This window comes from Oryza sativa, chromosome 7 (genome assembly GCF_034140825.1).
Source record: "Oryza sativa Japonica Group chromosome 7, ASM3414082v1".
NCBI lineage: Eukaryota > Viridiplantae > Streptophyta > Magnoliopsida > Poales > Poaceae > Oryza > Oryza sativa.
In genome coordinates, this window is record NC_089041.1 from 10,883,236 (window position 1) to 10,955,324 (window position 72,089).

The 72,089-nt window shown below is 42.7% G+C and overlaps 2 protein-coding genes across 3 annotated transcripts; both read right to left on the reverse strand.

Annotated features, from left to right (window-relative positions):
• Window positions 1-12,993: 12,993 nt before the first annotated feature.
• Window positions 12,994-21,224, reverse strand: LOC9270958 (L-type lectin-domain containing receptor kinase SIT2-like). The gene is made up of 2 exons (XM_015790076.3): window positions 19,149-21,224; window positions 12,994-14,987 (listed from the first exon to the last, which is right to left on the reverse strand). Exons 1-2 carry the CDS (start codon window positions 21,089-21,091, stop codon window positions 13,316-13,318), a joined length of 3,615 nt encoding a protein of 1,204 aa, XP_015645562.2. The 5' UTR covers window positions 21,092-21,224; the 3' UTR covers window positions 12,994-13,315.
• Window positions 21,225-25,258: 4,034 nt separating this feature from the next.
• LOC4342934 (uncharacterized) lies at window positions 25,259-32,970 on the reverse strand. 2 transcript variants are annotated; one of them, XR_001547147.3, is made up of 11 exons: window positions 32,667-32,970; window positions 30,959-31,151; window positions 30,776-30,861; window positions 29,987-30,071; window positions 28,908-28,986; window positions 28,649-28,776; window positions 26,997-27,083; window positions 26,680-26,886; window positions 26,304-26,434; window positions 25,967-26,094; window positions 25,259-25,693 (listed from the first exon to the last, which is right to left on the reverse strand). XR_001547147.3 is itself a non-coding variant. In XM_015789164.3 (11 exons), the coding sequence occupies exons 1-10, from the start codon at window positions 32,747-32,749 to the stop codon at window positions 25,982-25,984; spliced, it is 1,098 nt and encodes a 365-aa protein (XP_015644650.1). In that variant the 5' UTR covers window positions 32,750-32,970; the 3' UTR covers window positions 25,259-25,693; window positions 25,967-25,981. The 2 variants fall into 2 exon arrangements, 1 of the variants encoding a protein (XP_015644650.1); XM_015789164.3 differs by having other exon boundaries at window positions 26,774-26,886.
• Window positions 32,971-72,089: the final 39,119 nt, after the last annotated feature.

The following is a 72,089-nucleotide window of genomic DNA, read 5'->3' on the forward strand; positions in this document are numbered from 1 at the left end:
TTGCACGCAACAGTGTAGCCCAATGATGTTAAAATCCTTTTTGACGCTGTTAGATAATTCCTTAGAATTATCACGATGCAAATAAAAAGGTGCCCGATAGAAAGGTGTTATACTTCTTTTGTAGGCCTTTTTAGGCTGCAAAGGCTGTTTGGGTTTTGTTGAGATGATTGGTTTTTGAACAGTCATTCTCTCGGCATGTTATATGCTTATTTTGATTATGGCGTGAGTCATAGCCTAGGCTATTTTGACTCATCAATTGCCATGATATCATATTTATACCACATTTGATGGATCTTTGAGAGTTTTTACTCGGATTTTTGTCATATGTGTTGATTTATGGACCTTTAGAGTATTTTTTACACGGGCCTTTTTATATCTCCATTTTTGGTATATTAAAGCTAAAGCAGTCGGCTGGATATTTTATTGAATATCGCATATGCTCAGCTGTGTTATTCTTTGGAACATTTGGTTGTAAAACCACTCGGTTGGATGTTATTCGAACCTTGACTATATGTTTAGTTTTTAACTAATCACATAGTCGGGGGCTACACCTAACTAGGTGCATCTAGTCGATGCACCTGATTTTTTCTATTTTCAGACCTTCATAGTCTTTGATTTTGATACTCGGAGATCAGGGCAGAAGAGGTCGAAGTACTCGGATTTTCGTTTTGGATTTTAAGAGAAGACTATTTCATCGACTATAAAGGTCTCAGGGGCTACTGTGGAGATTATGGATACCCCATACCTACACGGTATGTATAGTCCGACTGGGTATGGGGTGCCATGTATAGATAGAATATCTTTAAGAGGACTCGGGTTAAATTCTAAACTTGTATGTCAAGGAAATACCCAAGATACTAGTCGGTTATGATTATATTTTATCTGTAACTACCTATTCTGTTAGGGATATGGACTGTATTTTGTAATACGGACCCCTTCCCCAATATAAGGAGGGGTCCGGATGCCTCTAAGGGCACGATTTTCACTCAGATCATACGATCTATAATACACTCGGCGGATCAATCCCCGGATAGGAGTAGGGTATTACTTCTTGATTAAGAAGCCCTGAACCTGTATAAAATTCCTTGTCTCTTAATCCATCCACTTTTCCAGCTTGATAGTCACACCTTTTAGTATTGCCGAAATCTTGTTTCAACCAAACCGCCTAAGCAGTGGCCAACAGAACATTTATTAGAGCCCCCATTAAGATCCCCTAAAATTTAAATCCATATGTCTATTGCAAGTAGGCTAAAATAGACTTTGTCTGAGATGGTTAGAAGGCCTAAAAAGTTAAGGAGCCCCCACTATAATTATATCCTAGCTCCGCCACTGCGCCTAAGGGCTCAGAGTGATCCGGTTTTGTAAGTCGAAGGATGTCATGCATATATCTGTTTTTTGGTTATGGACGAATTTGTAATTTGGCGATAGGATGAGGGGCCTCATGTGTTTCTTTTCCGCTTACAAAATCATCATGGGCTGCGTGTGAACGCCGCCCATACAAGTTAGAAAAGTTTCAGTAGATGGGCTGTGACAAAAAATGACTTCTCAATTTCTCATTGCGAAGCCCTTACACGGGCACATGGTTAGTCGGCTGCACGCAACTCGAGCACGGCAAGGGGAAAACTCACGCGCGACCAAGCATACGGCGGCGACGGCGGGAGCGTTGGCGGCCGTGGCCGCCGCGGTGGCAGCGGCAGCGGCAGAGGCACCAGCAATCGCTGATTGGTGAGAACATCTGTCTCCCTCGGTCCCTCCCATACCCGGCTACCCCCTCTCCCTTCCTCTCCAGTCCAGTGCACGTGTCACTGGTGGAGAAACCATCTTTCGTCGGTCGGCCGATTTCCACAATAGTCCCGGATGCAATAAAGACCGGGGCTAAAGATGATCTTTAGTCCCGGTTCAAAAGGGTAACGGGCATATTTGATCTTTAGTCCTGGTTCGAATGCTGTCAGGGCCTGTCAGGCCCCCCCGGGATCTTTAGTCCCGGTTGGTAACACCAACCGGGACTAAAGATCGTAACTTTAGTCCCGGTTGGTATTACCAACCGGGACTAAAGATCCCGGTGATCTTTAGCCCCGGTTGGTGCTACCAACCGGGTCTAAAGTCCCACCCCTATATATATGTCTTCTTCCTCCTCCAGCTGCCCGAGCAAGCTTCAAAATTTCATATGTATGTTAATTAGAGTTTTTAACATTTAATTTACTAGCATTCATATGCTAATTATAATTGACTAGAGGATTTTTAAAAGTTTTAAATCACGCAAGTGGCAATTTCATATGTTAATTAGAGTTTTTAACATTTAATTTACTATCATTCATATGCTAATTATAATTGACTGGAGAATTTTTAAAAGTATTAAATTTAATATATTTTTAAAACTATCATTCATATATTAGAGTTTTTCACAATTTAATTTACTATCTTTCATATGCTACTTATATATGACTATTCGAATTTTTAAAAGGTTTAAATCATGCATGTGGCATTTACATATGTTAATTAGAGTTTTTAGCATTTAATTTAATATAATTCCTACGCTAAGTACATATGATGATTACAATTTTTATTAATTTTAAATCATGCAGTATGTACATACATATCTTAATTAGAGTTTTTACCAATATAATAATATCATTCATATATATGCTAAGTATATATGATTATTGGAATTTTTATTAATTATATTTGCTTATTACGATTTATCCACTTAATTTATTACAGACAAAAATAATTTTTCGAAGTAATTGTCATTAATCTTTGTACTTTAAATAATGTTAGTGAATTAACTTCTATTTTATAAACACATATGTAAGCGAAAATCATATGCAGTGCTATAATCTTTAGTCCCGGTTCTTAACCCTAACCGGGTTTAAAAAGAATTTCGAAATAGCGGGAAAAGATATTTACTCCCGGTTGTTCTCAACAACCGGGAGTAAAGATCCGGGGGTTTATATATTCCCGGTGCGCCCTCGTCTTCTTCACCAACACTTAGACGTTTTCGGCCGATCGATCTCTCTCGGCCTTTCTCCTTCGCTGCCACTGCCTAGGGCAAATCCCCGCGCCGACGCCGCCGTATCTCGCCGTCGTCTCGAGCTCGTCGTCCTCGCCGCCGCCTCCGCCTCCTCCGCTGCCGCCGCATCTCTGGGGTGAGAGCCGCCGCCGCTAGATCTCCCTTCATGCATCTCGATCTCTCCGATCTCGATCTCTCTCCGTCGCGCTGCCCGCCACGACGACGACGCGCCACGCCGCCGCCTACGCCGCCGCGCAACGCCGCCGCCGCCTTCGCCGCCGCGCGCGCAATGCCGCCGCCGCCACGCCACGCCGCCGCCGCCACGGCCCCGCAACGCCACGCCGTCGCCACGCCGCCGCCGCCGCCACGCCGCCGCGCCAACCGCCGCCCCGATGCCGCCACACCGCCGTTAACGAACGAGAACGAGAACGATCGAACGAACGAGAGCGAGAACGAACACGTCAACGTACGTTGCCGCGAGAACGTGAACGAGAACGAGAACGATCGAACGAACGAGAGCGAGAACGAACACGTCAACGTACGTTGCCGCGAGAACGTGAACGAGAACGAGAACGATCGAACGAACGAGAGCGAGAACGAGAACGATCGAACGAAGATAAGCGAGAACGAGGGAACGAACGTGAATGAGAACAAGCGAACGAACGTGAATGAGAACGAGCGAACGAACGTGAACGACCTAGGCAACGTGAACGAGCGAACGAACGAGGACAAACGTTAACGTGAAATGCAATATATATATATATATATATATATATATATATATATATATATATATATATATATATATATATATATATATATATATATATATATGTTACTTCGCATTTATCCTAATACATCTTTTTGTATCTTGCAGAAAAGACGTGTTGTCGGAGTCGTCCGTCAAGCCTGAGTGGAAGAGCTAGCCTTAGAAGGAATTGGAGCAGGCAAGTGACGTAATAATATAAATGATTGTTATATTTGTAATGCAATTAATTAAGATTATTAGACCTGTAATTAGACTTATCATATAAGATTGTGTAGTGTTCTAATATTATTTGAGTTTTAATATAAGATTATTTTATTGCAAATTAGACTTAGTATGACATTATTGACTACGGAATTGGTGCGACTCCTAGCAATTGACTATTGTAGTCTTAATTAGACTTAGCATATACGCACGAAACACTTAGCATACATGACTATTTTAGTCTTAGCATGTAATATTATTTGAGTTTTAATATAAGATTACTTTATTTGTAATTAGACTTAGTATGTAATTATTGACTACGGAATTGGTGCGACAAGTAGCAATTGACTATTGTAGTCTTAATTAGACTTAGCATATACGCACGAAACACTTAGCATATACATGACTATTTTAGTCTTAGCATGTAATATTATTTGAGTTTTAATATAAGATTATTTTATTTGTAATTAGACTTAGTATATAATTATTTACTAGCTAGGGTTGTATAATATACGTCACCTAGACTTAGCTTATATCACGATTTGTAATTAGACTTAGCACGTAAGGTTGTGTAGGGTTCTAATGTACGACATTTACACTTAGCATACATGACTTAGATTGTTAAAACATAAATGTCTCGTGACTTAGCAGATGTTTCTTGTATCAACAGATGGCTGACCGCGATGAGGAACAGATATTGTACGATACAATCGCGGAGGGAAGCAGCCAGTACTGGAATGAAGAAGAGGGGAACGAGGATCCAAACCAGTACTTGAACGAGGAAGGGAACGTGGAGAGGGATGCGGAGGTGAACCAGCAGGGGCACGTGGAAAGGGATGTGGAGGGGAACCAGGAGGAGGAGGCTAGTGGTAGTCAACCCTCCGTTGGACAGAAGAGGGCACGCGGGCAACGAGGTGGAGCGAAGAAGCTTGAGGGTCGGCACATCATAACGGAAGTGGAAGAAGTTGGACGTCCTAGTGCCCCGGCCGAAGCCGCCAAGAACTATGTACGTCACAGCGGTTGGGTTGTGCGGGATAACGTGCCTGTCAGTACGGTGTACTGGCGAAGAACAAGGGCACGCGGAGATCATGAGAGCTTTGTCCCAGATTCGGAGAAAGAGATGCTGTGGACCACAATGCTCGAGACATTCACCCTTCCTGCGGGTACAGAGGACAAAGTGAAAAGGTGGACTCTGAAGAAAATGGCAGAACAGTTTCAGAGCTTCAAGGGAGATCTGTACCAGAAGTATATACTGAAGGGGCAGACACCGAACTTCGACACATTCCCAAAGCTAAGGGATCACTGGGACGAGTTCGTTGCATATAAGACAGGTGAACAAGGGCAGGCGATGATGGAAAGAAACAAAGAAAATGCCGCCAAGAAGAAGTACCATCACCACTTGGGGTCAGGAGGCTATAGCGTCGCGATGCCGAAGTGGGAGCAGATGGAGGCTAGCTTGATTGAGAGGGGTATCGAACCGGCAACAGCCAATTGGCCGGAACAATCGAAGTTCTGGTACTATGCTCACGGTGGAACGCTCAACCCAGCTGATGGCTCACTGGTCTTCGGCTATCAGATACGAGAGGCTGCGCGACGACTAACAGATGCAGTGGAAGCCTCCTCTCAGGGCACGTTCCGACCAGACAGAGATAGGGACGAGCTGACACTCGCCCTGCAGACTCCAGAGCATCCAGGACGAACTCGAGGGAAAGGGGTGATTCCTTGGAAGATTGGTTTCAAGGAGGACATCCACACGTACAGGAGTCGGATGAGGAGCAAGAGAGATACCGAGGCGAAGATTGCAGACCTAGAGTTCCGGGTATCGAGCTACGAACTCAACATGCAAGAGGAGGTGGCAAGGAAGGTTGATGAACGCATGGCCGCACATCGGTCCCATGATCCCCAGCCGACCATTCCTCCTGCAATGGTGAGCCCGTCAGGAAACCGTAGCAGCTGCGCCTCAACGGGGCAGGTAGGATCACAGAGCATGGACGCCATGCAAACACAGGACGAATCGACCTGTCCCGTTGATGACATCACTCAGCGGACACCATGTGAGCTGCATATTCCTTTCAAGAACTTATCAATAAAGGTAAGATTTAGCCATTCCGCTAGTTGCTGCTTATATATGTTGATTACTAATAAATAATCTCTCACAACATGAAGGTGGCGTCGGGCATGGCCATCCCAACGGACCCTTCAGGTACTTACCACTGCAGGCCGATTCCAGCAGGATACTCAAAGGTCGAAGTTGAGTTGGTCGAAGGCGTGTACGAGGACCTCGAGCTGGATTACCCTGGAGGAGACGGTGAGACGCATCTACGAGACACATGCCATGCCATTATTCTATGGCGCAGGCGGTACATCATCCTCCCTGGGCGACAAGCGGCGTCTCGTGCACCATCTCCTCCGGCTCCGCCATCTCCTCCTCAGGATCCTGCACCGTCTCCTCCTCATGCTCCGCCAGCACCGTCTCCACCTCAGGCTCCAGCATCGACTCCTCCTCAGGATCCTGCACCGACTCCTCCTCGTGCCCCTACACCTACTCCCCCGCAAGCTCCTCTTCTGGCACCTTCAAAGTCAAGGGCCCCCCAGCTCCACCGCCTGCCCACACAAGGGCAACGAAGAAGGCGAAAGTTGACGCCGCCAAGAACAAGGACCCGGGGTACGATTGCACGCAAGAGGAGCTTGACGCTTACGTTGCATCAGAAGTCAAGAGACAATTCAAGCCTCGAAGTCTAGAAAAGAAGATTCCTATAGACCCAGTGTCAGGAACTTCTTCAGGGGTATGTCTGCATCTGTCAAGGAGGCCATCAAGCTATCGGACTATGAGCGAACGCTGAAGAAAGCATCTTCTGGAAAGTCCAAACCAGTCCCTCAGCTTGGAGAGCAACCAAACCAGGAGATCGAGCCGTTGGTGATCGGTAAAGAAATGACGATAGAACAATTTATTACTGACACCGGTCTAACTACGGATCAATTGCTAGGAGTCGCACCAATCGAAAAGGCGGAAGTGAAATACATGTACGAACTCGGTAAACCGCTTGTCAAGCCTGAGCTGCTGCAGTCCCTACCCACACAAATGTACAAGTTCCATCAGCTGTACATGGAGATGAGCGCCACCGGTAGAGAGATGATCGGAGCGAGGATCAGGGACACGGACTTCTTGCAAGGAGATGACATTCTCTGGATCAATTTAAGGGGAATCTACGAACTATACCAGCTGGACGCCCTCGACGTCTCTATTATGAGTTGCTGGATTTTGTAAGTATATCGTTCAGTTAGATTTCTTACTATACGTCTCCTTTAATTAATTAGGTCCTTGTATATAAGTAGACTATAGAAAATAATATACTCCCTTTTATCGTTGTAGAATGGAGATTCAAAGGGCCCGACGGCGGAGGGTTTTCGATACTGGATTCATCGACCCTCGGAAAGTAAACGTCGCAATGCTCGACCAATATCCACAAGAAACAGAGGACAATCTCGTCCATCTCCTGAAGGCGCAGCATTACAAGACGTTCATACTGTTTCCATACAACACAGAGTTAGTTTAATTTTACTGTCTTCCTACATACCAAATTTCATTCCCGTACGAACTTGCTAAGTGTTTCATATGTAATGCATCCCACGCACATTGCAGATTCCACTGGGTGCTTTTACTCTTCGACCTGGAGGCCTGCACCGTCAACGTATATGACTCAATGGATAAAAAAGAGTCTACGTTTGACAAGGTTTTCGAACTTATAGACAGGTACCGTCATAAGTTCCTTTGTTAATTAAGAAAATCTTGTTATGTTAATTGTTACTACGAATCATAGCTTTAAACTCCATGTAGGGCTTGGTATCGGTTCCGTCATTTGGTCCGCGGCAAATGGAGAGAAAGACTTAGGCGGAAGTTCAAATTTCCTGTGAGTACACATGCTCTACATTTATATTTCTCCGATTCAAATACATACAAGTGTATATTAATTAGATCTCTCGTTGTTTGTCATTTATTTGTAGTGCGCAAAGCAAAAGCAGGGAACTAACTTGTGCGGCTATTACGTGTGCGAGTATTGCCACTGCCTTGCAGACCAAATCATCACCACAAGAGAGCTCGATGTACGTACAAATAAATTCAAAATTTCATTACGTAGCGATTTCTTGTTTAATTACTAATCAATTTCATACATTCATATAGTTTATTCGCATGAGGGATAACCTGACCACACACAAGGAATTTATCGCGGCGGTTCAAGAACAACTCATGGGATTCATCAACGAAGAAATCCTTGATCCCAAGGGTGAATTCTACTACGACGGAAACACAATTCACCGGTCCTTAGCTTCTGAGCTAGCAGCGAGTACTACTACGTCGAAATCGTAGCTAGCTAGGACATATAATGGATTGTAATTAATACATGACTACATATGTTTCTATATGCATGTGTACACATTTTCTATAATGTAAATATATTTTGGTCATATATATATATCTATATACATATGCATTTGCATAACATATATATGTATAAATACATATATATTATGCATGTATATACATATAATATAATATAATATATATATATACATATATATATATATGTATGCATATATATGTATTGAAACATATATATGCATGGTTTAACCGGGAGTACCAATATCCATGCAAAAAAAAAAAAGGTCAGCTCGATCTTTACTCCCGGTTATTTCACCCGGGACTAAAGATAGCGATCTTTAGTCCCGGATTGATACTCCCGGTTTGGAAACCGGGACTAAAGGGGGGTTACGAACCGGGACTACAAAGGGTTTCTCCACCAGTGTGTGCACAGGCTCTAATGGTGATGATGGTGTTGCCAAAGAAGTCTGCATATTGGATTGGAAAATGTAAGAACAGAATACAGTCCAGTAATCCACATTTTGCTGCTTTAATTTGTTACTGTCAACAGGGAACTTGGATGGGCCTAGAGTTTTTCCCAGGATTAGTCATCGTCTCATCTTTCAACTTGCATACCAGTGGAAGCATGAGATCAACGGTTTCTTATGAAGAACTAGCTAACTTTAATAATGCAATAGAAATGTGGCAAGAGATCCAGATGGAACCGTTATCCATGGGTAACAGGGGATTATATAGGCAGTTAGTAGGCATCACTCTTGTCTCTTGTCTGCAGTTCTATATACCTTCACTTTGCATTGTATATTAGGGCATTAGGCTAAACTTTATGATGTTATGAATGGTATTTTTAAGAAAATTAATTGTTACATTGTTCAACACTTTCACTCAATAAGTTATGTGAAGGAATTTAGACATACATATTAATGGAGATCTCTTTTCAAATGAGTACATCTGAGTGTGATCTTTGTCTTTGGTTGTCTTCTTATGTGACTAGCAAACAATGGCTACTTTGATTCTTTCTTTCCTATGATTTGGCTTAAATGGCTATTTATTTTGCGTGTCCAGCAAACCATTTTACCTTTTTGTGTGACTTAGTGATTCACATTTGGCACAAATATCCTTGGAGAATTGGGTATTTGAGATATCACATTTTATAACCGTGCAACATTTGTGTGGCATAACTTATTATGGATGTAGCACTCCTTAATTGGCTTAGCATGTATGGTAATGCAAAAATTATTTTTGTACACCTGTGTTTCAGATTATTTCCGGATTAGAAATGAACTTTTTTTTTCTTCCTACAGTGGAGAGAACAGTTTCAAAGTCAGAGATTTCAGTTGAATGTCTTTCAGTTGATCTTTCACATCGCACACAGAAGAAAAGGTCTAGGGTTTGGATATTATGTCGAACCAGAAATTATTGATGGAAAAAATAAAAGTCGATCTGCAAATGTTGCAAACTGAATTTTCAACTGACCTGGCCAAGGAACAAATAATCTAAATAGGCATATTGGGATGTATTGTTCCAATATATTCCAAGTGAAGAGAGGGAAAGATTATTTATACATTGGAAGTATCATTCATTCTTCAGATGGTGACAACCTACATTTGATCGCCAAGCTCTTTATTAGTGCTGAAAATTGTATTTCAGAAAACAGATGATCCAAAACTGGAATAAATTGTTAAATTGCATCCACCCATCTTTTCGGATAGTTAGACAGCAAACTATTTGATTAGATTGTCTTGCATTAATGAGGACACTAAGAAACAATTTGCATCATAATGTTGAAAAGTAGGTGGTACAATGTTAATTCTACTGTAGACCTCTGGACTAATTATTAGAATTTCAGAATTTGGGGGTACATATGTGTCACTGCAAACTACATCAACGCTAAATTTGAGTTGCTTAAGTTCATAAAATAACATTTAAGCATATTAGTTATCCTCAAACATCTTATGATGTGCAAGATGGACTTACCTCTTGTTGGGTGAGTGGGATCTAATTGATAGATTGTTTACCTTCACATTGGTTAATGCAACTGTTAATACCAAAGGGTTTATTACGAGCCTGGGTCAGATTAGGATTGAGGTGTTTAAGGAGCAGGATGGTGTTTCTTTCACGAGTCAGTTAGCACAACTAAATCTGCTGCTTCTGCTCCCATCCTCCTAGCCTGTCATGTATAATTAAGGTCTTGGATCTTTACTTCACGATTCATGAATCTTTGGATCTTTCAATGTTTATTTTCACTGAAGTTTCTATAATATCCCACTGTCACTTTATTATGCAAATGCATATATGCTTTCAACCATGAGCCTCACTCCGGTGCTTTCTACTTATAGTAGAAAATAATCCGAGCCGTTGATCGTATATAATCGTAGGGTTGAGATCTAATTCTACTACCACCACTCTTAGTGGTAGTAGAAACATGGAGGGGTATATTTGTCCATAGATAATAATTCATGTAAGGGTATTATCGTAAATTATTATTCAGTAACTCTAAACCTTCGCCATTCTCAAGCGCCTGACCCCATCCATCGTCGACTTCGTCGCTTGTCCATCTCCCTCTCCGCCTCCATCATCTCCAGCGCGATCGACATCTCCTCCCCCTCCAGCGACCAAGGGTGGCCCTTCTCCTCTTCGCCAAGCCGCTGAAGGTCCTTGCCCACGGCGGACGACTAGTCCTGCCATGTAGCTTTGACCAAGACAGGAGATCGCCGGGCAATTGGACGGCGGACGAAATTCGACAGGTTCCGGCGAACGGCGGCGAGGTAGGAGGAATGGGCAACTGGGAATGAACGAGTGTAGTATGGGGATGTGGTGGACGGCTCGGATTGGCCAAGAAATGAGCTATGGCAGCCGGCGACGTGCGGTGGCGGAGCTCGAGTGAGGCGGTGGCATTTGGTCGCCGCCGGCGACCGTACGAGCGGCTAAGGGACTTGGGAATGAGGTGTTTGGATGCTACATGAATAGGGACTGTGCATGACTTCACAAGCTGCCGCGGAGCTAATGCAAATGCTTTTGCATAAACACGACAGTAGACCAGGGAGTTTGCAGCAAAGAGTGAATCAAGATGTTCTAAGCCCCCATTAGTAGACATTGTCCTATGACTGAAAAAAAATCAATTTAGTGGCAATTGAGGGCTTAGCTACCCCCATATGAGCACAAGAAAGGAATCATGTAGCGATGATTCAGAGCGCCAGAATATGACAGAATGCAGTTAGATGTTTCGATGGTATGAAATATAAAACAAATCCTGAATTACAGCTCTGACTGAAATGCAATTTACATATGGGCAAAACTCTGATAGTGAAAAATCTCATTTAAGCAGTTTATCAGATTTTTTCAGTCTCACTCTTTCAGGAGCAAAACAACTTGTTTACTGATCCAGGAGCAGGATGACATATTTCAGTTCAAATTGCCTGGATTCATCTCACCCCATCACAGTTGCACACAAAAAAAAATGCACAACACACTGACATGGTCAACACATTGACATTACTAGTAGTCCATCACTATTCACCTTTTCTTTTTTACTTAAACCATTACTGAACAATGAATATATTGGGACAGTCACAAGATCCAATAAACATCAGTATCTCAAAGCTCGTCAATTAGTCAATGAAGTATTCGACACACCATACAACTGAATATTACAAGCAGAATGAACTGGGCAGGCCTTCTTGTTGTCACGGAGCCACTTCGCGATGTTGCAATCCTCGTGGAAGTCATGCCCGCAGGAGAGCGTGCGGACAGTCGCCGGCCACCATCCTGAGCTAGCAGATCGGGCATGCCGCATGCATCGTTCAGCGTCCGATCCAGTGTCCTGACGCCGCCGCGAGCACGGATGTGCTGAAACCTCTGAGCATTGCGGTCTATCAGGTTCGCCGGCGACGCCTTCCACGGCAGCACGCAGCGAGCGACACTGTTGCATATTCTGCATCTCATGCCGTGCTCGCGGTCGAGGAGGTGCTCGCCAATGCAAGCCACAAGACTCGGGCACGCACGGAGGGGGACCGGGGATACGGCGCCGGAATGTATCGCAGCTGCCTCCCAAGTGGCCGTAGCCCACACAATCGGAGCAACACGGAATGGAGATCACTACCCGCCAGCGGAATGGATTGAATCCTCCAAAGTGGGCGCTGCCAAGAATCTCAGGTCTTGCGCAGGGGCTCCGGCGGAATCGGACGCGCGCGGAAGGCCACTCGCAGCGGACAGAAGGCCACGATGGCGAACCAGGATGCCGACGTGGAATACAGGAGAGGAGGAACGGATAGACAGGTGAGAGGTGGGAGGAGGGGACGCCTGAGGGTTTCGCCGCACCGCGCCACGGCGTGCCGGGAGGAGTAGCGATAAGCAACGTGCGTTGGGCGAGATGCGGTGCTTTTCGTCGGACCTGATGCGATCAAGCCAAGACCGACCGAGACAGATAAAATAGATCCTGCCAAAATTGCCCCTAATATATATTAGGAGATTACTAATCTACCCTTTAAAATGAATGGTCAAGATTAATTCTACTTGTAGTATAATACTCCAAGTAGAAAGCACCGGAGCATTGCTCTTCAACCATTTGTTAACCTAAAATTTTGATTACTATAACAATTCGCTGTTTTTATCTTCTAAGAGCGACAATGCATATATGCTTCCAACCATTTATTAACCTAAAATTCTTGAATCTTTGCATATATTTCAGTCCTCCAGAGATCTATTCAGTACAATGAACTAATGAAGTGAGGCAGCTTTCTAGCCAATCTTAACAAAAACAAACAGTAAATACACTTCGTTTTTTCATAAGAAGTTCTAGAAAAAGAAACGTGAAAACATTTTACATAGCATTTGTTGCTATTTTTATGTCACTACAAACTGTTCTCCGGTTTACAGATTTCTGGTTGAGAAAAATGTACATGTATATCCTAATATGATTTTCTGATGTTCTTAGTTCTGCATAGCTTCTAGTATATCATCTTCCCCCTGACAGTTCAGAGAATGTGCCAATACTCGTAAACTGTGGGCATAACATGTCTGGTGATTCAAATCCTTTGCTCTGCATCAAAGCCTGCATAGTAAAGCTAAAATGCCTTGATGAAATCTCTGGTATTGGTGTATCACCTTCAAGGTACTCCATGACTTGCTGCATGCTAGGTCTTGCATTAGTAAATGGGTGTGAGCATAGAAGACCTAGCTTTAGGACAAGACAAACCTCATCGATATTAAAATCAGCTTGGAGTCTACTGTCCATGGCCTCGATTAGTGAGCTATTATGCAGAAACTGAAGAACCCAATCGAACAAACTATGCTGGTTTCCCTGTGAGTCTTTCTTAATAGGTCTTTGCCCACAGGTGACCTCAAGAAGAAATATGCCAAATGCAAAGACATCTGTAGAAGTGGATGCTCTCCCTGTGCGTACCAATTCTGGAGCTAAGTACCCCATGGTTCCAACCATGTGAGTGGTTTGTGGATCAGTCCCATGGTCATATAACCTTGAAAGACCAAAGTCACCTAATTTTCCATTCATTTCACTATCTAGAAGAACATTACTTGGTTTAATATCTCGGTGTATGACAACCTTTTCCCACTTCTCATGGAGATAGAGCAAGCCAAATGCGACACCCTTGATGACATGAAACCTCTCAGCCCAATTCAATGATGGTTTTCCATCTTCAGGATACAAATACTTATTAAGGCTGCCATTTGACATATAGTCATATACTAGAAGGAGTTGACCTTTTCGCCGACAATAACCAAGTAGAGGCACTAGGTTGCGGTGTCTGAGCTTACCAATACTGACAACCTCAGCAATGAACTTTTTCATCCCTTGTGTAGACTCGTGGGACACCCTCTTAATAGCTACTGGAACTTTAGACTTCTGAAGAACGCCTTTATAAACTTTGCCAAACCCACCTACTCCTAGTAAGTTATTTTTATTAAACCCTTCCGTAGCATGGTACATGTCTTTGAAGGAGAATCGATGTGGCCCAAAATCAACCTCCCAATCTTCCTGTAGCTCCATATATCTCAATCTTCTACGAACAAGTAAAACAACAACGGTACCAGCAGCAAGGACAAATATTGCTGTGGCTATAGGCAGGGTGATATCTAAGGTCTTGGAACGAGGCTTTGGGCCAAGGCGTGGTAGCTTTGGGAGTCTGGAGATGTCTATAGCTGGAGCAGGACTATTCATAGCAAAACTCCAGCCAAGTACGCAATGTCTTGTGCTAATCGCACCTGTTGTGGCTGAGAAACCGATGTATGATTGATCTCTAAGAACATCTGAGAAGTTATAGGAAGATGAAAGCAGTGGTCTTACAGATTTGGGTGCTCCAAGATGAGCCAAGGTAACGTTGATTTGTGCAGACTCTCCATCATAGTCAGCCCATACCTGCATGGCCTTGCCACTGATCAGAGTCAAGTTGTTGAAGAAACCACTCTTATCATCATAGTATCCAGTGTGGTGAGCTTGCAAAGAGATGAGGCTGTTGATGTTGATTCCAACGTGGTTGTTGTCGATGTCTTTGAACTCATCATTTTGGGTAGTATCAAGCTCGACCGCGAACATGTGATTGCTTCTGTTGCCATCGTTCCTACTATTGAGGAGACCTATATACTGTGCCCATGTATTGGAAAGGTTCTTGCTTGGAGCAACAAAGAAGGCCATGCCATCTGCACTTATATCATCATGCACTGAGAGGATTGCAAACACAAAGCTGAGTGAGAATGATTGCACTGTGCTGTTGGAAAATTTACGGAAGTTTTGTGGAGTTGGATAAAATGCGTGTCCTAGATTAATTGTGTCATTGGTGAGCTCAAGGATGCCGTCTGGTGTGACCATGGCATTTCCATCAAGGGTGAGGTTAACACCAGAAAAGCCATGGTAGACGAACTCGCCATGGCTAGTTGTGAAAGCTTCAAGGATAAGAACAAGGGAGAGGATGGTGCATAGGAGGGAGGACATGGGCTTTGTCCAAGACATGTCTGAAGCTCATTGAGTAGACAAAGTTTAAGACATAGAAGCCATGGATACTTTGGGTCCTCTCTCTTCCCCTCTATGCCTCTCTGATTATATATCTGTCTGCATCCTAGGGGGTTGGGGCTTTTCCTCTTTCTTTTTTTTTTTTGGCAAAACATGACCTGACTTTTTTTTTTTGAAAGAAGAAACATGACCTGACATCAGTCTGTGCTGCAAATATCTTTCTACCCATACAGCATAATATGGATTTGATAAGCTTCTGGTTTACACTATCTAATTACTACGTTTTTTATGGTCACCACCTTAGTGCACAAATTTGTACTAAAAAGGGTGGTAACTCTTAAAAAACACTCTTAATTATTAGAATGTATTGCATCTCTTCTAAAAAAATCTACAATCAAATTTCTATTTAGAGAAATCAAATTTAATAAAACATTGACCTATTCAAACTATTACAGTGGTTTAAGGTACAATTATACACTAGTACAGAACACTACATCTGTAAGGGCTCAAAAATCACATCTATAATGGTTGGACTAACCATTACAGACCAACAGTTACAGACGTGAAGACTCATATGTAAGGGCTAGAGAGCCGTTATAGATGAAAGTTATCTGTAACGGCTCAAAACGTGGAGCCGTTACATATGTGAAAATTCAGCTTAAAAAAAATATAAACTAAACTCGTAAGCTGTTACATATGTGGAGATTTATAATAGAAAGAACAAAAAACATCCAATCTGGTTTCATCTCTGCTAGCCTCCTGCTACTCCGGCCATCCCTGCTCTACCGATGGCCACTGCACGGCAGCACATCGACGTCGCGTTGCAGGAATGTAATGATGATGTGGACTGTGGTGGCACGGAAGAGCGGGAGGGGGAAGGGTTGTGCGGCCGGGGCAATGAGGAAGCCATTACAGATAAAGGAGCTTACATCTGTAACGGCTCTTGATTAGGAGCCATTATAGATAAGGCGGCTTCAGTAACAGCTCAAGAATGTTCTGGTCATCTATAACAGTTGCCAATGTCACCCGTTACAGATGACATAATCTATAACGGTTTTATTGGACCCGTTACAGATGTAAGAATCTGTGCTAGTGTAGAAGATGTTGACATCACATAACAAATTATTCCATAGAAATTAATTGCGAGAATGGAATACCACAAAAGGACCATCAGATTCCATGCGACTTACAAGGTGCTGCCTAACTTTGAAACTTCACCTGGCACCTTCAATTCCATGTGACAGGTTTTGTCTTTGTGGAAATTGATTTCTTGATTTGGACAGCTCAGTTGTGTTCTTCCATGGAAAAGGGGCCTGGTTTAGTTCCCAACTTTTTCTTCAAACTTCCAACTTTTCTATCACATCAAAACTTTTCTACATACACAAACTTTCAACTTTTCCGTCACATCGTTCCAATTTCAATCAAACTTCCAATTTTGGCGTGAACTAAACACACCCAAGGTGAACATATTTCTTACGGCGTTGAAATGTCATCGGTGATCAAAAGTATTCGATACGTCAATATTGCAGAATAAGTATATGGACGACAACGAAAAGGGAAAAAATACACGGGAGTTCCTTTCAGTTAGTAGGACAGGATTTCTTCGATGTTGACCTCAGATATATTGCCTTAACGTGAGGTAACTTCAATGACTTAGCTTCAAGTTGATATTTTGTAGGAACTCTGTTCCATGTAGGGACCAAACTTTTAAGGACTGGACAGCAAATATCTGGAGAAGTAGAAAGTAAAATGTAAGGACCCTTTGAATCAAAGGATTTATATAGGAATTTCATAGGATTCAAATCCTATAGGAAATTTTCCTATTTGGCCCTTTGATTCAAAGGATTGAAGCTTTCCAGATCCTATGAAATTCCTATGGAATCACACATTGCATGTGGATTTTGGAGGAAATTTAGCAAGAGCTCCAACCTCTTGGAAAATTTCCTTTGAGTCTATCTCTCTCATCCGATTCCTGCGTTTTTTCCTGCGCTCCAATCAAACGACCATTCCTATATTTTTCCTGTGTTTTGCAATTCTCTGTGTTTTTTCTATTCCTCTATTTTTTCTACCCTACGATTCAAAGGGGCCTAATTGTACATATCCTCTTTAGATTGCAATTAATGATTTACCCTCCGGACCCACATGTCAGTAACCCCCCCCCCTATATATGTCATTTGCATAGGAGGGTAAATCCTCAGATTATTGATATAAACGAAGGGTATATGATCTAAACGGAGGGAATAATATGAATTTGGCGTACTGAACTAATTTGGCATATACTGAATCACTAGCTATATTGTTCAAAGTAATATGAGTTGAACCAATGATCTTAGCCAAGAAACCAACTGAATTTCATGGACACTTTTCTAACATGAAATTTAAGTAAATATGGGCCAAACATGATATTTTATATATGTGAGGAGGTTCTGTAAAATATTACAATCATATATAGTACCTACGATTATGTACGGTCACAAGTTATAATTAATTAATACCTACTTTAGGCTTTTATATATGTGTGTGTATAAATAAATGTACAGATTCCAAAATGTTTTGTTTTCGTCGGTCCGGCCAGTGGAATGCCAGATTGTATTAAGAGTGAGGGAAAAAAATGTAGAGGATGTACGAAGTTTAAACAACAAATACGGTTGTTGTGATTGACTTACATAAGAACAAGGGGTAAAGCCTGCACTACTGCACCCAATCTAGCTACACAAAGAAAGGAGCCCTGCTGCAGTATCCTCCCAGGCCAGTTGCACCATTCCCATTCCTCCCAGATCGCTTGAGCCACTTGCGACGCAAACCTGCAGACGTGCTGCTGGAATGCCTGAGCATTTCACTCTTTCCACACCAGCCACGAAATCAGAATAAGAACAGCATCAAAGCTAGCCAGCGCAACTGGACTTTGTTGGAAGAAGGCGACGAGAATCAAACCACCAGAATAATAGGTCACCAGAGGAGGAGCATGCGAAATCTTCAGCTTATGGTGGACATTACCCCATACCTGCCTGGTGTAGGTAGCTAATTCCAAAATGGTGTGTTCTAAATGCATCATTATATGAACCTACCAGCCTTGGCGACGTTATTGTCATTCCTATGTGCACACCCTTTGGTAGTCTAGTGGTGTAAGTTACGACTGCACATGCTACTAGTTTTGCGTGCTTGAACTTCCACAGCCAGTCCAAGTACGTCCAGAGCACGTGATACAAGTGTACAAGTGTGAGGTGAGCACGGGCACTCTCGATACTTGACACGTTTGCCCCATGACAGTTCTATCACGTGATTGGACTAGTGCATATACAATCTACCTATAGTGGTGATGTCCAAACAATAATGGAAATGTTTACCTATACCCTATAATTAATAGTGCATAAATGTTTATATTCAATAGAAAAACTATATATGTATTATGCAGAGACATTTTGCTAAAGATGATTTACAATCACCTCTCTTTCACATCTCAGCTCCATGCACGGATGGCTTGAGCTTCAGTTAAGCAACCACAAGAGCTTATATTGGCTACTATGAGTTAAATTCATACAGAGGCTGTTTGGAGCAACTCTTCTATTATGTATAAAAATAGTTAAATTCATTATAAACAAACTGTTTACATGTTTTTACACAAATATTGTAAAAACTTACAATCACATACAATTCTCACCTAGCAAAAAGATCCTTCTGTATACAAGGAAAGCAGTTTTTACAAAAGGAGTAAGAAAAGAACAGTGCATTCATATCTGATGACCATAATTCATGTCATCTTCCGTTTGAAATGGCAGATGCAGTGCCATTGCTTACCATCGATGAACTTGTCATGATGTACTCGTCAAACCCTTCATTTTGCATTATTGTCATCATATGATAGCTCAAATCTGTTGGTGACATCTCTGGTAATGGAATGCTACCATCAAGGTAATGAATGACCTGCCGCATAGAAGGCCTTGCATTAGCAAAAGGGTGAGAGCATAAAAGTCCAAGATTTATAGCTAAAACTGCCTCTCTAACATTATAATTTCCTTCAAGCCTGCTATCCACTGTACTGACTAGTGATCCTTTGTTCCATTGCTCAAGCACCCAGTCAACTAACATCGTTTGGCTATCAAGTGAACTTTGATTGATGGGTCTCTGCCCACAGGCAACCTCGAGAACAAACATGCCAAAAGCAAATACATCAGTAAGAGGGGTCGCCTTGCTAGTGTGTCCTAGTTCTGGAGCTAGGTATCCTATTGTTCCAACCACATGCGTGGTTTGTGGGTCATCATCATGATCATACAATCTTGCAAGGCCAAAGTCACCAAGTCGTCCGTTCATATCGCCATCAAGAAGAACATTACTAGCTTTTATGTCCCGATGGATAACAGCTTTTTCCCACTCTTCGTGGAGATAGACCAAGCAAGATGCAATGCCTTTGATGATATGCCACCTTTGGGCCCAAGTTAGAATGGTTTTTCCCTCTATACTATGTATGTATTTGTCAACACTTCCATTTGGCATGTAGTCATACACTAAGAACAGCTCACCTCTTCTTCTACAATAGCCAAGTAATTGCACGAGATTATGGTGTTGGAGACGACCAATACTAACAATCTCGGCAACAAATTCCTTCATTCCTTGCCTTGATTCATGACACACCCTCTTTACTGCAATCTCCAATTTTGACACTGGAAGGGTACCCTTATATACTCTCCCAAATCCTCCTACACCCAGCAGATTCTCATTCTTGAATCCTTCAGTTGCATGATACAGATCCTTATAAGAGAACCGGTGCGGTCCAAACTCAACCTCCCAATCTTCGCGCAGTTCTGTATACCTCATATGCCTTCGTATGAGTACAAGACCAATAATGCCCACAGTAAGGACAAAACTTGCCGTTGCTACTGGTAGAACAATCTCCAATACCTTCGATCGTGGCTTTGGGCCCATGCGTGGCAGCTTTGGTAGCTTACCTAAGTTAATGGCTGAAGCAGGACTATTTATCGCAAAGCTCCAGCCGAGTACACAATGCCGCACGTTGATTGTGCCAGTTGCAGAGGAGAAACCAACATACGCAACATCTGTAATCACAGATGTGAGGTTGTAGCTGGCTGTGAACAATGGCTTCATGGGTCTCGCAACCTTGATGGGAGCCATGGCCACAGTGATCTGCGTGTTGTTGCTATCGTAGTCCACCCACACCTGCATGGCCTCACGGCTAATCAGGCTCAAGTTATGGAAGTTACCATCCTTGTCATCGTAGTAGCCGGCGTAGTAGGACTGCTCTGATCGGAGACCGTTCATGTTGACGCCGGCATGGTTTGCATTGATGTCGCCAAACTCCTTGTTTTGGATGGTGTCGAGCTCGACAGCGAAGAAATGGTTGCTGCTATTGCCGTTGCTCTGGATGTTGGCGAGGCCCAGGAATTGGCCAGGCAACGCAGCTGAGAAGTTCATGCTTGGCACAATGACGAAGGCCATGCCATGAGCACTTAGATCAGTGTAGACAGATAGGATGGCGAATACGAAGGATGCCGAGAAGGAGAGCACTGATCCATTGGGTGATCGGACAAAGCGCAACGGGACCGGGTAGAATGCATGGCCCTTCTGCTGGACTGTGCCATTGGTGAGCTCTAGGAGGCCACCTGATGTGATAGTTGCACCATCCATGGTCAGGTTAGCACCAGAGAAGCCAGAGTAGGCGAATTGGTTGTCATCGTTGGCAGAGAAGGCTGGTAGGATAAGGCTAATAAGGTATAGGAGCTGCAGGAGCACTAACGTACTGGAGGACATGGTGTTGGTTGCTGATAGCAAATCCGAGATGCAAGAGCACCCAGCACGAGCTGAAGATTGCAGAACTGTCTTATGGCCCCAGCCTAGAAATATCCTACCCAGCAATTCAATCTGCAGCGGCTTGCTTCTTTATCACAGCTCTTTCACCTGTCAATTTTTCCCAACAAAAGTCATGATAGGCCACCTTATTTTCCTCTTTTTTTTTCTGCACGCTCTGTAAGTGATTATGACTTTGACTTTGGACTTAAGAATAAAAGAAAAGTATAAACACAAGACAAAAAAAAAATAGCAGCTTAATTTAGTGGTTGAATAAGCTTTCTTTGTTGCGGTGGATGAGAATTCTCGTCGACTGTCGTTGAAGAGTTTTAGTGGTGGCCGGTATAGGTCGAGATTGCCCTTTGTAGTTAATGGTGTTATTATTTCCAACTATGCGCCATGCAGTGAAAAAAAAAAACCTATTAGCAGCGAAGTTGTAAAATTCTCATTAAATCGGAACTGGGCCTTTCATTCCAATAGTAATGCTCTTCTGAGTTTTTTGGGCTTAGTTATTCCCTCATATTCGATGAGCATATTTTTCTAATTGCTAAACGATATGTTTTTTAAAAACTTTTTATACACAACTTTTTAAAAAAACAAATAAATCTATTTTAAAAACTTATCATAGTTAATACTTAATTAATCATATCATAATGGCATTTCATATTTTGTGTGCTGTTGTTTAGTTCCTACCAAAAATCTCGAACAAATAAAGCCTAAGCCAATTAAACATAACACTCTCAGATCTCTAAATATACCACTTCAAGGTATTTAATATGGGTAGAATAAATAATATACACCCTAATTAATATGGGTATCATGTCCAAAATGATAAGAAATGAAGAACTTGAGGGAATAGTATGTCAGATCAATGGTAGTAAATGAAAATCTCAGAGTTGTTCATTTTTAAAATAAATCTATTTGATGTGGAACATGTTGGTTCACACCTTAAGATCTCAAGCGCATGCCCCTTTAAGCAGAAAACAAAAGAACAAGCCAGAACAAAAATACTATACAAGCGCAAAATATTTGGGGCAATTTTCTCCTCTATTCTCTACTCCAATTTATACCGAATTCTAAAAGTAAATGTTTTAAAAGCGTGTTCATTATTAATATATTGCCAAGGAATGTCTATAGCTAGTTGTTAACCTGCACATTTGCATTGTTTAGAAATGTCTATACTCATTTAAAAAGGAATAGTAATGGTGAATAAAAGACATATGGGGCCAAAGAACCCAGATATCAACTACCCTCACCACTAAGGATGAAAACGGAGTGGATGCGGACGGATAATGCTCATACCATGTTTGTTTTCATTTTCATTTTCTTTTTTTTTTTGCCAGATGGAAAACAAATATGAATAGCTCAGATACCGAAACAAATACGAATTATCTCGAATACGAATTAGGATCAAATATGATCGGACATGAGTACGGAAATATTTTTTTCTCGGAACACGAAAACCACCTCAACTTCTAATAGAAACAAACATCATCATATATAATTAGCTCAATTTATATAAAATATAGTATAATTTAACAAAATATTTAAAAGTTTAAATAATATTAATAGTGTGGACTAGTGTTAAGAGGTGCGCTACTATTAAAATCTAAAAAGCTATATTGAAGGTCATAGAGCTGTAAAGAAATGGGGTCTCATGGCTTCAGCGGATATCCGAAACTATTCGCCGGATATTCGTATTATTATCTGCATCCGTCGAAAACCCCGATACCATATTTGTATTTGTATCCGGGAGAAAATATATGTACCCGTATTCGTATCTGAACTATTTGAGGAATTATTTGCTCCGAAAGATATCCATATTCGTTTTTCCTCCAGAGCGGATAGAAAGAATCCGCTCAGTTTTCATCCCTGCCCATCATCTCTATTTCTTTTGTGTGAAGAAAAAATATATTGTGATATCATAGGGTCCACATATTAGTTACAAATATATTTAAAAAATAAAATAAAATTTTCCCATCAAAAAAATGTATTTAAAATTTAAGTGATGATGTATTAAAAAACAATGATAATAGTAGGTTAATAATCAATTAAAACCTCGTTGCAATGCACAGGCAATATGCTAGTTAACAATACAATTACACAACTATATATTTATTTAGATTGCCTCTTAAACCGTGCTCGAAGATCATTTCAAATGGAAAAAAAAGTTCAAAACTGAACAAACAACACTCTAGAACATTCTTTTTAGTTTCGTTTGAAATGGATATGGTTTTCCTTAGCTTTTATTATGCAAAGTTTACTGATGTTGATGTCACTTAATTAGGTCCATATGAATTTTACTTTATTATGCAAATTAGATTTAGACTCTTTTGCCCTTGAACTGATTGGGGAAAATTGGTCGATAATGGATTGATTTAAGGCACACATGCTAATGAAATGAACCCCAATCTTAAGGGCCCCTTTGATTTGTAGGGAAAATGTAGGAATTTTGGAGGATTTTAATCCTATGAAAAAAAAATCCTATGGAGGTATTTGAAACAAATGATTGAATCCTATTCAATCTTTTAAAATTCCTATGGAATGGGTAATCCTATGCACATTTTGGAGGAAAGTTAGCAAGAAGTCTAACCTCTTGAAACATTTTCTCTGAGTCTATCTTTCTCATCTAATTCCTGCGTTTTTCTTGTGGTCCAATCAAACGGTCGTTCCTGTATTTTTCCTGTGTTTTGCAATCCTCTGTTTTACAATTGTATTCCTGTCAGAGTCCTATGTTTTTTCTATTCCTCTGTTTTTTTATTCCTACGATTTAAAGGAGCCCTAACAGGCGTCATAGGAGACAATCGCAGAATATGACAGAGGGTAACAGGTACAGGTGCTGCAGGACAACAAACGGTGATAGCTCTGAGTCCAAATACAGTCAAGCTAGCTTACACCTTACGGCGAGGTGCAATTCTACTGCCTTATTACAGCGAGGGGCTAGCTATTGGCTCGATCTTATGTTGCCAGTTGCCATCTTGAAAAAGATAAGATTCTAATGGCTAGCTACATTCGAGTCACAAGGGCATGAACAGTGGTGAACACGACTGCTATCGAGTAAAGCAGGACTAAATTTCAAGCTTTATATTTAAATAGAGTACATCAGTATACGAATTTACTATGTGGGTATAATTTAGCGTATAAATTTATAAATTAATTGTTTTGATGCACAAATTTATCTAGGGCTTGCAAACTAAAATCAAAAAGCATGTTATAACTAATTTAACTAAGTTGTGCGGTTTGTGTTTTTGGCTCCATTTTTCATAGGAGATTAGCTCGTTATAGTTTTTTTTTTCCATGACTGCCGCCTTGGCGCATGGTAATACTATGTACTTTCGAATTTTTTTCTCCTATCAACTAAAATACCAAAGCTCCTGGTTCTTTAGAAAAAAAAAACATATACTCAATCATAGAGTAAGTCATGTTGAGCGTACATAGAAAAAGTATATAAAACATAAAGGAATATGCAATAGATACAAAGTATGGTAGAACAAAATAAATAAATAAATAAACATTATTTACACATAAGATATGTCTCATGTGCTAGTTTATACGTGTGACATCCTAATTAAACTCTAACTCAACATGATTAGTCACAATGTATCATTTCAGACTTGGTTCACTCGGACTAGACAAGACAAGTTCATATACCATAATGAGCATTTACAAGTTTTGTTCTAAATTGCACGCACCCACCTGACAAGTTTATGAACCACCAACACAATTTACTCAATTGAATACTATCTCCCATCTGAAATAAGTGTTGTTTTAGACAACCACACGGAACTAATGCATTTGGTTTATTAGTATAGATTTTTTATAATGTATGGCAAAGGGTATAAATTTTGTAGAATGCATGGCAGAGTATAAGATTTTGGTACAATTTTGGAGGCAAATCTAACAAAATAGATTTTCATAATTGGATCGAAATATTTAAAGTAAAAATTATTGTCAAAGTTTAAACATATTGACTGCACGTATTTCAAAACAGAACTAAACTGTGACCGGAGGCAACCTAGATCATCTGGGATGTAAATGGACAAAACACTTTGTTTTTACGACTTAATTATGTTGAGATCTCCATCCAAGCATGTTGTCCCCATGCTTGACAATCCAGGTAAAAATTCAGAATTTCATAGAACAAAATTTTTGCATAACCCATGAAAGCAGCATGCTATGCTGGCTGCTTTCCGAAGTCGGAATTCAATCGAGGTGGAATGTGTACACGGGCAAGGGGTAATCTTCATTTTACACATGGGTTACAAATCCATAGGAAAAAAGGAGGTCCAACTGAGTGATTGCAATAATCATATAGCTAGAGGATGGAGAGGGATATTTTTTTTTTTTTGGGGCAATCGAGTGAACTGCGTTGCAAACATGAATATACATCTACAGGGCGTTGCAGCGACGAACAGCAGCACTACTAATGTCAATGGAGGATCACAGATTCACAGGCAAAATTTGAAGGTCGAAATACCCAAAGCTATCTGTGGTTGAAGCCTTAAAAAAGTGGATTGAAACCACAAGTTTGAGATGTGCAACAGTATGCATGTCCGCATGTTATAGCTGCAGAATAAGAGGGCAAATTAGCATCATAGTGTTAATGAGATGAGTAGACAAACTGGTTTAACATTCAAGGCTTCTCTGTTGTTCTTTTTTCCACCCCATGACTGAAACCCAACATATGGAAGTCGATACTAATTCAATTTCAAACAGCATACCAAGCAACTCTATTTTTTGAAGCTGAGATCTTAGTGTTACTGTATATAACAACCTCATTCAAAACATAGTAGGTTGATATCACACTCAATAGAACCCAAGGTTTTTGGTGCAACTTACCCCGATTTAATACTTTTAGCTTGGAAGTGCAGAAATTGGCAACTGGTTGTGAAATGATCCATTTGATAGTTCATGTGCCTCCAAAGGACTTTTCTTCGAGCGCTCCAAGGATGTTGCTTCAAAAATGCCTACAAAAGAACACATTTCTCACTAAGCAATTTGCACTGAAACAAAAGAACAATGGTATATCATTAAATTTCTGGGGAGGCAACTACCAGTTAAAGAAATATAATATTTAGATTAGGAACAACCAAATGTTATACAACTGACACAGTATAGTTTGTGAGAATTTACATATCACATATGAATATATAAAGGATGAGACCTCAAAACTCACCAAATCCTAAAATCACTGAACAAAGCAGAAAGCCCAAAAGGGAGAAATCCATTTTGTACAGTATCTCCAAAACAATGATGCAACCTGTTGAAACCATTAGATGTCTTGGAGAAGAGAAGACCAGATGCAATCTGCCCGAGAGAATAATAAAACAATCAACAAATTAGAGACATTATATCATGAACAAAATGGGAGTTCGCTAAACAAGTTGTTATGTCTTTGTGTTTAGTAAGAACGTCAGATATTAAGAGATATTAAGTTTTATGTGGAACACATGAAGAATTTAAGAGATATTAATTAAGTTAAATTCATAATCTGCTCAGATTCTGATCAGTTAGATTAGTGATAAACAAAATAATTAAGCCTGGTCAATTACATTAACAGAAGACAACTGATGGAAGGATTTGAGCAATTTTTACATTTCCCTTTTAATAGAAGTTGAGATTACCCATCTGTAAGAAAAATCTTACTTTTCCTCGGCAACATTGTCAACATAGAATATAAGCACCATTCCAAACAAAACAGTACTCAAGTACGCCCAGCTTGGAAACTGCAGTTTAACTATGCTGTCAGATGCCGAGCCCTGTGATCAACAGAACATTTATCACTATATATCAAAGAGAAGAAAAAAGAAATGCCAATCTTTGCAGCAAACAGATATTACATGCTAGGGCATAGACAAGGTATACTCACCAGGATTGTATCCCACATTGCAAAAGGAAAAAGAAAACATGTAGCAGAAGCAACATTAATTGCATGAAGTCGCCTTTTAAGTTGATTCTGCGGAATAACAAAATAGGCAACTGTCAGTTCCACAAATACTTCTCAGCATAAATTAAGGATAGCAGTAGTATATATATCCCAATAAGCTGCAGTAACAGCACATGATCAGGGATCTCAATATCGCATGGAATAGTCATGATAGAAACAGATTCATAAGAGATTCCTTAATTTGAAAAACAAGTCCAATTTACTCCCTCGAACTATTTCACTTAACCCCCTAAACTATTTTTCTGCTCATTTTAACCCCTAAACTGTTAGAAATGATTCACTTTACTGGCTAATTACATTTCTCTTCTTTGTTTCTCTTTATATGAGTAGTATTTTAAGCTTATATTTTGAAGAGCCATAGATGACACCATTATCAAAGTTCTAAAATAGTTTCAATATTTTTTCATGACTATTTTCTTAAAATTTTAAACCTATATGTTTAAATTAGTCTCAATGCTTGCAACCTATGTAAACAGCGATTAAAAATGCCAATAAATTGTTGAGACTTAGTTATAATGCATATATCAATCCCACCAAATTTCATTGCAAAATTTGACCTATATAGAGATAAACAAAAAAGATAAATATCGTGAGGGAGTAAGACAACATTTTCAATAGTTCGGTGAGTAAAATGAGCCGAGAAATTGTTTAGGGGATTAAGTGCTCCAGCGAAAAAGTTTAGGGGGGTAAAATAGACTTTTTCCCTTAATTTCACATATAAATTCTATATTGTAACTTAGGACCATAGCGTAAAAACCAGATCGGACCGGCGATCCAACCGGAAAAAAAGGGAACCAGTGTTGCCCATGGTTTGGTTCTATGGGAAGACCGGATATGCAATTGACCTACTCTGAAGTCTGAACTGCCTGAAATGCACGGTTTTACCATGAATCGGGATTAAACTGTCACCTGTTGGACCAACAGCACAAGAAATTTTGGGCTGTACATTCCTTATTGGGCCAAATCAAGGCCCATTACCATCTCAGATGTGCTATTTACACAAAAAAAACACAATAGCGCACGCAGACAGGGAGTTAGAACAAAAACACGCATCACTTTATTGACTGACGGTTCAGCACATGAACCGGCAGACCGGCCGGTTTCACCGCCGTACCGGTGAACTGAAAGCTTTGACCGGGTTGAGCTCCGGTCCGAGTTTTTGTACTATGCTTACGACTCAAAATAAGTTGATAGTATAAAGATGTATGGAGGATTTGCCCCATACTTTAAGTACACTTAAGTTGTAGATTCTGATATTGAGAAACAGTTGCCGCAATACTTCAAATTCCACGATATCATCAACAGAGTAAGTAGGTGCCAGAGGGAGAACTTTAAACATTGCAAAAAGTGCATATCAGATGTGGTTGCATATTGAATCGATAGAAATTTCATCGATGTTCATGTTCCACAATGTTTTATACTCTGCAGAAAATGATCTGTCTCGTTGCATGCTAATTACCTTCTGTAGAATGACTATCCTGGTTACTATGGATACTGCCTGTAACTATAGTATTTCTTAAGGAAAATAATTAACACTTTATCATTATTGATAAAGTTAATGAAATCAAGAGTACCTTAAGGGACACCCGCCGAGCTAATACTCTCCTCAAAGCAGATAAAATTCCAGCAGTAAGTGGGACCACCATTTCTTTCATTCCAATAACTTGTGTTCCCTTCTCCAGTGATTCACTTCCAAAGCTATCTATACAAAGTGAGGGATTTTCAACATCATTTACTTGAGTTCATAAGAAATTTGGATGGAAGTCTTAATTGACAAAAAAGATAGAATTTTGCAGCGTGTTATTTCAGAATCAGATCTGCAAAATAGGATACATAGTGGTGAATGTGTTCTTGTAGCCCATCCATTTCCTAAGAGATAGTATGCTACCAGCATAGCAGCGAGCCCACCAATCTACAAAGCCAGGAAAAACAGATGTGAAAAATCATCTAATGAAGAACTTACTGGTTGCTGACTTGCTACTTCATTTTTTATATCAGTATAGGAGCAATGTTTTGAGAAATTCAGAAAAAACTCACAGAAAAAATTCAATAGTTGCTACACATGATCATAGACAAGAATTAGTTTATCCAGTAATATAATCACACTTGCACAGATTTCTAACAGTTATCTTTCCTGAAAAGAAACCATGAAGAATGTATTCCTCTGAATATTCACTTCAAGATTCGTGCATGCATGCATGCAGCCTCATCTGTGCTTTATGTCGATCAGATTACCCATATAAATGCACTATACGTTTTCAAAAATTGAAGTGATATCTTTTAACCACAGCAAATGGGCTTATGACAACATAGTTTGTATACTTCTCTTTGTATCAGCTTCATGCTGAAAGTATTGGGTCTATCCTGGCTCATACAATTGGACCTGGCCAAGATGAGCCTGTTTTGGTTGTGTAATATTGCTATATTTGGTTACTCCCATCTGCTTAGCCAGGGCCTGTGGAGAAGTTGTTTGGTTTAATTGACTTCTTCAAACTGCCACCAATTGCCTCAAAAGAAGCTCATGCATTGCAGTCCATGTGGGCAAATGCACACTCGCCCTGGTCAGGTTCCAATGAAACTTAATTGAGAATCATTTCTGCTGAGCTACGCATGTGCCTCATTTTTGCATCAGTAGGGACAGACTCGCTCCTTCAGCCAGGCAAATGCACCCTTAATGGCCAAGTGGCATATAAACAAAGTGCTAGAACTTGTGCTTACATACAAACTCAGTCATCTCCATATATTTTATCACAAAAAGGGTTTATCATAACAGTGCTTAGACGATACTCAATGCCAAAGTGCATTTTTGTACAAATCAGTTCTTAGTTCCTAATAAGTGATAAATTTCAGTAAATAAAAATAGCAAAAACAAATGTACAATACTAGTTTCTCATAGAATACCAACAATTTACCTTCTTCCATATGTTAACTTTCCTTCCATATAAAGCAGCTGAGAGAACTCCAAGAACAGCACCTGCGTACTCCGCCAGCAGAGCGCTAGACTCAATAGACATGAGTAAATGCAGCTTAGATATGCATACAAAAAAAAATTGGGAAGCACTCTGAGAAGTATAATTAAGCTCAGAGCGATACAAAATATTTATGCATATGTACTATTGAACTAAGTTCTATAATGGAAGTGCTCAGAAATAAGGTGATAGAAAGGCAACAGGATAGTGCCTACTGCCTAGCACCTGGCAACAGGCAGCCTACCAGGTTCCATTTGATTGGAAACATTAGAGCAGATTACTCTATGGTTACTGCAAATAGTATCAAGATTAAAGGAACCAAATACTGCTTAAAGGGAAACTAGGTGCTAGGCAGGGTTGATACCTAGAAAATAGGCACCCATGGTTTAGAACAGCATTTGAGCATCTAAGTGTAACCGTCTCCACAAGCAAAAAAAAAAAAAAACATACAAACCCATTCCCTCAGTTGTTCAATCATAAATCCATGACACATGCATAAAGGGTTAGATGGAGTGAATATTTTCCAGGATACCAATCAAACTAATGCTGTTAAATTTCTAGTTGATCAGGCACCCTTGCCTTACAGCATGGTTTGCATTAATTGTATGTAGAGGGGGTTTGCACCAGACACCAGGTGCTCTCCCGACATCCGTAGACCACACAACACAACGAACACCAATTAGGCCTTTAATATTTCAGGGTGTTTAAAGAAACAAAATACAGTGTACTTACACAAGTGGTCCGCAAGCAAGAAGTCCTTTACCCCACAGCACGAAGTACAATGCCAGAATTCCTCCATTGATAACTGTCGGAACAACCTGAAATAAAACATGCAACCTAAATGATAAAACAAAAACAAGAATCTATAGTGGTAGATAACATAATCTCAATAAAATAAAAAATGTATAAATCAACCTGTGTGTTGGGCAGAGGCCGGCCTTTCCAAGGCTTCTGCAAAGCCAGGAAGATGACTGAAGCAGGTACAAGGCAACTGAAGATGAAGCCGACCATTGAATCCCCACTACTAGACAGGTAGTTATACAGGGAGTACACAGACCAAATTCTAGCAAAGTTTCCCAAAATATGAATAACTTGCAACGGTGTTGACCTGCCCAATAGAAAACATTATAGTTTGGTTAACAAAAACGTGCTATTATACTGAATGATATCACATATCTTAAGGGTGCTAAGCCAAATGAACATCTGATATGAGAAAAATAATTAGGGAAATTGGGTGTTTTCAGATCTGAAATGGGTAGAAAAAACAATTGAATTGAGAAGCTAGCAATCTTGAAATATTTGACCACTCTCATTCATCAATGAAATTTGAGGAATTTCATCATATGTCAATCACACACAATTGGCCCAATTTCAATATATAACATCAGGTAACTCATTATGTACCCTTTATACCATTTCCATTATAAAACAGTTTTGTGTGCTTCATTGAACAAGGTAAAATGACACAACTCAGCTACCTCAAAACTGACATTTATCTCAATGGCATGTGTTTTCTTATGAAACTAAAATTGAATGCAGCAAAAGTGCCTTCATTCTTTTAATGGCCTCCAAAAATTATTTCAAACATTTGTATTCAGGTAAATATCGGTTTTGTGGTAATATATGAGTAAATTGGACATTTCAACCAGCCTAATGAAAGATGGCTAACAGTTTTGTAATGGCAATGGTACAAAAGGAAGAAAAAACAAGTTTCTCGATGGTATATAGAAGAATGGGGTGTTCATCTATGTATATCATTGGCTTCTTTCTCTCATAAAATTTGGCAAATTTTAAAAGGGAGTATGATTCACTGTTAAAAAGGAATACAAAGTATGGTAAAGTAAAGGAAGAACAAGCAAGAGAAACCAGCAGATACTATTTTTTTAATAGCAATGACAATTTAAATAAGTGATACAAAATAAAATGTTACAATAAATGTCAAAATATCAAGTACAATGTCCATAGCAATTCTAATATAAATCAAAAATATTGTTGTTGTAAAATTTGTATATACTATAATCTACAGCGTCACTATTAGTTAAGTCGAGCTGCCTTCTAAAATAGAACATTAACTAGTTTAAATTCAGCTATATCTGGATAAAGTGTTCGATATCTCATTGCTACATTGTCTTGCTACTACCAACCTTTACAAGAAATACGCATGAGAAATATAACTAATATATACAGTTTAAGAACAAATATGTTGACCATTTTTTTCCTACATACTGGACAATGTTGGAGAAATCTACACTTGAACTACATGCTAGTCAGTTTAAACCTACTGATTTACTACAAATCACAGGCTCATTGTGCGTCTCCCTAATTATGCGTATGAAGTAGAATTTCAGCTATCCCAGATCTTACAGAGAAACTCATTAGTGGAGCGTGCAGAATCGAGTTACTGGAAGTACGAGAAATGTGCATACTGGAAACAAAACGCCAATAAACCTCTGAAATCGCTCGCTCCAATCAATTAATTTCCTACCAGGACAACAATGCCAATGGAACACTGATCGCGTTGCGGCTAAGCTATTTCACCCAGCGGAATGACAATGACGAGCAGCGAGATCTCGCGCCGAGGAGCAGGAGCGACGGGCAGGAAGCGGTTAGATGAAAAGCTCACCTCGCCGTGGGCACCGAGCGGGAGGTGGAGGCACCGCCGCCGCCTTCCGGTGCGGCAGAGGCGGAGGGCCTCGGCGACATCATCTTCGAAGGCCCCGCCTCGCCGCTGCCCCCTGGTCCGACTCCCCGGATCAGCTAGCTGCTGGCCCCTGGTCCGACTCGCCGGATCAGACCACGGCGCCGACGCCCGACGCGTGGAGCGGCGGTAATTAAGCCTTCCCGCTGTGATGCTGCTCGACTGCGCGAGGCGGCGGCGGCGGCGGCGGCGGGCGGAGGGGCGGCGCTGGGCTTCTCCGATCTGGATCGATTTTTCTTTTCTTTTCTTCCCCGCTGTTTTGAAGCTCACGAAAAGGAGGCGATGCAGAAGACTAGGGGGGTGTTTAGATGGGGCTAAAATTTTCTTAGTCCATGTCACATCGAATGTTTGGACGCTAATTTAAAGTATTAAACATAGACTAATATAAAACCTAATTTTATAAATGAGAGCTAATCCGCGAGACGATTTTTTTAAGCCTAATTAATTCATAATTATCAAAAGTTTACTGTAGCATCACATTGTCAAAATTATGGCGTAATTAGACTCAAAAGATTCGTCTCGCAAATTAGTCCAATGTTATGAAATGGGTTTTGTAATTAGTGTATGTTTAATACTCTAAATTAGTGTCCAAACATCCGATGTGACAGGGACTTGGAATAAGTCCCTGGAAACCAAACAGCCCCTAGAAGAAGAAGAAGAAGAGGGTAGCTACCCCACGGGATTCCGTTGCAAAACGGCAGTCACGGGATAAAATTAATACAGATCCCTTTTCCGACCAAGCCTTGTCTCCTGCACACGATTCCCCCAACCAGAAGTCGTGCGCCGCTCCGAGCTCCTTCCCCCGATGAGAACCCGGCTCGGTATCGCGCGCCTCCGCGCGCGATACCTCGCCGGCAGGTGCTCCTTCCCTCAACTAGGGCTTGGCCCGGCGGCGCCTGCAACAACAACGAGCAGAAGTGCTCCCTTCCCCCCAAATCTAGCACTTCTGCGCGTGATACCTCGCCGGCGGCAGCACGTGCACCTATCCGCAGCAATCCCCGGCAAAAATCCGACACAGGCACCGACCTCCATCGCCGGATTTCGTCCTGCATCCCGCACACAGGTATCTATTCAACTAGTTTTTAGAGTATCAGCTTCTATTCTTTTAGGTATCAATTTTTTCTCTAGTTAGGTACCAGCTTGTCTCTGTTTTTTCAAGCTATAATGGTTTGTGTTCTGCTTATTATGTGTCGAAAAACTGACTGGAAAAATGCAGTGCCATCATGCAACCACTGTGTACCATGTTGTGCATTCATCATTAGCGGCAATTTGTTGGTTTGAACATGAAATGAAATGCTGAATGTATGTATAAAAACTGGTTCAAAAATAAAAACCGAGGTACATTTCACATTCTAGCAAGTATATCATGGTTGTACTAGCAGGATTCATGGTGCCAAAAAAGAAACAAATGCTTCTTACCATGTATTAATCATGTGAATTGGCAACTGAAATCACACTATCTAAAACTATCTCAATTTTCTCAACTGAGTTATGTAGGACATACACTGTCCACAGAAAACAGAATTATAGAAATGATGCATCTTCGGTCTTCAGTCAGAATATGGTACTGACCCTTCTTCTTACCTGCAGAATGAATTCCTCAGTTGGATCTGCTGGAAGAATTATGGAAGAGGTACCAAATGAGGGGAGTGATGTCCTTGGTGAAAGAAGTATGAAAGAGCAACAGAGTGACAAGGATGATGTTTGTGTTGAAAGAGAGATGGAGCAAGTATCAAGTCATGATGATGATGTGTTGAGGGAAGCAAGTCATGATGATGATATGTTGAGGGAAGTACTGCTTGAAACTGGGCTGTTTACAGGTGCCATGAGCATTGATCAGATTGATACAGGTGATGGGTTTGAAATACAAGATGACTTTGGACGTGAAGATGGAGAGACTAAAGACGAGGGGGTCCAATCTCAACCTGCAGTCCCTACTGTTGGTATGGAGTTCTTTTCAGAAAAAGAAGCTCAAGATTACTACAATCGTTATGCAAAGAACTGGGGTTTCGGAACAAAGATTTCAAGCAAAAAAAAAGCAATGTCACCAAGGAGTATAATAGATATGAGTTTGCTTGCTACTTTGAGCGCACAAGCCAGAAAAAGAATCCAAAGTCAAGCGCTAGCAGTGGGTCAAAAAACTGCGAGAGTTTGGGAAAACCCAAAGGCAACGCAAGAAAGTGTAACAGTCTAAAAAAAACTGATTGCAAAGAAAGAATGGTAGTTGTAAAAAGGAAAGACAAGTGGTGATGAGGGATGTTAGGTCCCGATCTTCCGATAGGTATTAATAAACAACGATTTGGGCGGAGTCGCGACACAACTCGATCCGGCTTCTGAACGAACACGCTACTGAGCCCCGCAATCGCAGCACCACGTCTCCTCTAGTTATCAACCGTGCCGAAACCCGGTTGACCTCGCCGAGAAGGCTAATCCCTGCATGTGAATCGAAGAACACAAGCAAGAACAAGATAGATTGCAACCAAATTGCATATGAATGATTAAGCACTCGAATTTGAGGTTCCACAAACCGATCTAGCGGCGAAACTGTTCTGGACAGAATAATCTAAGCAAAACCCAACTCTAAACGATGACGGCTACTAAATTAATATGATTAGGGACGTCCTAAGGTTTCCCTAGGGCGCACACCCCCTTGGGCTAAGCCCACGATACAATTGCAAGGCCCAAAACCTGAGTCAGATTCAGACTGGATGAGATACGTGGCTTGTTTTGCAGATTCCCGGCAGCTCGGTAGGAATTTTGACGTGGGACCAAAACCATCTGAAATTAGACTCCATAAGCTTTCCAACAAGTACTCATGGGCCCCGAAATTCCTTCTAGATCAGCGGCTAGGTCCGTTTGAAGTTGATGCTATCAGGAGGCCTGAATCCGAATCCAAAACGTGTAAAACTTTATCTCTTGTCTTCTATGGACCAAAAGTGACGTGGTGAGGTAGAAGTAGACTTGGAGAGGTCTTGGTTTGGTCCCCAATCAACTTCTTCAATCATTCATTTATTAGTTACGCTCGGTCTCTTTTCCTTCGCCCAAGCAAGTACCTCTGCAAACGAAAACACACGAAACTCATTGTGTAGCAACGTTTGTTCAAATATATAACAAGTAAATCTAATGTAGAACATATGCACCTTTATTTGATTAATACATAAGGTAGTCATGGTTATATCAGAGCTAGTTATGTCCTCATCATCCTTCCCTTCTTGATTGGAAACCGTCCTCGGTTTCACCTTGTCATGGAGTGTATTGTACTTATCTTTGTCTATCATAACATCCTGTGCGGAACATTTCTTGATGGCCATATGATTGGATCCTAAAATCTTTGTAGTCGAAAAACCACAACACTCCCCTTTTTGCAAACCAACCCTTAACTCATTTAAACAACTAGAGGAACTAGATAGAGAATTACTTGTATGCACGCGGTCCTCTCGACAATACATTTTATCATGAAAATGAGGTATAGTCAAATTCGAACAAATATATACTCGATGCACATTATATTCTCCTTTACTATCATAATTACCAATAATATGAAAAATCACATCAGAAGGGCATGGCAATTCAACTCTATCAAATAATTTCTTCTCTAAGCAGTTGAGTGGACAAAGATCATCAAATTGAATATAACCCCAAGTATTTAAAGAAGATTGCAATTTAGGCTCTTCATTCTCGCTAGCAATGTGAATAACATGTTTAAACTCAACACATAGTGGCTCTACTATAGAACTAACATGTTCATTCACTAGTTGTTGCATGGATATAAGTGAAGCATCGCACAACTCTTCTTTATCACAAGAAACATCAAGCAAATTGTTTTGTGACAAAGGTATTTCAACAATCGGTTCCACTATGGGTTGCTCTAACGTAGCATAAGTTGTGGACATAGTTGGCACATCATAAATATGCATACCTTGAGTAGCTGTAGCACCATTATCATTACTTTTTTTCTCATCTTCAGAAATTATAGGTGCTTGGTCAATTGAACATTCTTCCCGCATGCATGTAGCTATAGATAGATCTTTTTCCTCTCCATCTTTCTTCTCTTCCTCCTTACTAACTTGGTTGTTCTCAGATGCCTACAAAATATTAGTATCCAAAACAATAGGCACAACATTACGTTCATTTTGTAACAACTCAGACTTAGTTGAAGGCATCACAATATTAGTATTATTCCTGGTATCTCTGAAAATCTCATCGATTCTATTCTTCGTCCTTTCAATACTATCTTTGAAAATTTCTTTGATTCCATTCTTCATCCTTTCAAGATTATCTTCGAAAATTTCAGAAAAACTCATTGGTTCCAATTTCATTTTTCAACCGTTATGTCTAAATGTGTATGTATTAGCAACAAAATTATGCAAACCATTATTATCATATACCCATGGTTGACCAAACAACAAAGAATATGCTTGCATAGGGACAAGATCAAAACTGGCAGTATCATGGTAATTTTCAATCGAAAAGTTTATTCTCACAATTCTATTTACCTTGAACTTACCACAAGAGTTGAACCATTTGATGTAATATGGATGATGATGCGGTTGTGTAGGCAACTCAAGTTTCTCAACCAAATCTGAACTCACCAAGTTATTGCAACTCTCATTATCGATTATAGTACGATATGCTCTATCCTTAACCACAAACTTTGTTTCAAATAATTCGTGATACTGCCATTGCTCCGCTTTTTCCATTTGAGAACTTAGCACTCGTTGCACCAAAGTACTGTCATCACGTGCACCTTGTTGGTATCGCTGATTTTGAGCGCCACTCATATCTGTCATTGCCAACACAAAAACAACAACAAATAATGAAGGTTATCCCTAATAATCTGCTACGCGGTGTAGTGGTGCCCCTCAACAACTCAGCCAAATGGAGCACCTTACCAAGCTCTTACAAGTGTCTTACCAGCAATGCTAAGGACGGTACAACCGGTGGCTGGTTCGTGACACCTTAAAGGACGTGATGTGGCAATTGCAAGGATCAAAGCGGTGCTGACCAGAAGTATATATGTGTAGCTTGGGAGGCACAATATATAGTAGCAAAGGAATGCAATTGTGCTAATCAGAAAATGCAAAGTTGAATAATAGTTCAAAGTACTAGTCAATGTGCTGGCCTAGCCTAGACTCAACTCTAGCTCAAGCAACCACCCGACCACACTAAGGACTAGATACGAATCAATGCACAACTCTGCACTCTGAAAACATACTCAAAAGATGAATGATTTTTTTCTTTCTTGGTGCGGCTTTTTTTTAAGCACATTTCTGCCTTTTTTTTACTTTTTTTTAGGTGCGGCTTTTTTCTTTTTTTTCTTTGCACCTTTCTGTCTTTTCTTTATTTCTTTATTCTTTTTTTTTTACTTTTTTTTCAACAAAAACTGACCACTGACCTTGAACAGGGACTCAAATGTAAATATGAATATATAGGGACTCAAACGCAAAGTGCAAAACTAAAATTGGATCATCTCAAAAATGGATTGCTCATATCATGTAGGTTCCATTTTTATACAAATATCTCAAATCCGCTACTTAACAATTCTATAAAGGAAAATACGGATAGTCACAGATAGATCTGATCTGATCCGGAGTCTCTCCTTAGACGCACAGAGTACTCCCCTCACGCGCGCGCACAATGCAACATAGGAGCTCTAGAAATCGAGTAACTCCCAAACCGTTGGATAAAAATTTCTCCAAAATACAAAAACGGAAACCCGACGACGAGATGATTCAATTTTTCAAGGTCCCGGCAACAACTGACGAGATGAAAAACTGGACCCAAAACTGACGTACAACTCACACACTTGAGTGATGTACCCTAGACCTAAGTGATGAACAGATGCAATACTCAAAACTAAAAATTAAATCTAAAACTAAACCAGCACTCGACACGACGATGCAACCTAGAATTCAACAAAGTAAAATCTAATAGAACAATGCAACGGCTCAAATTGTCTAGGTAAAGAATAAATATTTTTGTGTGGCAATTTTCTGGTTATGGGAAGATAAATTACCTAACGGGCAACCACGCTCTGATACCAACTGATGAGGGATATTAGGTCCCGATCTTCCGATAGGTATTGATAAACAACGATTTGGGCGGAGTCGCGACACAACTCGATCCGGCTTCTGAACAAACACGCTACTGAGCCCCGCAATCGCAGCACCACGTCTCCTCTGGTTATCAATCGTGCCGAAACCCGGTTGACCTCGCCGAGAAGGCTAATCCCTGCATGCGAATCGAAGAACACAAGCAAGAACAAGATAGATTGCAACCAAATTGCATATGAATGATTAAGCACTCGAATTTGGGGTTCCACAAACCGATCTAGCAGCGAAACTGTTCTTGACAGAATAATCTAAGCAAAACCCAACTCTAAACGATGACGGCTACTGAATTAATATGATTAGGGACGTCCTAGGGTTTCCCTAGGGCGCACACCCCCTTGGGCTAAGCCCACGATACAATTAAAAGGCCCAAAACCCGAGTCAGATTCGGACTGGATGAGATACGTGGCTTGTTTTGCAGATTCCCGGCAGCTCGGTAGGAATTTTGATGTGGGACCAAAACCATCTGAAGGTAGACTCCATAAGCTTTCCAACAAGTACTCATGGGTCCCGAAATTCCTTCTAGATCAGCGGCTAGGTCCATTTGAAGTTGATGCTATCAGGAGGCCCGAATTCGAATCCAAAATATGTAGAACTTTATCTCTTGTCTTCTATGGACCAAAAGTGACGTGGTGAGGTAGAAGTAGACTTGGAGAGGTCTTGGTTTGGTCCCTAATCAACTTCTTCAATCATCCATTTATTAGTTACGCTCGGTCTCTTTTCTTTCGCCCAAGCAACTACCTCTGCAAATGAAAACACACGAAACTCATTGTGTAGCAACGTTTGTTCAAATATATAACAAGTAAATCTTATGTAGAACATATGCACCTTTATTTGATTAATACATAAGGTAGTCATGGTTATATCCGAGCTAGTTATGTCCTTATCAAGTGGGTTGTGACTATAGTGGATTTAGAGCACAACCCTCCTCCATTGAGCCCCTCTTCACTCAGGTTCCTAAGATCTCATCGTAATGTATCGGATGAAGACTATGAGCTGATTGAGTTGCTGCACAACAACAATATTCCCACTCGCAGGATCATGTCTGTTTTGTCTGACCTGTATGGAAACATTCGCAACATACCGTTCACGAAGAAAGATGTTAGTAACATAAGGACATCAATGAGGAACCGGACTACATGCAATGGTGACATGGCTGAAACCATCAAGTACTTCCAAGAATTGCAAGCAGAAGACCCGATGTTTTTCTATAGCATGGATGTCACGACCGGAAATAACCCAACGGGCGTTCCTTACGTGCGTGCATTATTCCTTGTCCCAGGAGGCAAGGTACACCAAGAGTTGATACAGTTCAGAGTTCAACAAGCGGAAGCGTAAATAGTTAATTTATTACATGGGCGGCGAAGGCCCAGCACACACAAAGACAAACGGGAAACAGCTGAAGACTAGGGCGACGACCACAGGCGCTTGACGGCAGGCACGAGCTAGACACCAAAGCCTTCATCTTCTAGGGACTCCTCTTCTGGGTTTGGGAAAAATTGAGCAAGACTGAGTACACCCACCGTACTCACAAAACACACCCACAAGTGCAGAATAAATGCAGGGAAGTACAAGGGGGTTATAATATAAAGGGTTAGGGTTTGCAGAAAATAGCATTAAAAGACACTTAGTTGCTTGAAGCTATTTTGTAAACACGATTCTAGAGCTATACAATATTATTAATCAAGGCCGTGGACCCACACGAACCTGCCTTAACCCAAGGCCTACGATGATTCAGACCGAACTGGCAACCCGACCCTGGGTCCCAGCTCGTCCCAAGCCAACCCAGGCCAACCATTCCACATTTTAGTTGTTAAGCAGGTTTTAAGAATTAAAACACTAACTTGGGTACATTGCTCGGCTTGCCCATAACCGAGGGCGCGGCTATTCGAATAGATTATACTCTGATCAGAGGTGTACATCTTTACCCACAAGACACATCTTTGTCGCGTCCCAAAACGACTCTAAAATACATCCTCGAAATTATGCAAAGAATAAGTAAAATCCATGTGAAAGCCTCCAACAATTAAAATGTGCAAATTTAAAAGTCAAATAAGGCTTGGAGGATTTTTGTATATTTCCTAAAAGCCTAAAATGCGTAAATAAATTTTAGTGGAATTTTCAGAGCACAAATAATAATTGAGAAGAAATAAACAAAGTTAAAAAGGTTTATAAAAAGAAAATCCCTAAAAGTCTTCTTTTCCCCCCTTCCTCTCTTGGGCCGGCTCGGCCCAACTCTCCCTCCCTCTCTCTCTCCTCTCCCCGCGGCCCATCGGCTCCCTCCCCGCGCGCGCGCCGCTGACAGGCGGGCCCGCCCGCCACCCTCGCTGACGGGTGGGGCCCACCTGTCATCCCCTTCCTCCCGCCGCTCCCGCCGCTCGCCCGTGCCCTAGCGCCGCCGCCGCCGCGAATCTCGCCGCCTCCCGCCGTCCCCGCGCGCAATAAAGAGGGGGGAAATATTCCCCACGATTCCCTCTCTCTTTCCCCCCGTTTTTCCCTCTCTCTCTCCCTCGGATTCGTCCGGATTCACTCCCGCAAACCTCGCCGGCGCCATCAATGGCGGCCGGATCCTCCGCGCCGGTTTCCATCTCCTCCGGCCGCCTTCCCTCACTCCCAACCCTATTTAAGCCACCCCCGTGCTCTCCTCCACCGTTTCCGCCACTCGCCGCCTCTCCTCCCCGTCGGATTCGTGCCCGCGCCGTCTTCCTCTCTCTCCGCCGTCGCCGCCGAGCTCCGGTTCGCCGCCGTAGTCGCTCTGGACCTCCTCCCGACTCGGCGTCACCTCCTTCGGCTTCGCCGCGTCCCCGTCGACCTCGGCCACCCCTTCGTTTCGCCCGCCGACTGTCGGAGCGCCGCCGTCCTCGTCGATCCGAACCGCGCCGCCGCCTTCCTCCGCTCCGGTCGTCGTTTCCGCCGTCCTCGTCGACCCGGGGTGAGCCGTGGACCGCTCCTTTCGCTTCCCCCTTCCCTCTTCTCTCTCGGGCGCCGCTCCGCCGCGCTGTTGGTCGCCGGCGGCGACCATCGGGGCGCGGGTGCGCCGCCTCCCGTCGGCCGTGCCGGCGAGGCCGCCTTCGGGCGCGCCCCGCGGCTGCCAGGTGGGCCCGGCCGTCAGCCGCCCGCGCCCGCGGGTGCGGCTGACGCGTGGGACCCACGGCGCCGGTCGGCGTCAGCCGCGTGCACCCGGTCCACCGTAGACCGAGAGGCTGACGCGTGGGCCCCACTCCCGTGGACCCGGTCCGCGCGCCCTCTCTCTCGGCTGACGCAATAAACCCGATTTTTAATTAAAATTTAAATGAAGAAATTCGCAAATATCCATTTAAAGAGCATATAAACTTCAAATGGCCATAACTTGGCCATTTGAACTCGGAATTGGACCGTTCAAGTCTCTAATTTTTCCTTAAGAAGTCAAGAACCCATTTTTGTGCTTTGTTTCTGCTGTTATGTGGAGTTTATTAGAGTAAAAGCCTTTTCTTTTCCGTTGGTCGTGTAGACGCTGCAGCTTCGGAAGATCCGCTCTTCGTGGAAGTTGAAGCCGACGTTTGGGAAAGCGAGCAAGGCAAGTCACATCATCTTTGAACATATTGAATCCCAGTTTGTAAAATTATGTTGATTTAAATTATTGCATTATCGCTTTATTTAAATTCCCGCGTTATCACTGTTTTATTTAGCCATGCCTATTTACCTTTGTTATGACCTTATTATTGCTATTGTTATTATTATTACCTTGTTCACCCTAGATTAAACAAAACCTCAACTAGTGGACATTCTACTTAAGACACCACTAGTTTAATTTTAGGTAGATGCTTCGCAATTTAATTAGGTAACATTAGGTGGTTTTTCAACTATAGACTTTGGGAATTATTCATATCACCTGGACACTTTGGAATGGTTTGGTTATTGTGGAATTGGCTTCACACCGCCCCCTCTATTCAAAATCCCCAAAAAATGGTTTTAGGCTGGGCGCGGGGTGCATGGTTTTGATGGTAGCACCTCGGCCATATAAGGACCGGTCTTCGGGCCTCTGTTGCAAAGCACTACCGTACTTCCACATGTCTAATGGGTAAGGCTTAGTTTGTGGCTCAGGCTAGTCATAAACAAAAGTACACGGATTGGAGATGGATGAAGTCGGGGGTCGATGGACATTCTCCAGGGCAAATGAAGGCTACACGAGCTGCGGCCCGGTAGTCGAGATGTCATGGCACAGGGCCGGTGTCCTGCTGCTAGGGGCTCAGTTCTGCCTGCCTGTCCCGGGGGTTCCGGCCGTAGGTGGGATTGGGTCGGTACTCTTGTCTATGGCTAGGATGGGTTGGAAACTATGTCACGTCTTTCGTCTGTATACCGTGGTGGTATGTGGCACGTGGTTACACGTGAGGAAGATGTGTCTTGTGGGTAAAGATGTACACCTCTGATCAGAGTAGAATCTATTCGAATAGCCGCGCCCTCGGTTATGGGCAAGCCGAGCAATGTACCCAAGTTAGTGTTTTAATTCTTAAAACTTGCTTAACAACTAAAATATGGAATGGTTGGCCTGGGTTGGCTTGGGACGAGCTGGGACCCAGGGTCGGGTTGCCAGTTCGGTCTGAATCATCGTAGGCCTTGGGTTAAGGCAGGTTCGTGTGGGTTCACGGCCTTGATAAATAATCTTGTATAGTTCTAGAACCGTGTTTACAAAATAGCCCTGAGCAACTAAATATCTTTAAATGCTATTTACTGCAACCCTAACCCTTTATATTATAATTCCCTTGTACTCCCTTGCATTTATTTTGCATTTGTGGGTGTGTCTTGTTGAGTACGGTGGTTGTACTCAGTCTTGCTCAATTTTTCCCAAGCCCAGAAGAGGAGCTCCTTGAAGATGAAGGCTTCGGTGTCTAGCTCGTGCCTGCCGTCAAGTGCCTGTGGTCGTCGCCCTAGTCTTCCGCTGTTTCTCGTTTGTCTTTGTGTGTGCTGGGCCTTCGCTGCCCATGTAATAAGTTAACTATTTACGCTTCCGCTTGTTAAACTCTGAATTGTATCAACTTTTGGTGTACCTTGCCTCCTGGGACAAGGATTAATGCACGCACGTCAGGAACGCCCGTTGGGTTATTTCCGGTCGTGACAATCTTCCTCACGTGTAACCACGTGTCGCATACCACCACGGTATATGGACGGAAGACGTGACATAGTTTCCAACCCATCCTAGCCATAGACAAGAGTACCGACCCAACCCCACCTACGGCCGGAACCTCCGGGACAGGTAGGCAGGACTGAGGCCCTAGCAGCAGGACACCGGCCCTGTGCCATGACATCTCGACTACTGGGCCGCAGCTTGTGTAGCCTTCATTTGTCCTAGAGATGTCCATCGACCCCTGACTTCGTCCATCTCCATCCGTGTACTTTTGTTTATAACCAGACTGAGCCACAAACTAAGCCTTACCCACTAGACATGTGGAAGTACGGTAGTGCTTTGCAACAGAGGCCCGAAGACCGGTCCTTATATGGCCGAGGTGCTACTATCAAAACCATGCACCCCGAGCCCAGCCTAAAACCATTTTGGGGATTTTGAATAGAGGGGGAGGTGTGAATCCAATTCCACAATAATCCAACAATTCCCTAGTGTCCAGGTGATAAGAGTATTCCCAAGGTCTAGAGTTGTAAAACCACCTAATGTTGCCTAATTAACCAGCGAAGCATCTACCATGCGTAGAGTGTCCACTAGTTGGGGTTTTGTTTAATCTAGGGTGAACAAGGTAATAATAACAATAACAATAATAATAAGGTCATAACAAAGGTAAATAGGCATGGCTAAATAAAACAGTGATAACGCGGGAATTTAAATAAAGCGGTAATGCAATAATTTAAATCAAAATAATTTTATAAACTGGGATTCAATATGTTCAAGGATGATATGACTTGCCTTGCTCGCTTTCCCAAACGTCGGCTTCAACCTCCGCGAAGAGCGGATCTTCCGAAGCTGCAGCGTCTACACGACCAACGGAAAAGAAAAAGGCTTTTACTCTAATAAACTCCATATAACAAGCAGAAACAAAGCACAAAAATGGGTTCTTGACTTCTTAAGGAAAAGTTAGAGACTTGAACGGTCCAATTCCGAGTTCAAATGGCCAAGTTATGGTCATTTGAAGTTTATATGCTCTTTAAATGAATATTTGCGAATTTCTTCATTTAAATTTTAATTTAAAAAGGGTTTATTGCGTCAGCCGAGGGGAGGGGGCGCGCGGACCGGGTCCACGGGAGTGGGGCCCACGTGGCAGCCTCACGGTCCACGGTGGACCGGGTGCACCCGGCTCACACCGGCCGGCGCCGTGGGCCCCACGCGTCAGCCGCACCCGAGGGCGCGGGCGGCTGACGGCCGGGCCCCACGCGGCAGCCACTCGGCGCGCCCGAGGGCGGCCAAGCCGGCGCAGCCGGCGGGAGGCGGCGCGCCCGCGCCCCGATGGTCGCCGCCGGCGACCATCGGCGCGGCGGAGCGGCGCCCGAGGGAGGGGAGGGAAAGGGGGAAACGAAGCGGCGGTCCACGGCTCACCCCGGGTCGACGGCGACGACGGAAACGGCGACCGGAGCGGAGGAAGGCGGCGGCGCGGCTCGGGTCGACGGGGTCGACGGCGTTCCGGCGGTCGGCGAGCGAAACAGAGGGGTGGACGAGGTCGGTGAGGATGCGGCGAAGCCGAAGGAGGCGGCGCCGAGGTGGGAGGTGGTCCGGGGCGACAACGGCGGCGGACCGGAGCTCGGCGGCGACGGCGAAGAGAGAGAGCGATGGCGCGAGCTCGATTCCGGCGGGGAGAGAAGGCGGCGAGTGGCGGAAACAGTGGTGGGGAGCTCGGGGAGGGTTTATATAGGGTTGGGAGTGAGAGAGGGCGGCCGGAGGAGGGGGAAATGGGCACGGGAGACCCGGCTGCCATTAATGGCGCAGGCGAGGTTAGGGGAACGGTTTCCAAACGAATCCGAGGGAGAGAGGGAGGGAAAAATGGGGGGAAAGGGGGAGGGAATCACGGGGAATAATTCCCCCCACTTTATTGCGCGCGGGGACGGCGGGAGGCGGCGGGATTCGCGGCGGCGGCGGCGCTAGGGCGCGGGCGAGGCGGCGGGAGCGGCGGGATGAAGGGGATGACGGGTGGGCCCCACCCGTCAGCGAGGGTGGCGGACGGGCCCGCCCGTCAGCGGCGCGCGCGCGGGGAGAGGCCGGATGGGCCGCGGGGAGAGGAGAGGGAAGGGGAAGGAGATGGGCCGAGCCGGCCCAAGAGGGAGAGGGAGGGAAAGGGGACTTTTTAGAGTTTTTCTTTTTTATAAAATCATTTTAACTTTGTTTATTTCTTAATAATTATTATTTGTGCTCTGAAAATTCCACTAAAATTTATTTACGCATTTTAGGCTTTTAGGAAATATACAAAAATCCTCCAAGCCTTATTTGACTTTTAACTTTGCACATTTTAATTGTTGGAGGCTTTCACATGGATTTTAATTATTCTAGGCACCATTTAGAGGATATATTTTAGGGTCGTTTTGGGACGTGACAATGGAGTTGCAGTTCTGATGGTTCAGTTGGTAGCTTATTTTGGGTGGATGGAGCCTCCAAAGAAGCCTACAAAAAATTTGGTGATTGTATCGTCTTCGACACAACATACTGCACCAATAGGTATAACCTTCCTTTTGCTCCAATCATTGGTGTAAGCAACCATGGCCAAACTGTGTTGTTTGGGTGTGTATTCTTAAAAGATGAAAAAGTTCAGACTTTTGAATGGGTGTTCGAAACCTTCTTGAGAGTAATGGATGGAAAAGTGCCACAATGCATCATGACTGATCAGGACAAAGCAATGGAGACTGCAATTGCAAAAATACTACCAAATACCGTTCATAGGCGCTGTATGTGGCACTTGCACAGGAATGCTAGCTCAAACCTTGGTGTGCTATTGAACCAGAAAGAGGGGTTTGAATTTGATTTGAAGTCATGTATTGAGACCTCGTTGAATGAACAAGAATTTGATGAAAGTTGGGATGCTATGATCAATAGATATGAGTTGCAGGGGAACAAATACATGCAGCACCTATATGAGAACAGGAAGAAGTGGGCCACATGTTTTTTCATGGATTGCTTCTTCCCCTTCATGTGCAGCTCTCAAAGAAGTGAGAGCATGAACAATTTGTTCAAAGATTTTGTTCACCCGGTGGATTCAATCAGAAACTTCATCGTCCAGTATGAGAAACTTGCCCAATCTTGTCTCGACAGGGATGACCAACAGCGCTACCTCACTGTCCAAACAGACCCCGATATGTGGTCCGGCTACCCAATGGAAGAACAAGCTGCAAAGTTCTATACGCGTGCAATGTTCAGCAAATTTCAGCATAGGTTGTACTTGAGTACAACTTATCAAACAATTGCTGGCCCGGAACCTGGATCATATTTTGTGCAGCTGATTTTAAAGGATGACAGTAAAAAATTCTTAGTTCATTATGACCTCACTGAAAGCTTCAGTTGCGCCTGCAACAAAATTCAGAGGGACAAGATGTTGTGTGGGCATGCTTTGAAAGTGATGTGAATGTGTATGTGCTACCAAAAAAGTACCTTTGTGATCGATGGACGCTCAGAGGGTCTCAACATGCTTCAAATGCTCTTGTGCAAGCCAACATCGATGAGGCATCAAGCAAGAAAATGAAGTATGTCCGGCTCTGCAAGAAATCAGCCTCCGTTGCAGCTGAAGCCTGCAAAACAAAAGAGGGATATGAGCTTGCAGTCAAGACAATTAATGGATTGGCAGAAAAACTAGTAGTGATTAACACAACAAAAAACTCCCTCTGTGAGCAGCACTGCAGTGTTGGATGGTACCCCTGTAGCAGCAACACTGAAAGATCCTAAGAAGAAGGTTCCGAGGGGCAGGCCCAAAAACTCAACTAGGTTAAAATCTTCTGTGTTTGATGATACCAGTGGTGGGTCAACAAGCCGTAAAAAAAGGAAGAAATCAACAAGCAACCAAACCTGCTGATATGAGGTGAAAAGATGGTCTCTTATTTTTTTTCCCACTCTTTTGTTTCAGCTCAGCGTTATGAGGAGGAAATTCATTGATGAGTCATTCCTTTTGCAGGGGTGAAGAAGAAAAAGATAGCACTAAGGGATGTGGGAGAGAAAAGATAGCAACATTTCATTTTTTTTACATTTGCTGAATGAGACTTCTTCATGTAATAATTCCTCTTTTTTGGCTGATTGGTGAACCATGTTGCTTGAAACTGAATTGAAAAGCTTCCGAACAATTGTGATGTATGGTCAGAAAAATGTTAAAATGTGGTTGCACTTGCTGAGAAAAAATGTAACTGATACCTGAATTTTATCTGATACATGTACTGTGAGCTGGTCCATGAATGAGGTGGTTTGAATTTTATCTAATACTTGTACTGTGAGCTGGTCGATGAATGATGCATGTACCGTGTGCTATCAGACCTGCCAGGTACCAGGCCTGGGACCAGGTCTGGTACCTAGTACCAGGAGTACATACTTGGTACCTGGTACCTGGGGTTACTGCTAGGTACCAGGCCTGGTACCTGGGTTGCTGCTAGGCACCAGACACTGGTACCAGTATTTGTGAGGGCTGATACCCCCTATACTGGGTGATACCATGCCTGGTGCCTAGGTTTAGACCTGATACCTTGGTTTTATGCTAGGTACTAGGTCTGATACCTAGTAGGGACTGCCAGGTACCAGGCCTGGTACCTGGGTTTAGACCTGATACCTGGTACCTGGGGTTACTGCCAGGTACCAGGCCTGGTACTTGGGTTGCTACTAGGCACCAGACACTGGTACCAATATTTGTGAGGGCTGATACCCCCTATACTGGGAGGTACCATGTCTGGTGCCTAGGTTTAGACCTGATACCTGGGTTTTATGCTAGGTACCAAGTCTGATACCTAGTAGGGACTGCTAGGTACCAGGCCTGGTACATGGGTTTAGACCTGATACCTAGGACCAGGTCTGATACCTAGTACCAGGTACTCTAGGTACCATACTTGGTACCTGGTACCTGGGGTTACTGCCAGGTACCATGCCTGGTACCTGGGTTGCTGCAAGGCACCAGACACTGGTACCAATATTTGTGAGGGCTGATACCCCCTATACTGGGAGGTACCATGTCTGGTGCCTAGGTTTAGGTCTGATACCTAGGTTTTATGTGAGGTACCAGGTCCGGTACCCAGTAGGGACTGCCAGGTACCAGTCCTGGTACCTGGGTTTAGACCTGATACCTGGATGTCTGGTACCTAGTACCATGTACTGCCAGGTAACAGACTTGGTACCTGGTACCTGGGTTGCTGTCAGGCACCAGACACTGGTACCAGTATTTGTGAGGGCTGATACTGGTGCCTGGGTTTAGACATGATACCTAGGACAAGTCTGGTACCTAGTACCAGTTACTGCCAGGTACTAGACTTGGTACCTGGTACCTGGTACTTGGGGTTACAGGCCTGGTACCTGGGTTGCTGCCAAACACTGATAGGCATCAGACACTGTATCAGGGTGGCATATCTATGTGGAGTAAAAAAAAATGTGTCACAGAACATTGCATCCACACAAACCAAGTATCTTTGAAATGAACACATAAAAGTGCATGATTTTATAACTGCGACAGCTGCTGTCATTACATCATGAAGATTTTTCACATTACTGTTAAAAAACAAAAACACAAAAAAAGCTATCACCACATGGTCGCCCCCCTAGGTGCAGTGAACAAAAGCGTCAAATACGTGCTTTTGACAACGCTGGTACTACATAGTTAACTATAGTGGACTTTACATAGTTAAAAAGCAACCATCGCTCATTTTGCACGATGTGGATGTAGGTCATTGAAGCGATGCTATATCAACCTGTGACATAGCTGCTTGCGATAGGTTGGAATGCCTTTCTGAGGAAAAAAGGAAACAATATGAGAATCCAATGAGGTTTATCTCTGTATGAATAAAAAAACCCAAAAACAGAAAAAAAAATGGATTTAGGTACCAAGACCACTTACAGAAGTGTATCCAACAAGACTCCGGCCATTGTGACACTCGAGCATTCTCAGAACGCAGAACCCGCAATCATGACTAGGTAGAGAAAATAAAAAAAATGTAAAACTTATAAATGTGTACAGGAAAAACTATGGTGTAAGTTAGTTAAATAGAACAAAATTGTTGATACTTACAGTTCTACTTGGTAAGGGGTTTCAGGGTACTCGACTGTGGATAAGTCACCAAATCCAAATGGGCTACTATTCGTTCCCGTGTCAAGAGCAACTTGGAGGTTGCTACACTGTAAGAAAAAATAGGAAAAAATGTGATGCCTAGTTAAAATCAGTAAGAAATGTATAGTATTTGCGAACTTAAAACATTGTCCCACACATCTGAGTGTTAACTTTTGCTATACTTTTGATTCCGGATTGAGTCGTATATCTGCACAATGCGGCTGCGCAAGTTGATGGCGATAAGGAACCAGTGATGTTCCTTTAGGACTGGTAAATACAACTGAAAAAACATGAAAAAAAGATAGATGAGAAAAAAGAAATATCATAAGCTAGTGCGCACATTTGCCTATTTTCTCGCAGAAATCATTAAAAAAAACAGTCAAGTGTGGAAGGGGGATGGATGAGGGATGAGAAGTACCCGCTCAATTAGTTTCAAATCAATCTTTGAAAATGTGCGCCTAACCTTGGCATCACAACATTTTTCCAGGGGTGATACCAGCTGATCCTGTCATTTTGAAAAAAAAACTCAACTTTCATTATTAAAAAACAGTTGGAAAAAAAACAAAACAAAAAACTGATTATTAAAAAAATTTACCACTGTGGCAAGGTCCAAAATTACTTTTGATTTTGAATCCCAATCTTTCATTATTGCAGAGCAACACAGCCACATGAAATTGTTGCTGACTTCACCTTTTCTCCTAAGTGTGGAGCGGAAATCTTGTTCTGTGATCCAAGCTCTATTGACCTTAGTTGCACCACCATCACCATCAAAATTGTCTACAACATGCTTCTCATAGGTATCGTTGACAAAATGATCCAAATGAATCCCTTTCCTAAGTGTTGCTATGGCTTCTACACTTTGATGGTTTGTCTTGCACCTTTTAGCTCTCTGCTTGTTTATTGGAGGCACAGAACCACCATCTGGGAATCGCTCACCGCTTGCAATTGGTTCAGTCAGTTCAGGGACCATAGTGTTGGCGCGTAGAGACTCCTGTGATGAATCCTCAATTACAACAACATCATGATAGACTGGTGTGCCAAGTGCTGCAAAGAAAAAAACAAAAACTCTCTAAATATATATGGCAGTGATCTGCATGAAAATAAATAAATAAATATATAGATAAAAACAAAGATACTTACAGGTATCATCCGTCACAGAATCCATCATGGAAGCTCCTGGGTATTGCTCTTCGCTTGGAATTGGTTGTTGTCCTTGTTTTGAATCACCGCTGCTGTCGTCAGTGTCATTGTTCTCATCAGCACCACCTTGGGAACCCGCACTGTGACTTCCACCCGCACCATCTTCACCATACTCATCATCAACACTGTCCTCCACTTTTTCATCACCTTTGTCTTCATCGTCTTCATCTTGTTTGCCATCGTCTTCCTCTGTTTGAGCCCCCTCATCCATAGCACCTTTATGAGCAGCCGGTGGGTGAACTTTGCCATCCATATTGTTATCCCTCACATTCTGAACATCAAATTGAGATACCTCATGAGCAGCAACAGCCCCAATTGCAATGACTTCTGCAAAATCAGTTGCATCTACATTGCCACTGTGCCGCCCAATTTCCTCAGCCTTGTAATTGCTTCTAGTTTCAGCTCTGTATGCTTGTCAGGACCATGGTTAAAGTTGGGAGTGCCAAGTACAGCGGCATCACCTTCAGAAGTACTTGCCATGCCTTTCACCCTTGCCAACTTCTTTAATTTTGTGCTAAACTCAGAAAGTATGTCGTTGTCTGATTTGTCCAATATAAATTCAAGCTGTTCCATGCATGTGGAGATGATTTCAGTGCGCCTAATTTTGAGTTTCTCTTTCATCTTCATTAACAACTCGCTGATTACAGGTGGCTGTGAAAAACACAGTATTTTTTTTAAAAAAATATCTACATGAAAAATCAGCTATAATAAAAAGTGATGAGTGCCTGGCAATAACCCAGGTACCAAAGTCTGATACCTGGCAAAATACAGGTACCATGTCTGGTGCCTGGCAAAATAACAAGGTATTGCTATAGTTGCCTATCATAATGTATTGTTGGGTTTACCTCATCACATGCATTATTTGGATTTGCATCACACCCTGTTGATTTTGGGTCTTGACCAACTTGGCCATCTTGCATATTCATTTGTTCTTCGTCACCAGCAGCAGCAGGAGCTCCCTGGGGGTCTGGCGTATGTTGTCCTATGTTCATATGTTCTTCGTCAACACCAGCAGCGATATGTCCCTGGGGATCAGGTGTGTGTTGTCCTTCATCAACGCAAGTAGCATCATCATGTACTCCTTCCTCCACATCCTGTCTATATCCAATGGAGAGCATGTGCTGTGGAGATTCGTGCAGTGGAGATTCTCCATCGCGATAAACAGTGGATTCTATATCTTTTATCTAAAAAAAATGATATATAAATTGCTAGTCTACCTACATGATACAAAAAAAAGGAGGTATCATTGAGAGCCTTATACCTGGATAGAATCATAGTCAGCATGCTTGGATCTGCTGGTAGCAATAGTTTTTACTTCATCTATATGGGCAGTGGTTATATGCGCTATGCGCGGTGTGCCTTGTGGAACATTGATACCTGCAACAAAATCCAGGAAGATAACCTGCAGAAAAAAAATGGATTCAAGCATTTAAAAAAATGACAGGAACATGATACCCAAAAAAAATCAGAAGGGGAAAACTAACATTAAGTATATGAACACAACCTCGGACATTTAGATTTATGCTTGTGTTTATTCTGAAATCATGGATGGCCTCGAAAAGATAATCAGCAACATGGTTGCAACAATTCAGGTTCTTGATGTTCTTCACATCACTAATAGCTGTTAGATATTCCCTATGAACTGTCAAGTTGCTACCTGGGACAAGATAGACACCCAAAGCAACCATCATGAAGGACACAATAAATTCATCCTCATTATGTTCCAGTAACATCCGAGAAATGGCTTTATTTAAAGATTGGCCTCTGCCACCTTCTATGAACTTCTCCTTCAACCTATGGTCAGTATCTTCTGTCAACTTCAAACGCATATGTCCTTCAGGAATTCCAATCACCTTCTTAATGAGTGGTCTTATGGGGATTGATAATCCATCGAACTCCAAGGTACCAAGCTCAGTATTGACATGGTTCAAAAGCCACAATGTCATGTCCTTGGGGAAACTGCAACCCTGTATCAACAATAGTTCCTCAAAATTGATGTTGTGCACATAGCGGATCTAATCTGGTGACAGTTGAGCTGCTATCGTGCTCATGTTGCTTGGGTTGCACCTCAATTTAATGATCTGCACCTAAAAATATTGTACCAAAACATAAGAAAAATTTCATTTAATCTCTTTTTAAAAAAACTTAAAGGGAACTAGTATAAAACAATGAAAAGATGAACATGAAAAAGAAACTTAAACAGAATTATGGCAAAATGAAGCACGATACCTCTTTTCCATTTTCCGCTCTCTTCCTTTTCTTGTTTCCACTGGTCGATGCACATGACTTCTTCGGCAGTGATGAACATGTCTTCTTCAACAGTCCAATATCAGATTGCTTGAACTTATTCAACCTTGGTGAGCACCGCACACCCTTTCCCTCAACATGGACAAAATCTGAATTATTTGAAGATGTAGCCATTACGGCTCTACAAAAAAAAGGGAAAACATAGCAGTTAGTCCGCTTTTCAAACATTGTTGATACCTTGTGAAAAAATCAGGGGACGAAACTACTACCGTACATCATTTACGCTAATAATGCAGTAAAATTGCAGCCCCTATAAAACACATGTATTGCTTGATACCTAGTAACATCCCTCAGGAATCACGCGAACAAACCACGGGACAGGAAAAATCTAAAACTCTAGCATTAGATTGCAGCCCTACAAAAACAAAAAAAATGTATTACTCGATACCTAGTAAAAATGAAGTAATGCCCCATGGGAATCACCCTAGAAAAAAAATTTCTGAGAAATATAAACATGCATCATCCACACATACAAACGCGCGGCCACTAAAAACTATTGATAAAAATCACCTTCATTAGAAAAGTAACCAACCTATTGATTTTCACTGACCCTCAGGAAATCAACACGAATCCCATACACTTCCTGCCACCCCCTACCTACAAACCCTAGAACAGAAAATGCAAAAAAAAAATTGACGCCTAATTAGGGAGTGATTTGGAAGTTATAAATTGAGAATATCCTGATAAGACATTGTACTTTTGCGCGAGGTAATCTTCAATCAGAGAAACTGGGAGTGAGAAAGGAGAGAAAAACGCATATACCGATGGTGGGAGAGCGCCGGCGCGGGGTATCGCTGCGTGCACGATATCACCGCTGGTGCAGCAACGCCGATGTGGGGACGCGCGGAGAAGTTGGCCGGAGCGCAAGGGCGCCAGCGAAGGGGAGCGGAGGAAGACGGCGCGCGGCGAGCGCCGAGCGGAGCGAGAGAGGAATGCAGTGTGGAGAGGGTGGGGAAAAGGGAAAGGGGATCAGATGGGGTGAGAGGGTAACGGTTTGGGCACATTAATTTCTCCCGTGACAACGGAACCGCCACGGGACACCGTTCAGTAGTTTTTCTGCTAGAAGAAGGGTGCGTTTGCAAATGTTACAGCTGGTAGGCGTGTATTTGAAAAGGCGGCATTTTAGATGTGTGGTTGGGTTGTGTATCCTTGACGACAATCTTTACCCTCCAGGCACAATCCAACGGCTGACAAGGAACATATCTAGATTTTCGCGGTATTGATGCTTTCACCGTACCAAACAAAAAAGTAGTACGGGAGAAATTTAACTATTTTTCACTATTACATTTGGCATTTATCCAAATGCCCCTTATAAGTTTGCACATATTTTTTTTCTCTCTTAAGAGATGCCTTCTTAACTATTTATCACTTTTGCTCACGTTGCATGCTTCACTAGTCAGCCTCTCCTCTCTCCTTCCTCTCTCTCTCTCTCTCCAGTCCGGCGTGCTCCGCCGCTGCTCCACCTACTTCACTGCCGCTCCGCGCTCCTCTATCGTGCAAGGAGCTCGTCCGCCGCTCGTTGCTCTGCCTTCTCCACTGTTGCCCTCCTCCTCCTCCACCGCCGCCGTTGCCACTCTGCCTCCTCCACCGCAGCAAGGAGTCCGTCCGCCGCTGCTTCATCTCTTCCATCGCCATTCTGCCTCCTCCGCCGCTCCGCCTCGTCTACCGCTGCGAGGAGTCCGTTCGCCGCTGTTCCGCCTCCTCCACCACCGCTCTATCTCCTCCACCATCGTGAGGAGCCTTTCCGCTGCCGCGTCGGTTGTAGGCCAGCTCGGAGATAGAAGCTCTTCTCTGGTTGTTTTCCATGACAACCGCCGTGACAACATTGTTCATTTCCCCAGCTGCACAAGTTCTTGCTGTCATCGCATGCTAGACCGAAGGAAGAGAGGAAGAGGAGAGGAGAGGCTGACTAGTGGGTCCCACATTGGTTTCTACCCTGCATTGCTACGTTGGCATGCCACGTGGGCAAAAGTGGCAAATAGTTAAGAAGGCATCTCTTAAAGCGGCGAAAAAATATACAAACCTAAGAGGGGCATTTGAATAATTACCGAACCTAATAGTGGCAAATAGTTAAATTTCCCAGCTTTCATTGTTGAGTATTCAGTCACTCTAAACGATTTATATTAATCGTGGTAGTTATTTGTGTTCTTAATTTTATTAGATTGTAAGTAGTCTTCTTCCTACATTTTTTTTATTGAAGTGATCTCTGTAACTAAGTTGCTACGATTGGTAATAGTTAAGTGCAAGGACAGATCCAGTTCATCGGTATCATTGGTGTCATCATATGCCAATCTCACTTAATACATAGTTTTATCTTCATTGGCTTAGCAATTTATCAATAGATTTCTCTAGAGGTCATCGAGGTCATATGACCACGATGAATACACTGTATCTCTGCCCCTGATTATGTCTAACATCCTACCAAAACATTATCATACAATGGTGAAAGTGGAACACAATATGCATAATCACATTGCTTTTAATTTGTTCTCAGCCATTTAAGAAGAGGAAGTTTCGTCCATCCGTTCTTCCCACACCCACCATAAATCTGTAACCCCCTCTCTCCTAGGAAAACTAAAAAAACACACATTAACTCCGTGCATGACAAATTATCAAAACTAACTTTCTAAAAGGAAAACAAGTAAAAAGCAATCAAAAACCCTAGCAAAACAAGTTACACATGTTCCACTTTTGTACCACTCTTGGCCCCTAGTGTAGGCAGCCCTTTGACAAGTCACGTGCCACCTCATCACCATCTTCTTTTTATGACTTAACCCTTCTTCTTATAACTACATATGCATGAATGCATGATAAGCAACCAACATGATCTATTTTGTGGTTATGTAGGAATACAATATAACAATATATGAATATATATTAACTAGAGTAGTGACTTTAGATGTGAAGCATTACAAAAGCAATGGCATTCTTCAAGAATGACTTAACCCTTCTTCTTTTTCTCGCTTAAGAACGATAAGCTCTTTCCTCCTGCTTAAGGTGTTTGTAATATAATTTGTTTTACCTTTTTAATATAATTTATTTACTTTGGGGGCTTCCCCTAGAATGCTTTCCCTCAAAAAAAAAAAGCAATGGCAACAACAGTTGATCATTCTTTCTTCCTTAATATTACAAATTTCCTTGTTACAGTGTTAAAACAGATGATACAATTTTAGATTAACAAAAAGGAAATTCTCCTCAATGTTTTTAAGTAAGTATAATTATGCCACTTATGAAGTTCGTGGTTATCATTTCGTCTCCATAGGAAAGGTTTCTAAAATTTAATCTTTCATGATATATTTGGTTCAGTTAATGTAGTGGAGTGAATGCAAAATAATTAAAGAACTCAAATAATTTACTTCATTTATAAATATCTTCTATGGGTTCCCATACAGCAAATATCAATTAAATGTGCTGCTCCATATCAGTACATTCATTTATACATAAAAGATATAGTAATGAAAATCTTATAGTATGATATTATTCTACATAAGATGTTTCATTCTATTTAAGCATGTCGATGCTTGGCAGAGGAACAAAACTAATATTTCGTCCTACTTTTGAAATGGAGAAAGGTAGTATAAAAATTGCGATGCTTTATGTTTATCTTGTTAGTGTGATAATAGGCGGTTGTTTCACCTATATTAATGAGGTAAAATGATATTGACTTAATTTGTTAAGCTCAATGCGTTAAATTCTATGATAATAATGGAAATTGAGTGAAACATGGCGTACAAGCATGTCTAGTTTATATTGGTGTGTAGAAAATATAGATTGGATGAACATTAGCGACGGTTTCGTGTTAATTAATTAGCGCAACAATGCGCGAGAGTACATATATATGCGTATAGAAACAGATCACCCGGGATCCTAAATACAAGGAATAACAACTTATCTCTAATCTACCGGGAATCCATAACCATATGCATAAGATAAGATTACAATTAGTTGTAGTTTCTAACACTCCCCCTCAATCTAAACTTCGGATGTTGAGATTGTGCTTGAACTCTTCAAATTGCCGAACAGCCAAAGGCTTAGTAAGGGCCTGTTTGGTTCACACCCTGAGAATCACGCTTGAGTCAGGCATGATTCTCAGGCGTCCGATTTTGGTGGCCTGTGGTTGGATGCACCTGCCTGAGTGAGAGCGCTCAGGTCAGGGTACCATCCAAACACGCCCTAAATCCATCTGCAACTTGATCTTTAGAAGAGACATACTCTATTTCCAGTAGCTTCCTAGCTACTCTTTCTCTCAAAAAATGATAATCAACTTCAATATGTTTAATACAAGCATGAAACACAGGGTTAGCAGACATATATTTGGCTCCAATATTATCACACCAAACCTTTGCAGCTTTAGGTGCATTAACACCTAATTCTTGTAGTAGAGTCTATATCCACATGATTTCAGCTGTCACATTTGCTAACGCCTTGTATTCTGCTTCTGTACTAGACCGTGACACAGTTGCTTGCTTTCTTGAACTCCATGACACGAGATTACAGCCTAAAAATATAGCAAAACCTCCCGTTGATCTTCTGTCATCTATACAGCCTGCCCAATCTGCATCAGTGAATCCACTAAAAAACAAGGATGGAGATTTACTAATCCTCAATCCATAATTAACAGGGCAACTTATCATGTGCACTCAGCACATCCCGTGCACTCATGCACTCCTGCAATCTGGTCCTTCCGATCTCAATCCGATGACTAGGATCTGGGTAAGGTAATTTTACAAAAAAACCGCTCGCCTCCTACCCTGTATTCTTGCTGAAATCCCCCTAACCCCTGGTTGTCCATCTTTATCCTCCTGACTCCGTCAGAGGCTCAGAGCATGACGCTGCGACAAATCCAAAAATTCCCTCTGAACCAAACTTTTGTTTCCCTCGATTCCTTCTGATTAAAGCAAAACGGTGATTTTGGAGGTGCTTAATGTTGTTCGTGTGAGTTGATCCCTCAACAGGACCTTATCTCCCATTCCATGTAGCAGAGAGGAATTAAAGATTTAGGTTTTGGAGAAAACAAATAGGACCAGGAATAATTTTAGGAATGTAAGAGTGGATATCTAGTGCTTGATTCCTTATTTCTATAGCCTAATTCATCATTTTGTATCAGTCTTCTTGCTGGTGGGTGCCGCCATCGTCCTCGTCGAGCAGCTTCATGTCACCGTCTTTGTGGGAGAGACGAAGAGATTTGGGGGTGGCTAAGGCGAAAGAACAGAAAATCCAAGCCAGGGAGATTTTTGTAAAGGTACAAGGTAAGAGGTGGGCGGTTTTTTTGTAAAATTACCCTACTGGATCCTAGCCATCAGATTGAGATCGGAAGGACCTGATTGCAGGAGTACAGGAGTGCACGGCATGTGCTGAGTGCACCTGATACGTTGCCAATTAACAGTATGCTTAATATACCTTAAAATTCTTTTAACCAAAGTCTAGTGAGTCACAGTAGGAGTATGTAAATACTGACATACCTTATTGACAGGATAAGCTATATCTGGTCTAGTTAATGTCAAGTATTGCAAAGCTCCTACTATACTTCTGTATTGAGTTGCATCATTTTGACCAAGTGGTGTTCCTTCATGAGCTGATAATTTTTTTGAGGTTAGCAAAGGAGTGCTTACAGGTTTACAATCTTGCATCCAACTCGGCGCAGAATGTCATTGGCATACTTTTCCTGAGTTAAAATTATTCCACTGTTCACTTTTGCTCACTTCTATTCCAAGAAAGTAATGTAAATCACCCAAGTCCTTTAAAGAAAAAGCTTTGGTAAGATCCTGCAGAAAAGCAGAAGTTGCACTAGCCATAGAACTAGCAACAATTATATCATCAACATAGATTAGCACAAACATGGTGACATTTCCCTTATTATAGAGAAACAGTGAAGTATCTGCCTTGGATGATTTAAAACCTAGCTCATGAAATTTTGTACTCAACCTTGAATACCAAGCCCTTGGTGCCTGTTTCAGACCATATAATGCTTTATCAAGTTTGCACACATAATTTGGTACCTTTTCACTTTCGTACCCAGGTGGTTGTCTCATATAAACCTCCTCTTCAAGAACTCCATGCAAGAGGGCATTCTGTACATCTAGCTATCGAAGACTCCATCCTCTAGATACAGCAATAGACAAAATTGTTCTAATAGTAGCAGCTTTAACAATAGGACTAAAGGTGTCCTCGTAGTCTATGCCATACCTTTGCTTGAAACCTTTAGCTACAAGTCTGGCCTTGTATCTATCTAGGCTCCCATCTGCTTTCCTCTTTATCTTGTATACCCACTTGCAGTCGATCACGCTTCTTCCCTTTTCTAGTGGTACCAAGTGCCATGTCTCATTTTTCATGAGTGCATCATACTCTGCATCCATAGCATCTTTCCAATTTTTATTAGTAAAAGCTTCATGTAAATTTTGTGGCTCACCTGAGGCAGTGAAGCAACCCCCATTTGATTTTGCCATCAGTCTATACTTTCTCCTTGCATATTTCGCTCTGAGTCTTGGGTCGTCCTTGTTGAACATCTGCACCTGTATTTACCTGATAGTGTAGAGGTTCAGTCGCTTCTACCTCGGTTTCCTCACCTTGTGTCAGTTGGTCAATGTCAGCAGTTGATGGTGCTGGAGATTGTTGCTGTTGTGATGACTCCTGCGATGACTGCTGCTGCTGTTGCTGATCAGAGGCTGCCGGAGACTGCTTCTGCTGAGAGGAATGCGTGGGACAAGTGGAGACCGGCGACGTGGCCGGCGACATGACTTCTGCTGATTTTGCATCACTTTCCGCCCCTGTCAGCTGCTACGTCTCCCCCAGCTTGTGTACCCTGTGCATTATTTTCTTCTGCAGAAATACTGTTAGCTGGCACATTAAACACATAATCACTCCTTTGTTAACCCCTGTGATCAGTACTGGTAGGGAGCAAGGAAGGTGGCAAAAGGGATATCTCAGTGCGAAGGCGAGCGCCGGCGTTGGAGTGGAGAGATGAAAAAGGAAACACATTTTCATCAAAGATGACATCACGAGATATATAAACACGGCCTGTAGGAATATCAAGACATTTGAACCCTTTGTGCAAGTTGCTATACCCGAGGAAGACACATTGCTTGGATCGAAACTGAAGTTTGTGATTATTATAAGGACAAAGATTGGGCCAACATGCACATCCAAAAATTCGAAGGAATTGATAATTGGGTGTTTGGTGAAATAGGAGCTCTAGTGGCATTTCAAGGTTGATCACCTTGCTAGGTGTCCTATTTATGAGATAAGCGGCAGTGAGGAATGCCTTATCCCAAAACTTAAGAGGCATATAAGCATTGGCTAGGAGTGCAAGCCCAACTTCTATTACATGGTGATGCTTACGCTCTGTTGATCCATTTTGTTGATGTGTATGGGGACAAGACACATGATAAGATATGCCAATTTTTTCAAATAATGGATGGAGTTTTTCATATTCTCCACCCCAGTTGGTTTGCATAGCAATGATTTTTTGACCAGTGAGTCGTTCAACAAGAGCTTGATATTCATGAAACTTCTGAAATACTTCTGACTTGTGCTTAAGAAAATAAACCGAAGTAAATTTGCTGTAGTCATCAATAAAGCTAACGTAATACTTCTTATTACCAACAAAATCAGGGGCAGGACCCCAAACATCAGAAAAGACTAGTTCCAAAGGATGACTAGACACACTAGATGACCTTGAATAGGGTAATTGATGACTTTTAGCTTTTTGTCAAGCATCACAAACCGACTCATTTCTAGACTCGGAATGACAAGGTAACTTATTGTGGCTAATTATTCTTGCAACAATGGAGGTAGATGGATGACCGAGACGATTGTGCCATCTTGCAAAGGATGGCATGACACTGAGAGCTTCCTTGGAGACGGCGGGAGCAAGAGGATAGAGGCTGATGAGGACATCACTTCGTCGGATACGCACATAACTTCACACGTTCCAATGATAATTCCAAGTCCAAGTCCAGTTCGGCCTCCGGAGATAGCACTGAGTTCAAACAGACCTAACGCCTTTATGCCAACTCCGATTTGGGTGATCTTGGACTTCGTGGAAAGCTTATCTCGCTATCTTACAAACGCATCCGGTCTCATGTTCAAATTCATCTCGAGTCAACGGGAATCGCCAAAATAAGATAGTGCTATTGCTGAAACCGAACTTGGGCCTTGGGCCTTGTAATAGACTAGACCCATCTCGGAAGTGTCTCCCTCCACCTCCACGAATTAGCACTTAACCCTAGCTTTATTTTCCTCTATAAATAGCTTTGTACATTCTCAAAAACAATTGGGTTTTGTTTAGTTGAATTTTGCCAACTGCCATTCACCTTGTCTCTAGTCCTCGCTCGATTAGTTGGCGACTATAGATTCAGAGGCCCCAATAGTTGGTGTGTTGATTTGCCGGGTCGATTAGATCTACCACTTCAATCGCAACTATTTCTTTGTGCTTAATTACCTATTCGCAATATTTAGATTGCATCTTATCTTGTTCTTGCAGTGTTCTCTCGTTTGCATTGTAGGGATCATCAACCGCGCGCGACATCTTTTGTGGTGTAGCGATTGCACGGCGTCCTGGACTTGTTCTGGTTGGTAGCCACGTCGCAAACGTCGCACTCGATCAAAGTGAGAGTTATCCCCTCACCAGAACATCGGGCCACGAGAGAGAGCGTCATCAGTTGGTATCAGAGCATCGGTTGCCTGGTGAGGATTTTAGTTTTATAGATTTATTTTCCCTACCCATTATCTACAAATTGCTGCATCACTTTTTCCTTCACCAAACATTAGTTTTGAACCTTGCAATTTTCATTCAATTTTGCTTTATTGAGTTTTGGTCTACTGTCGTGTCAAGATCTGGTCTTAGCCCTAGTTTCATCTTGGTTTGGGTATGCATCTGGTTGTCTCATCGGTTAGTTTTGTTGCGGTCATCCCGGTAGAGTTTGTAGATTGGTTTGAGAAAAGAAAAAAAAAGTATCCGAGTTTCCTGTTTAAGTCAAAGATTGATCTCCTACTTTATTGCGCATGCATGCATGTGTACCGGTGTAATTTCCATCCACGACTTGCTGATTCCTTGTGCATGCGGATCGCGGGCCACTTTAATTTCCGTGAAAATTTCCTGTGCGCATGCAGCCTAGCAGGTTCCGTTGAGTTAGTTGGTATCGGTAATTTTTTTTTACCCAGTTTTTTTCCGTCCGTTAGCCACTGTTTGATAAAGAAAAAGAGAGATAAAAAAAAGGAAAAAGCCAGCGAGGTGCAAAAACAGAAAAAAAAAGGCCGCACCAAAAAATAGAAAAGAAAGAAAAAAATTAGAAAAAAGGAACAAAAAGAAAAATATCAGAAAAAGAAAACAGTGTGGCATTTTCTTTGGCTTTCTTGGAGAGAGTTGTGTGATAAAACCAGTTGTTTCTAGTCCGAGTGTTAATCATTTGTTTGCTTGAGCTAGGATTGAGTCTAGGCAAGGCTAGCAACGTTGAGCAGTACTTTGGACTATTATTCAATTTCGCAAATCTATTTGATTTTTGCTATTCCTTTTGATATAGTTAAGTCTACCAAGATCCACATACTACTAACCTTTACAGGTCCGGCTTTGCAATCGCTCCACTCATCAAGCGTGTCATTGTGCCACGAACCAGCCACAGTGATTGACCTGTGTTTGCATTCTTTGAGAACATCATAAGAATTTGGTATATGCTTGAGTATTGAGTGCCTTCAAAAGCTCCACATATCTATAGATTGTTAAGAACTAACACTTTCTTGTGAGTTTCTTTTGCTTGCTAATGATGTCAGGTACAAGTTCCGACGAACCAACACTGGAGAATCTAGCGCATAAATTGAAGGGCATGGAAAATTGGTATGAAGAGTTAATGTGTAATAGTAAATCATACAAGGAAAGCACATATAAACATTTAAAAACCTTAAGTGAAAGCCTGGTGAAAGTAGTGGATCAAATTGAGCAAATGAATCAATCACATAAATAATTAACTGAAAACATTCAGAATATGAATATTGGACATGAAAATATTGTGCGACGCATTGGTTTACTTGAGACTGCAGGTGAATAAGGTGCAGGTGCCACTGCTCATCGACACCAAAGATATGACGATGAAAACGAAGAGCAATTTGTTGCTGACGATGAGGAGGAAGACAAGAGTGTTGGAAATAGAAGACGATGTCGAGTTAGGGCCAAAGATGATCTTTTATCTAAGGTAAAATTTACTATGCCTTCTTTTGATGGTAAGTTCGAGTCTTCTGTTTATCTAGACTGGGAGCTAGCTGTTGAGCAAAAAATTCTCTTGCTATGATTTTCCTGATAATAAGAAAGTTAAAGCTGCCAGTAGTGAATTTACCTCCTTTGCATCTCTATGGTGGAATGATATATGTGGTAGAGGACTTAGACCTAGAGCATGGGATGATATGAAACGTACAATGAGGTCTAGATTTGTTCCTTCTTACTATGCTCATGACATGTTAAATCAACTGCAACTTTTAAGACAAGGTTGCTTTGTCAAGAGATGATGATTGCTTTGTCACGATGTGATTTGCAAGAAACTGAGGATGCTAGAATTTCTAGGTTCTATGGAGGTCTTAATAGAGAGATTCGGGATATTATTGAATATAAAGAATACAATACCATGAATAGATTATTCCATTTTGCTTGCAAAGCTAAAAGAGAAGTGCAGGGATGCAACAAGCATAGGAGTTCTTTTACAGGTGCTACTTCCACACGACAGTCAACACCACGTCAATCTACTACTGCCATTCATCCACCTACCTCCACGCCATCCCATGTTCAAGAAACAAGCAAAAATGCTTCAGTTCGGACTCTAGCCAAGAGTGCAACTTCAGTAGCTTCCACTGGATGTACCCGTGATATTACATGTCATAGGTGACATGGCATTGGATACATTGCCCGCGACTGTCCAAATCGGCGAGCTCTATTTGTGAATGGTGATGGTGAGTATACTTCTGCTAGTGATTGTGATGATGAATATGCTTTAGCTGCCATTGACCATGCAGGAGGACAAGATAACGATAACATCGAGGAAGTCCATTTGCATCCAGAGTCGCTAGATCAGTATCCTAGCCTAATTGTCAAGCTAGCACTTAGTGCTAAAGAGAAGTGTGAAGAGCAAAACCAACATCACAATTTGTTCCAAAGCAAAGTTCTTGTGAAAGGCCATACTGTCAAAGTGATTATTGATAGCGGGAGCTGCAACAATTTAGCAAGTGAATAGATGGTCAAGAAGCTTGGCTTGACTACCCATCCACATCCACATCCGTATCATATTCAATGGTTTAATACATATGGTAAGATGAAGGTAACCCGTTTGGTTAAAATACCTTTTTCTATGGGCTCCTATCATGATCAAATTGAATGTGATGTTGTGCATATGCAAGCTTGTTCCTATTCTTTTGGGCCGACCATGGCAATATGATAGAGAAGTTGTTTTCAATGGTAGGACCAATATATATATATATTTATATTCGATGGTAAAAGAATTGTTTTGCATTGTATGACTCCTGCCGCTGTCGACGGGGAATACCCGTAGACCGGATATAGAGGGTATTGGGGTACGCTGGTATGAGGATTTACGTAGTACGACATCAAGCAAACAAAAGACAGGGATTATACCGGTTCAGGCCTCTTAATAGGTAATAGCCCTAATCCAGTTGATATGGGATTATATGACGGAAATCACAGATTACAAAGGGAATAGTGGAACTCGATAATACCGACGAGATCGTAGTTGAGTTGGTTCGACTAGATCACCCGGTGACTCGGCTCCTGTAGGCTCTGGCTTCGTAGGCTGTGATGGATGTGTTGGCGGTAAGATTCGATGCCTTAAGTCCTCCCGGGGGGTTGTTAACAACCAATTTGGTAACATCAGCGTTGGGAAAGAAGATTAGGTCAAAGCAAAGTCGGAAGCGGAGATCGAGTTTGAAAACAGAGCAGGAATCGGCTGGAGTCCAGATCGGCTACGATAAGATCGGCTGGGTCTGAGTCGGGCTAGGTAAGCTGATGTAGCCGATACCGACAATATGACTTGTACGCGATATCGGGTTCAAGTTAATGTACTTCAAGATGATTGCCGCGCACGGATAGAGTCCTGGGAAGGCAATTGTATCTATTAATTAGGATATCTTATGTAAATTCCTTATAGATAAATGTGGGCAAAAGTCTGCCGCAAAGACTTATGGTATCTTAGAGTTTGTTAGAGATAATAGTCGTGTCCGGTATGGGCATATCTTGTAATTCTCGGGTATAAATAGACCCCGAGCCCTATGTAATTAACAACACACGTTCAATACAATTTCGGCGCATCACCACCCTTTTGCTTTAGTTTTGTTTCGACGAGTTCTTGCTTTCGGGTTGAGCTGCATCGCTTTCGATCTTCAACAAGATTGTGTTTTTAGGATTAGTGCTTCCATCTTTATGATACTCTAATCTTGTTTATATAATTCGTCGAGTTATCATATATCTTACATAATCTTTAGCAATATCGCCACCTAACCTATTATCGGCTAACATTTGTATGCAGAAGGCAGCCGATTAGGTTAGATCTTGATGTTGATCTAGATTATATGAGATATCTACCATTCTATGAGACTTCTAGCAGTTTGATTGTCTAGATATTGTTCTTCTTTTCATACTTAATGCTGCATCAATTGAGTTTGATCTATTAAGTCGTGCTTAGAATATCAATCTCTAGCCTGGCTTCTAGTTGCCGATTAGAATAGCATCGGAGTTTCAACCAATCGTATCTGATTTAACTATATTTGTTCTATATGCTCTATTGACATGTTAAATCTGCCCTTTATATCAAAATACTGCTGCATCTAAGTATGTTAGACCTTTGTTTGATATATTATTCTTGCTTTAATATCCTGATATAGAGTAGTATCGGAGTATTAGCCGATACATGCTAGATCTATCTGATCGGCTATGCTATAAACATATATAGTCCTGTTATTGATATATATTTCGGTCTAAGTGATTCATACTGTCTCGGCATGATGACCGATCTATCCCAATCACTTGATTTAAGTATACATCGATATAAGGAGTATATATCGTTAATATCTACAGCCGATCGAATAGATTTAGTTCTTCTTTACTTATTCATGGCGGCCGATCGATACACAGATGACATCGGCTCAAAGATAAATGATATGTCATCGGCATCTAGCTGATCAGCTATCATTTATAGATTTAACCACGGTTTCTTTGCTTCTATTTCTTGTTGATTACAGGATCAAATCAACTGGCACGCTAACATATCCGAAGGCGAGCTTTGGACCTGCACTAGAGTTAAGCAGATCTCCCAGGCCACGTGTTTTCTGTCAACACGCTTTTGGCACGCCTGGTGGGACCTCTAAGAAGTCAGACGTCAGTTCTTCCTCATGGCCGAGAAACAGCCACCACCACCATCTAGCCCAGGCTCCGTTAAAGGCAAGGCGTTGAAGCTGGGATTGACTGACATCATTGATGACAACGTCATGCCGATCGATCCAGAGAAATTCACACCTGAGCAGAAGGAGGAGTTTGAAGCAACGCTGCAGCAGGCACGGGATCAGTTTCTGAACTCATTCATGCAGACCCGCAAGGGGACACTTGTTCAGAAGTATAAAATAAAAGTGGTTGCTGATAGTCCTGGGACTGGTTCTTCCAAAGATGGAGAAGTGAAACAAGCTCCAGGTGGCTCAGCTCAGCCGAGTACTAAAGGTGCTACCGACGACTCCCCGAGCGATCAAGGCGACAATTCTCAAGGAGTTCATGGCGTTCAAGGTGATGGTAGTCAGGAGCCGCAAGGAGGAAATCTTAACCAGAATAGTGAACTAGCGCAAGATTTTTTCAATAACTTCCAAGATCGGGTTGATTACGCTGTGCATCATGCTTTGATCAATCAGTCCGGGGTATTAGTCAATACATTGTCAAACATGATGAAGACAATAGCCGATGGTTTGATAGCTGAGCATCAGGCTGCAGGCCCAGTTTACTTGCAAGGAGGTGTCTTCCCAAATTATCGATCTTTGATCACCGATGTTCAGCCATCTGTTCAAGCAGTTCCCTCTGTTGCACCCACAACCCAGCCGACAGCGCCAGCGTCGACTCCTTTGCCTGGTACACTAGCTATGACGCCAAAACAGCCGGTGAACCCTTGGTTGTTAACAAGGGAACAACCACAGCATGGCGGGCAGGCTACGAATCGGCTAACCCAAGATCAAGTTGCTGCCTTGTTTCTGCCACCTCCACCGATTGTTGATCCAGTGCAGCAGCAGCCGATTCAGCAGACACCACCAATCCAGGCGGTTGTACAACCAATCCAACAACAGGTCGTACAACCGGCTCGGCAAACACCACCAAGGCAGCAGCCTCTGCAGCCGATTCAGTAGACGCCACCAAGGCAGCAGCCTCAGCAGCCGATCCAACAGACTCCGTTGAGACAGCAGATCGTTCAGCCGATTCAGCACCCGGGGTCAGTGAATGCATCGGCCGGGTTCACAGTACCTGGTGGTCAGCCTATACAGCAGTTTGTAAATTAGGTCATCCTAGAACATTTGGTTCACCATGCACAGCCGGACGGCACAGTGATGCCTCAGATGGTTCCTGAACACTTGGTGCGCAACATCCAGCCGAATCTTCATAATTACCAAGGGGGTAACTGTCACGCCCGGAATTTCTATCCAAAATTCCAAACGCTTACATGTGTGTGAACCCTCGTCCAGGAATCAGCCGAGGCACACAATAACAAATTGATAATAGAGTACAATTATTACTCTAATTATTAAGCGAATAAAATGTCATTACAGAGGTAGATAGTTCCTCTCAATCAATAAAGATCTAAGCAGCGGAAAATAAGATAAACGGCGCAGACGGCTCCACTCCACAGGCAGCTTGACCAGGGCTACACCTAATCCTCCACACCATCAGCATCATTGTAGAACTCTTCCTCTGATGAATGATTGCAAGGTGAGTATATGACATACTCAGCAAGTCACGCAGCAAATATGCAAGTGCACAGGATACCAAAGGATGGCATAATAGGGTTTCATTTGCATAAATAGCATTTAATAAACATTTCAGAATTTAATAAAACAGTTAAGTAATAATTAAACAATATTAATCCAACGCTATACAACATACCCTGTTGTATAGGCCCAACCTTTCTGAACAACCATACCCGGCTGTACAGATCTATCTCCAAACCAGGAATATACCATTCCAAACCAGGAGCTAAACAAATTATTACCAGTTATAGCATCTTTTATCATTATGAGAGGTGTGAGACTAATCACGAAAGACATTGTTAGACCCGCCCATAACCGCGGGCACGGCTATTCGAATAGTTTTACTCTGGCTAGAGGTGTACCACTGTACCCACAAGACACAGCCTCACAACATGTCACCATGTGCCTCAATACCACCACGATACCTCGGAAAGGAGTTGTGACAATACCCCTTGCACAACACAATCCACCACAGCGCACCTTTCCTGGATCATAATCACCCCCTTATAAACAAGGCATGGACTCCCCAGCGACCCCCGTGGGCTTATCTCCGCCACTTCTCAGTCTGGTGCTCCGCAATGAACCAAGCTATACAAAAGGTAAAGCCGTTGCCCACGCTGGCTTGTGGTTGGCACGGTTAATGTTTCACAACCGAAACTCGTGAACCGGTCCTTAATTGTCATGAGCACGACTCTCAAAACCATGTGCTCACAACCCACCATTATCAAGTTTTAGTTGGCAAGTAATTAATTGTCGCGACCGAGAAAATTGCATTTTCCCGAACGCTAGTGTATTAATCCCCGTCCCAGGAAAAGCCGAGGTACACCATACAAACATGATATAAAAGACACATCTTTATTATATCGATAATATTTACATTATTACAAAGGCACTTAAGGCCTGACAATCAAAAATAAACAGCAGCGGACTAGCGGGCCTACGGCTCCATCTTCACAGGCGCTCAACTGGGGTGTAAGCCAAGACTCCACCTAAGACATCTTCTCCAAAGCTTCTCTTACTGAAGGGGGGAGAAAGATAGAGCAAGAATGAGTACAACCACAGTACTCAGCAAGCCACACCGGCGGATGCACGATTAATGCAAGGGGTACAAGGGGTAATGATATAGGGGTTAAGTTTTGCAGAAAACAGCATTTAAAAGTCACTTAGTTGCCCAAAGCCATTTTAAAAAGACGATCCTAGAGCTACACAGTATTATTAATCAAGGTCGTTAACCCGCACGAACTTGCCTTAACCCAAGGCCTACGATGATTCAGACCGAACTGGCAACCCGACCCTGGGTCCCAGCTCGTCCCAAGCCAACCCAGGCCAACCATTCCACATTTTAGTTGTTGAGCAAATTTTAAGAATTAAAACACTAACTTGGGTACATTGCTTGGCTTGCCCATAACCGAGGGCGCGGCTATTCGAATAGATTATACTCTGATCAGAGGTGTACATCTTTACCCACAAGACACATCTTCCTCACGTGTAACCACGTGCCACATACCACCACGGTATACGGACGGAAGACGTGACATAGTTCCCAACCCATCCTAGCCATAGACAAGAGTACCGACCCAATCCCACCTACGGCCGGAACCTCCAGGACAGGTAGGCAGGATTGAGCCCCTAGCAGCAGGACACTAGCCATGTGCCATGACATCTCGACTACCGGGCCGCAGCTCGTGTAGCCTTCATTTGTCCTAGAGATGTCCATCGACCCCCGACTTCGTCCATCTCCATCCGTGTACTTTTGTTTATAACCAGACTGAGCCACAAACTAAGCCTTACCCACTAGACATGTGGAAGTACGGTAGTGCTTTGCAACAGAGGCCCGAAGACCGGTCCTTATATGGCCGAGGTGCTACTATCAAAACCATGCACCCCGAGCCCAGCCTAAAACCATTTTGGGGATTTTGAATAGAGGGGGCGGTGTGAATCCAATTCCACAATAAACCAACAATTCCAAAGTGTCCAGGTGATATGAATATCCCAAAGTCTAGAGTTGTAAAACCGCCTAATGTTACCTAATTAATCAGCGAAGCATCTACCTAAAATTATACTAGTGGTACTATGAGTAGAGTGTCCACTAGTTGGGGTTTTGTTTAATCTAGGGTGAACAAGGTAATAATAACAATAACAATAATAATAAGGTCATAACAAAGGTAGATAGGCATGGCTAGATAAAACAGTGATAACGCGGGAATTTAAATAAAGCGATAATGCAATAATTTAAATCATCATAATTTTATAAACTGGGATTCAATATGTTCAAAGATGATGTGACTTGCCTTGCTCGCTTTCCCAAACGCCGGCTTCAACTTCCACGAAGAGCGGATCCTCCGAAGCTGCAGCGTCTGCACGACCAACGGAAAAGAAAAGGCTTTTACTCTAATAAACTCCATATAACAAGCAGAAACAAAGCACAAAAATGGGTTCTTGACTTCTTAAGGAAAAATTAGAGACTTGAACGGTCCAATTCCGAGTTCAAATGGCCAAGTTATGGCCATTTGAAGTTTATATGCTCTTTAAATGAATATTTGCGAATTTCTTCATTTAAATTTTAATTTAAAATGGATTTATTGCGTCAGCCGAGGGGAGGGGCGCGCGGACCGGGTCCACGGGGGTGGGGCCCACGCGGCAGCCCCACAGTCCACGGTGGACCGGGCGCACCCGGGCTCACACCGGCCGGCGCCGTGGGTCCCACGCGTCAGCCGCACCCGAGGGCGCGGGCGGCTGACGGCTGGGCCCCACATGGCAGCCGCGGGGCGCGCCCGAAGGCGGCCACGCCGGCACAGCCGACGGGAGGCGGCGCACCCGCGCCCCGATGGTCGCCGCCGGCGACCACCGGCGCGGCGGAGCGGCGCCCGAGAGAGGGGAGGGAAAGGGGAAACGAATCGGCGGTCCACAGCTCACCCCGGGTCGACGGCGACGACGGAAACGGCGACCGGAGCGGAGGAAGGCGGCGGCGCAGCTCGGGTGGACGGGGTCGACGGTGCTCCGGCGGTCGGCGAGCGAAACGGAGGGGTGGACGAGGTCGCCGGGGATGCGGCGAAGCCGAAGGAGGCGGTGCCGAGGGGAGAGGTGGTCCGGGGCGACAACGGCGGCGGACCGGAGCTCGGCGGCGACGACGGAGAGAGAGGGCGACGGCGCGAGCTCGATTCCAGCGGGGAGAGAGAGCGGCGAGTGGCGGAAACGGTGGAGGGAGGCACGGGGAGGGTTTATATAGGGTTGGGAGTGAGAGAGGGCGGCCGGATGAGGGGGAAACGGGCGCGGAAGATCCGGCCGCCATTGATGCGCCGGCGAGGTTTAGGGGGAAAGATTCCGAACGAATCCGAGGGAGAGAGGGAGGGAAAAATGGGGGGAAAGAGGGAGGGAATCACGGGGAATATTTCCCCCCTCTTGATTGCACGCGGGGCGGACGGGAGCGGCGGGATTTGCGGCGGCGGCGGCGCTAGGGCACGGGCGAGGCGGCGGGAGCGGCGGGAGGAAGGGGATGACGGGTGGGCCCCACCCGTCAGCGAGGGTGGCGGGCGGGCCCG

Coding starts and splice junctions, on each gene's coding strand:
- LOC9270958 (XM_015790076.3), bottom strand. CDS start 21,091: ATGTCCTCCAGTACGTTAGTGCTCCTGCAGCTCCTATACCTTATTAGC. Junction 14,988..19,148: donor CAAAATGAAGGGTTTGACGA/GTACATCATGAC, acceptor TGTTGCTCCAAG/CAAGAACCTTTCCAATACAT.
- LOC4342934 (XM_015789164.3), bottom strand. CDS start 32,749: ATGATGTCGCCGAGGCCCTCCGCCTCTGCCGCACCGGAAGGCGGCGGC. Junction 31,152..32,666: donor CGCTCGGTGCCCACGGCGAG/GTGAGCTTTTCA, acceptor TCTATTGGGCAG/GTCAACACCGTTGCAAGTTA. Junction 28,987..29,986: donor AAGTTAACATATGGAAGAAG/GTAAATTGTTGG, acceptor CTGGCTTTGTAG/ATTGGTGGGCTCGCTGCTAT.